This window comes from Microcaecilia unicolor, chromosome 1, assembly GCF_901765095.1.
Source record: "Microcaecilia unicolor chromosome 1, aMicUni1.1, whole genome shotgun sequence".
Classification (NCBI taxonomy): domain Eukaryota; kingdom Metazoa; phylum Chordata; class Amphibia; order Gymnophiona; family Siphonopidae; genus Microcaecilia; species Microcaecilia unicolor.
Genome location: NC_044031.1, coordinates 257,008,461 through 257,080,549, shown reverse-complemented (window position 1 = coordinate 257,080,549; position 72,089 = coordinate 257,008,461).

Genomic DNA, 72,089 nt, shown 5'->3' with positions numbered 1-72,089 from the left:
ATGGAACCACCAATTCTTCAACCCATAAAGCTGCAAAGAAGGCAAAGTTCCTGAGGCATGTCTGTCCTGTTTGCTCTGCTGTTGGAGCCAAAGCTTGGAACCGTGCCTACTGAAAATCAGAAAGAGCATTCGCTATATCATTATGCACCCCAGGAACATGACGAGAAGAGAGCACAATATTCGAATGTAGACAGTGCAGCACTATTAAATGAAGCACTTCTACCATCACAGGACACCAGTCCATCTGCTGATTCAGTGCCGCCACCACTGCTGTGTTGTCAGAATGGAAATCCACCCTTCGATGCACCAAGGCATCACCACATAGTACCAAGGCTACCCAGACCGGCGACAGCTCAAGGAATTCCACATTCGAACATCAACCCCACTCTTGCCACCAAACCAGCCATGCCTAAGCACACCAAACACCCTGAAAATAAATATCAAAGCTTCCATAAAGAAGTTCAAATCCACATTGGAAATTACTGATCTCTGTCACATGTTAACTCCATTGAACTTACTCAAAAAGGTTTTCCACAACAGCAGGTCCTCTCATACACCTTGCGTGAGGCGAACCAAAAAAATGCTTCGTCTGCAAACCCCTACCCAACAATGCCAAATGGCAAGCAAAGACCCGCCCCATCGGGATACCCTGTGCAGCGAAACTAAAACAACCCACCAAAGATTGTATCTCCTGTAATAATAGTTTCTTTTTTCCTATCGCAACTGAAATCTCCTCTACTAATTCGTGCACTTTTCACATGGAAGCTTAGACTCTATATGCCAGGAACCCAGCTTAATACCCAGAAAAATTAGCATGTACATGGCCCAGATGACTTCTCCATTGCTAGCGGAATTGCCATAGCTTCTGCCACACCACTCAAACAGCTACCAAATCCACACATTGAGAACTCCCTTCAGGTCCTGCAAACAAAAATGCATCAAAATAGTGCACTATTCCCAACCTGACACTCACACCACCCAATGCACAAATGTAAAAAAAGACACAAAATACGCGCATAAGATAGAACACCCCATTGGTAAGCAAGTCAAAATCAAAGAGACCCTGAAAACAAAATCCTAACAAGTGAAAAGAATCCATATGGACAGGGAGTAACCTGAATGCATACTTGATATCTGCCTTGGCCATTACAGCACCTGGCCCAAGGTGATGCAACATATCTATAGCCTTGCCAAAAGATGAATACTGAATGGAGCAAAGACTTAGGTCAATAAAAGAATGAACATAATCCAAACAAAGTCAACCTATATAGCATAGGGGAGTCCCATTTGATGCCATTCCGAACAAAGTTGACCTATATATATATATATAGGTTACAGCTGCCTATCTACATATTTTATAGGTACCTGAATTCAAGATTTGGCCACAGCTATGAGTAGGGCAGGTGGGGAGACCGTGACAAGCAAGGTGTCACTGTCGTGATCTGTGGTGCTGGTTCCTAGCCTGAGAGAGCACACAGCAGTATGTTTTAAACCAAATCAAGCTTTAAAAGTGGTCAAAGGTGAAGTTGTTTGGTCACATGCTAGCAGTGACATGGATAATGTCAAAGACCATGGACAGTCCCCCTCTTCTATGGGGGGGAGGGCAGTGCCAGAATAACAGCAGGTCAGCGATGTATTCCTCAGACTTGGACAGAATGGGAGGGGGGACTGAAGGCATCAAGAAGGAGTGTCAACAGTTAAGAATGGGAATATGCTTTTATGGCAACCCCTGATGAAGGAAGTGATGGTAGTGCCTTGGCATTTCTACTGTATATGCCCAAACGGAGCAGAAAATGAGCTTCAAGATTAAGGTGGAAGTAGTTGAAGCTGTGTGACTCAAAAGGCTAGACACCCTGCTCTAAAAATGCTCTAGATCAACGTTTCTAAACAAGCGGTATGCGTACCCCAAGAGACACCGAGACCTCCCTAGGGGTATGTGGTAAGCAGCTCCCGACAAAAAAAAATGCAGCTCCCAGCAAAAAATAAAAAAAATAAACAATTTAAAAAATGCTGATTCACTCCCTCTTGGCCCCTCCTCCCTCTTTTCGCAGGCTTCTTGTTCCCTTCCCTCTTTTCCAACCTCTAATTGCTTTCCCTTTACCAGCACCCGCTCCTCTTTGCACTCAAGCCTTTTGTCCTCACAAAGCTGACTTTCCTCCCAACTTCCTGTATTATTCTGACCTCCATTCACTTTACATGGACCCATTCCCAAAAATGTTACCAATCACTACAAATTAATGACGCTAATGCCTTAACAGCATTATCATGCATTAATCCCGTATGCTGTTACTAGAGGTTTCTCTTTTTTTAATAGTAATTACTCTTACAATACGATACCCGAACTTCCCCGCCCCTTTATTTCTACCACCAATCCCTAACTTCTGTTCAGTGCAGCACCCATTCCTCCAGTCCCTGCCTCTTAGCCCAATATACCACTGCAATGCTCTTCCCTATTCCATCCCAAATCCCACCCCACCCCCCTTTCCTCCACACATTTTACACCTAAATCCATGTCTTCTAGGCTCATAGGGCTGCTCAGCCAATGTTAACAGCCCCCTGCTTAACCTGGAGGCTTTCATATTTTAGAGACCCTATTCATGATTTGAACATGCATAAACTGGCATTTAGATGTGTATATTACATATGTGTCTAAATCCCAATTTTAGAAAACTGGGATATACACTTCCAAATCACGAATACATGCATTTGGGGGAGTGGTATGAGCATGTTTTGGGTGGGAGTAGGGTAGAACTAAAAAATACATGTGCATTCCTCATTTCAGAAGGTAAAAGCATGCTTGAAAACTCTGGAATGAGAGGGCATAGGGTGAAATTAAAAGGAAATAGGCTTAGGAAGAATCTAAGAAAATACTCTTTCACAGAAAGGGTGGTGGATGCGTGGAATGGCCTCCCGGTGGAGGTCGTAGAGATGAGGACTGTGTGGGAATTTTAAAAAGCATGGGGCAGACATGTGGGATCTCTTAGGAAAAGGAGGAGTTAGTGGTTACTGAGGATGGGCAGACTGGATGAGCCATTCGGCCCTTATCTGCCATCATGTTTCTCTTCTATTCTTCTAAGATGGACATCAGGATTCACACTTGTTCCCAAGAATGGCTAAGTTATTTAAGGTGGCTGTGCTGGACAGCGCTATACTGGAGGGATTAAGGGAGGTTGTCTGTTTAATCCCTCAGTATTTTTGTCCCTGCAAAAAGCAATACTGGAAAATAATATTGGGCTCTTCAATAGCTCTGAAATATCAACCTGCACATATATACTACTACTACTACTACTATTTAGCATTTCTATAGTGCTACAAGGCGTACGCAGCGCTGCACAAACATAGAAGAAAGACAGTCCCTGCTCAAAGAGCTTACAATCTAATAGACAAAAAAATAAAGTAAGCAAATCAAATCAATTAATGTGTACAGGAAGGAGGAGAGGAGGGTAGGTGGAGGCAAGTGGTTACAAGTGGTTACGAGTCAAAAGCAATGTTAAAGAGGTGGGCTTTCAGTCTAGATTTAAAGGTGGCCAAGGATGGGGCAAGACGTAGGGGCTCAGGAAGTTTATTCCAGGCGTAGGGTGCAGCGAGACAGAAGGCGCGAAGTCTGGAGTTGGCAGTAGTAGAGAAGGGAACAGATAAGAAGGATTTATCCATGGAGCGGAGTGCACGGGGAGGGGTGTAGGGAAGGACAAGTGTGGAGAGATACTGGGGAGCAGCAGAGTGAGTACATTTATAGGTTATTAGAAGAAGTTTGAACAGGATGCGAAAACGGATAGGGAGCCAGTGAAGCGACTTGAGGAGAGGGGTAGTATGAGTAAAGCGACCCTGGCGGAAGACGAGACGGGCAGCAGAGTTTTGAACCGATTGGAGAGGTGACTAAGTGGGAGGCCAGCAAGAAGCAGATTGCAGTAGTCTAAACGAGAGGTGACAAGGGTGTGGATGAGGGTTTTGGTAGAGTGCTCGGAAAGAAAAGGGCGGATTTTACGGATGTTGTAAAGAAAGAAACGACAGGTCTTGGCGATCTGCTGGATATGAGCTGAGAAGGAGAGAGACCTTGCTGTTATTTTAGGAAAGGCTCTGTGTCTGCAGATTATTTTCTAAAATACTTGCAGAAATTGACATGTCCTAACCTTGACGTCTAAATTCCGGTTTGTATATTCTTTCTAAAATCTGCCTTCACGTGCATTAAGAAACGTTTATGAAACTGAATGTGTGAAACAAAACAAAGAAAACCACCTAAACATCAGGAGAATTTCCAAAAATCCTGAAAAATGATATTTTGGCTGTGCCCATCCTAGTATAAATATTGAAGTCCTCTCCCTCAACCTTGCCCGCCATGTTCTATCAGGTAAGACCTTATCTACTGAATAACATGTTACATGAAGCACAGTGACTTCTACGTTGGTAAGAAGCCCTCATGAATAACTAAATTAAATGCACTGGATAAATCTAATGAAATTAAAAGACATACCCCCAGACATGCACATGCATCATAACTGCTCTCACATACACCCCTACAACATGTACAGTCTTATGTACACCACCTTGAGTGAATTCCTTCAAAAAGGCAGTAAATAAATCAATAAATAAAATCCCCTTGACCAACTACTCATCCATGTATATTAACGCATATCCCCACACACTTTACATGCAACCCTACAGTGCCCATATATGCCCCATTGCCTCCAAACTCCTCCCTCAACATGACTCCTCCCAATCACACGTACACACTCACAAACACATACACATCTTCTACAAATCTGAGTTGGAAACATTTCCTTAGCCTCGCTTCTGCATATTTTCCTTACTTGTTTAAGCATGGAGTGCATTCTTTTCATTTGTCAATATCAATAAATACCTTTCAGCTAAAATTATCTAAATTCTGAATGTTGGTGACTCAATCCTACAGTCAATAGAATGAAAAGGCTCCTTGTTAACACTGTACAAGAAAGAACACCCAATAGGCACAATTTCTTCAGTTCAATAATGTCTTTAATCATTATTACCCTCTGTACTTTGAAAATGGGTAAGTTCTTCTTAAGAAAAACAACAAAATTTAACAACATCAAAAAAGGGTTTTCTCTGCTCTCCATCCTGCTGGTTTTTAAATGCATTGTTTAACTCAATCCTTTTTCTAAAACCATTCATTTTTTTTTTTAAACTGCAAAGTTTGAGCCCTCGCTACACTCTTTCACTGGTCCTCATTGTGTTCCTCTATGTTTTCTGGAGCAGTTCAATGCATTTGTGTCTGGTCTGCATGCTTAATTAAATCATTTTTAAGAGCTATTCCTATTGCTCCAATCCACTCCGTCCATTGGTCTGAGGAAGAGGTTATCCATCTTACGGAAGCCTCTCTTATGCTTAATTAATTTTTCAGTTCCTCCAATAAAAGAGATCTTTTATAACCTGCCCTTTTTCATGCTATAAGTGTGAAGGTAAGATTTATCTGTTATTAAGCTATTTTTTTTTTTTTTGTAAGGTATGTAGCTTTGTGTCAGTGTTGATTTCACTATTTGCAAACTGGCATTGTGATTTTATTGATAGCACTTGAGCGGAGAGCTCTCTGTTAATATATTCAAACTCACAGCTCTCAACAAGCTTTACAGCTCCGCTAATGAGGGGATTAACAAGGGTAGTGCGATGTATTTAACCTGCGGCACTAGCTCTGTTTCAATGAGGCTTCAACAGCCTATTAAATGGAGTGAGGGCTCAATTAACCCAGACAAAGGCCACACTACAGAACATGGCAGGGAGGACCACAGTTAGCATCTGCCTAAGCAGCTTGTTCTGAGCTGGAAATAAAGAGGGTGACATGTCCTAGCCCCCCGGCTATGATATAACTGCAATGGTGATTCTAGTTCATCTGGGCCGAATGAATAGGTGACAGCATTGAAACCCACCACTATCCCGCCATATGACAGTTTGTAAAATCCCAGTGCGCCCAACGGTCACACAGGAGCCGCCTGCATCCTAGTGAAGGGGGGTATTGTTATTTCCCCAAGTTTTCATGAGCCGTAGGGGTAGCAAATCATGCAGAAGGATGAGGGACCTCACCTGTTAGGATACAGCTCTTTTAGGGAATAGATCAAGCTTAAACAGTTCCTTCCTTTCTTTCTTGGCAAGTTTAAACAGCTATTTCCTATTTTTCCTGAGCGGTTTGTGTTACAAAAAGTTGCCAGTGAGCAGAAAGAATGACTAAGCGAAGCCATCAGCATATAACTGATGTGCAAGTTTTAATCTTCACCAATTTGTTTTGCATTCAGGGTGATTAAAAGCAGCGCTTTGACACAGTGTTGAAAGTGAAATTGAATGTGTAATCTAATTCACTTTGGAAATGTTTACCTGCAATTTCAGGACAGCTTTAAAAAGAAATTATGTATTTTTTTTCCTGTATGAAACAATCGTGTAGCTTTTTAAGTTCTTTGTGAAGCGTGCCCAGTTTCTGTATCATTTACAAAACACAATTATTCCTCGAAAGGTGTTAACATCAGTAGTATGTGGGTATGATCCCTTTTTCCACCCCTTTTCTATCTATGATGCCCGTTTACTATAACATAGGCAGACAGCACCCGTGTCGGGGTGCACCGCATTCACACTTCCAAACGACATGATACAAGAAGTAGTACAGATCAGAGCCACCAACACAAGTTTTATTGATTACAGGAAATAACATTGTTCAGTTGTAGGAAAACAAGGCCGCAGCTTAATAAATGATTGACATCGGTCTTTCTGGGGAGCACCCGAGCCCTGTTCCTTAAAGCCATGTGCCTGGCCCCGTCATCAGTCAGTTGGAGCCTTCGATCTGCAATGGGTGTGAAATGACCCGCCATTAACCAGCTAGGTCGCCCGTGTTTCAGTCCACTCCTGCCATACATCATGAGCTGGGCATACTGACTCTGCATAGCCTGCATCATTGTTTCCTTTGCTTGGCATCTACTGCATTCTACCAAATGCGTTTCTCTGATGGTACTCCCCTTTTTCCTCTAGCTGTGACGGCACGTCATTGGCTCAGGTACTCCCCTTTTTCTGCGAGCTGTGACATAATTGGAACAAACATAGATGACAATATTTGAACATGTCAATGCTTCCAGGCCCCACCCCCAAAGATGTGTGGGTCTGGTGGCCCATTGGACCTCAGGCCCCAGCCCACCCTCTGAAATAGCATTTAAACCTGGTGGTCCAGTGAGACCCTCCACACCGCCCCCCCCCCCCCCCCCCAAAGATGTGAGAGTTTGGTGGTCTGGTGGACCTCTATCCCCACCTACCTCCAAAATAACATTTAAACCTAGTGATCCAGTGTGGGATCCTGACCATTCCCACCCCCCATCCCGAAGACCAGTCCTGCTTCCTCCTACTGCGGGACACCTCCTCATAATGGTAGCACCCTGCACTGCCCGATGCATCCTGGGATGCACTGGACAGGGCTTAACTATCTACCATATAAAGGAGTTTCTCCCTTATATGGTAGTCATAGTTATATGGGGGTGAACATAGCCAAGGTGCCCATAATGCACTATGCATTTTTTTTTCAGCCATAGTAATGCTTGCTGAGTTGAACTCCCCCAATTGTTTCGAAAAATTAACTCCTATGATTACAGGACATGTTGAATTTCTGGTCTTCTCCTTTTGCTATCATGATCCTTTTGTGTCTATCCCAGGCATACTTTAATTTTGATACTGTTCTGGCTCCCAGAAACTCTGCTGACAGCATGTTCCAGGTGTCCACCACCCTCTCAATTGAAAAGTATCTTCTCACATTCTTTCAGACCATCCCCCTCCTCAGCTTTAAATTATTACCTCATGACAATAGAAAATACTTCCTTCTGGTACTTAACTAAAATCACTTAGCTATTGTGTGTTTATATCATATCTATCTTTTCCTTTTTTCTAGAGAGTACAGCATCCTCACTTTTGGTCCATGGCTCATAGTGCAGTCAGTCCTTGAACCATTCTGGTGTCTCTCCTTTGATTTGCCTCTTTATTGATGTCTACAGAACTAAAATAGTTCTCAGGGTGGTGTATCAACAGAGAACTATAGTGACAGAGCTGGACTTAAGATGGAATGCCACTAGGAGCCTAAGCTGGCTAGGGCACTGGGGGCCAGATGCACTAAACTTATGAGCCAGCAACACGGTTTTTAAACTAGTTCTAGCCAGTTTAGCGCGCAAATAGTAAACCGGGACATGCACAAAAGGGTTCTCCAAGCCATTTTCGTGTCACGGTAGCAGCTAATGAAAACGGAATGCATAGCTATTATAATGAGCTAATTACTATACAAATGTGTTAGCAAGGCAATGCACAGCCATTTTCCGACCGGATGCACAGAAGCAAACCCTACCTTCAGCACTGAAATCTTAACGTGAGGTCTGGAGCTCTCGTTAATGCCTAAATTCAGCAAAGTGCCCATGAACGAGAAGCAAACTGGCAGCCACCATGACCCTCCTCCGTCTGGTGTTTCTGTTACCCTCTTCCGTCTGATTTCTGGTGTTTCTTAGATCTCCCAAAGTAAGATGTGGAGGGTTGCAGAAATGTGCTGAGGATCCACATGGGAAATGTAGTCTATTAAAATGGTCGCAGCACTATTGCCGGTGGGTTGATTAAGCTGTGAGCTAGAAATATGAACAAAATGACTGCAGCTTGGAACCAATCACCCCCAGAGCTCCCTGCTCCAGCCATCCCAGCTGGTCTCTCTCATCCAATCACAGCGCGTTTAGCTGACACCAGTGTCATTTAAACGCACTACGATTGGCTGGCTGGCAGGCAGGCACTTCGAGGCAGGAGGCAGGCAAGATCAAAGGCTGTAGACGGCTATTATACACGCAGTTTGTCTGCATGTATGAAGCCGTCTGTGGCATGCGTAGAGCAGTCACGCTTAATGTATGGCTGCTCTGCGCATGCTCAACTGACCGACTGGCTGGAAGGAAATTGCATGCAACTGTGCTAACAGCGAGCAGCTCATTTGCATGCGATTTCCTTCATGCATCCCCGTTGTTTTCCAAATCAGTAAGCAGCAATGGGTGGGGGGGAGGGGTCGGTAAGGGAAGGGCTTTAATGTGTAGTTAGTGCATCTGGCTCTGGGTAAGAGCACACATGAACTGCATAAGGAAATTCCCTCTCCCCTACCCCATGCCGGTATCCTGCTTGTCATTACTATGAGATAAGTACTTTACTCAAAATAGCCCACAACCTCTTGTCTTCCCTTTGCTGCACTTCACCTTTCTGGATCTTCACCACACCTTTACATTTTTTTTTAAATATAGGGCCTGATATTTAAATCGCCTGTCTGAGACTAGGTGGACATATTCTGCGGCACTTAACTGGATAGTGCCGCTGAAATCTCCAGTTAGCAACAAATGCGAAACTGGCTATTTTGGGGGCATTCTGGGGGCAGAGTCAGCACTTGGCCGGTTAAGTGCCGATATTGACCTTTTCAAACCAATTAGCTGTAACTATGATAGGCAGTATTTGAGAACTAAACTGAACCTTGAAGCACAGGTAAACAGTAAGGGACTCTTTTACTAAGTTATGTAAGCATTTATGTGCGCCCAACACGCATCAAAATGGAATTACTGCCTGACTACCATGTGACTCTTGTGGTAATTTCATTTTTGGTGTGCATCCAATACGTGTGGCCAAAAAATAGTTTTTATTTTTGGATGCATGTCTCGGACGTGCGCCAAGTGGCATTTGACGCGCGTAGGTCATTACCACCCGGTTACCACGTGAGACTTTACCGCTAGGTCAATGGCTGGCGGTAAGGTCGCAGACCCAAAATGGACGCACTGCAATTTTGATTTTGCCGCACGTCCATTTTTGGCAAAAATAAAAAAAAGGCCTTTTTACAGGCGCACTGAAAAATGGATCGGCGCGCACCCAAAACCTGCGCCTACACTACCGCAAGCCATTTTTCAACACACCTTAGTAAAAGGACCCCTAAATGTGTTTAAAAATTATTCTAGAAATCACCACAGTGTCTCAATGCAAAATACTTGGAAGTTTTCCTGCTCAGTCATAAGAAAATCAATCTTTGCTCGCTTGGATTATTTACGTTTGCCTTTGATATATGTTCATTTTAATTATTTTAGATTTTATGAATTGCAATGTAGGCTGCCTTGTGTACCTCCTTTGTCTATATATATTTGTCCTTTTTACCATATTTGATTGCAAACCACTTAAATGTGGTCACTGGTTTTGCACTATATCAGAGATGATGATAATGGTGGTGAACCAGCTAGGATTTGAAACAGAGCTTGTTGGGCACTTTTGCAAGATTTTGAAAGTTGGGCTTGCTTTTGGGTTCTAAGTATTTGTGCTATATAATAAACAAGTATTACAATTAAAATATCACACATAATTTTCACTTTGGCTTTAAATGAGTGAATTTAAGCTCTTTTGATAAGCTGGTGCTATGTTTCATGCATGTAATCAGTTGGAGCCATCTTTCTTCCTTTCTGAGATCCTCAGTAAGATTCTCGAATAAGGGTAGGCAACCACAATCCTTGAGGGCTACAACCCAGTCAGGCTTTCAAGATTTGTACCATGAATATGCACGACATCTATTTGCAAAAACTGCTTCCATTGTATGGAAATAGATCTTGTGCATATTCATTGAGGACATTTTGAAAACCCTCCCTTTGCCTATTGTAAATGTAATGTCTACTGTTTCCTGAGTTGCATTTTTTGTGATGTAATTGTATAATTTGAATATTGTAATAAATAAATAAAGTTGGAAAAAAAAAGAAATTTTGAATACCCGACTAGGTTGTGGCCCTCGAGGACCGTGGCTACCCATCCCTGTTCTAGAACATAGAACCCTGAATCTTAAATGTTCCACAAGCTTTAAGAGACACTGCTGCATGTAAAGAGTTTCTGCCTACTAACCTTATAAATGTATTTTTCAATACAAATAAAACCAATTTTATAGCTCTCCTTTATTTAAACAATGTAGTACGCAAAGTATATAATTTAGGGAAGATGATTCTACTTGCTCTGCCTTCTGCCTTACAGTATAAGATGATCCCTTGATCAACCAAGTGAAATGTAAAGGATATAGGTTAAAAGAGTAGATTATGCTGATAATTAGGTTGTAACAAGTATAGTGTGGTAATAATATTTATATACAGCAAATAGATTTTACCGACGCCTGCAATTGTATTATATTGTGAGCATATTATAAATTCATAGATATGGGAATTATGAAAGTTGAGGTCACACATCAGGTTCACTGTTAAAGGTAAACTGCAATGCAAGGTTTTCTGGGATGCTAGTCAGGTGAAAGAGGAGCCTATCTTGGTGAAGGGCAGCATCAGAGTTTGGTGAGAATAAAAATGGGGGAAATATTGGCTGGCAGCAAAGAATGCATTTGTGTAAATCTACAATAACTGAAGCTGTCATTATGATGGTATTAGACAATTAGAGGGTGTTTGATTAAATGGAGGGGAAATGGAGAAGTCAGAGAAAAAAAAAGTATTCCCCTTCTGTGAATGAGAAATCAAACTATGAGACTTTCATCCTGTAATCTAAAACAGAGATTATGGAACAGCAGATAATTCCCTAGAATGCAAAATATCTTTGATTTTATTTGTTGCCACTTACTAATGCTAGTCACCTCAATGAAGGAGGGTGAACAGTGGAGTGCCACAGGGATCAGTACTGGGACCACTGCTATTTAACATATTTATAAATGATATGGAAATCAGAACGACGAGTAAGGTGATTAAATTAGCAGAAGACACAAAACTATTCAAGGTTGTTAAAATACATGCGGACTGTGAAAATCTGCAGGAAGAACTTAGGAAATTGGAAGATTGGGCATCCAAATGGCAGATGAAACTTAAAGTTGACAAATGTAAGGTGCACATTGGAAAGAATAATCAGAATTATAGTTACCTGATGCTAGGGGGTCAGCACCCAAGAAAAATATCTAGGGGTCATTGCAGATAATACGATGAAATCTTTTGCTCAGTGTACAGCGGCAGCAGCCAAAAAAACAAACAAGATGCTACGAATTATTAAGAACAGGATGGTGAATAAGACCAAAAATACTATAATGCCTCTATATCGCTCCATGGTGCAACCTCATCTTAAGTATTGCGTTCAGTTCTGGTCGCTGTATGTCAAAAAAGATATAGTGGAATTAGAAAAGGTTCAAAGAAGAGCGACCAAAATGATAAAGGGGATGGAACTCCTCTCATATGAGGAAAGGCTAAAGAGGTAAGGGCTCTTCAGCTTAGAAAGGAGATGGATGAAGGAAGATATGATTGAGTTCTACAAAATCCTGAGTGGTATAGAATGAGTAGAAGTGAATCAATTTTAACTCATTCCAAAAGTACAAAGACTAGGGGACACTCAAGGAAGTTACATGGAAATACTTTTAAAACAAATAAGAGGAAATATTGTTTCACTCAATGAATAGTTAAGCTCTGGAACTCTTTGTATAATTCTACTGAACACCCTTTGTCCTTTTGTAAGGATGAGGAGGAGTGGCCTAATAGTTAGTGCAGTGGGTTGCAAACCAGGGGAACCAGGCTCAATTCCTAGCTGTCAACAGCGGGTTGAGATCCTGGGGAACCGGATTCAATTCGCTCTGCAGCTTCATGTGACCCTGGGCACGTAAGCTAGCCCTCCATTGCGCCAGGTACAATATACTACTTAGGTTGTAAGCCCATCAGGGACAGTGTCAGCACTTGTAAAGAAATGTAAACCATTTAGGTCTAGGCAGCATATAAATGCTTAAAATAAATGAATGTACAAAGTATCCTACCCTAAAGAGAAGTCAAAAGAGAAGATCTCTAGCCACAATTAAGGCCTGGCTCTGACAACCCCTCTGATAACACACCTTTTTCAGTAGTAGCTCAAGGTAGGTTACATTCAGGTACTCTGTCCCTTGAGGGTTCACAATCTAATTTCGTACCTGAGGCAATGGAGGGTTAAGTGACTTGCCCAAGATCACAAGGAGCAGCAGAGGGATTTGAACCAGCCACATCTGGATGTCGACTGGTACTGTAACCACTAGGCCACTTCTCCAATCTAATATTGCATGCTTAGTTCGTGCAAATGCCAATATTACTGCAGAATGTTTAAGCACATCCCTCATTAGGTCATTTTTGCTGCTTTAGATATGCATTAGTACCTAACGCAACTTAGTATAAGGGCCCCTTAATGATTTTGTGAAGAAGACATCTTTGAGAAAAATACATGAACTGAGTTATGTGGATATTGAAAGGCTTAGCGGAAGCATCTTTCAGATAAGTTGGATTTTTATCTTTTTACGGCGGCAGTCAGTATGAAATTTCAGATATAGACAGCAACGATGAGAAATGTGTGACCCCCTTAATGGGGTTTCACTGAATTTGAGCTCTTTTCTTTTATAATATATATTTTTAAATAACATCTCAAATTGATATATGATAGTACTTCAAATTCATAATTGATGGCTCTGATTTATTCCCCATTTTTGATGGGCAAACAGAAAAAGGGGCACCTTTGTGGATTTCATTTTTCTAGCCATTTCCTACCATCACACAGTAGCTCTTTTTTTCCTACCTAATCATCCAGATGTTTAAAATGTCAATAAATCGGGGGGGGGGGGGGGGGGGCGCTGTTGAGCACTATGTGAGACAGCAGCACTGAAACAGTGCTCCTGTCGATCCCTTTTTATATAAAATATCCAGTTCAACCCATGGTTTTTTTCCCCAGATTTCTGCTGTATTTAGTCTTCTATTGCAATAGCTATTGGGAAAACTGGAAAAAGACACAGGATTGAGCCCAACTCTCCACAGAAGGACTCTGCATCCAAGGCCGAGGATGGTGGCTCGGCAGCTATACTCAGGGCCCCTTTTACTAACCCACGTAAGCGTCTATGTGTGCCTAACGCATGCCAAAATCAACTTACCGCCCGACTACCACGTAGCTCTTGTGGTAATTTCATTTTTGGCGTGCGTCTGATACGCACGTATGAAAAATAATTTTTATTTTCCGGCATGCGTAGCAGACGTGCACCAAGTGGCATCTGACGTGCGTAGGTCCTTACCACCCAAATTCTTTACCACTAGGTTTATGGCTGGCGGTAAGGTCAGAGACCCAAAATGGACACGCGGCAATTTTGATTTTGCCGTACGTCTATTTTCGGGAAATAAAAGAGGCCTTTTTTATAGGCGCGCTGAAAAATGGATTGGCATGTGCCTAAAACCCATACCTAAACTACCGCAGGCCACTTTTCAGCGCACCTTTGTAAAAGGACCCCTCAGTGAGATCCGTGCTCTGAAAGAGCTCTTGTATGAAACTACAAAAGACATTGGGGAGATTAAGGAAGATCTTACCTCGATCCAGTGGTGTGCTGGAGCCGGCTCGCACCGGCTCGCAAGAGCCTATTGTTAAATTTATTGGCATCTTGCGAGCCGGTTGTTAGCCAGTGCGAGCCGGCTCACCTCTGCTCCCCCAGTCGTCTGCCCTCTGCAGCTCTGCTCCCCGATAACACTGGTTTCCTTCTTGCGCCACCGCCCTGCCTTTAAAAATTTTATTTTCCCTTGAGGCGCGCCGGCGTTGAAGCAAAGGCAGCAGGCTCAGCTCTGTTCCACCCTTCCCTTCCTTCGCATCATGGCTCTGCCCTCACGCAAACAGGAAATAGTTCAGGTGAGGGTGGAGCCATGATGCGAAGGAAGGGAAGGCTGGAACCGAGCTGAGCCTGCTGCCTTCACTTCAACGCTGGCGCGCCTCGAGGGAAAATAAAATTTTTAAAGGCAGGGCGGCGGCGCAAGAAGGAAACCAGGGCTATAGGGGAGCAGAGCTGCAGAGGGCAGATGGATGATGGACGACCGGGGGAGCGGGGGGGGGGGGCTGGAAGAAGGCAGATGGAGGGAAGGAGGGCAGGGGGGAGACGAGGGTGCTGGACATGGGTGGGTGGATGGAGGGCAGGGGAGAGGAGAGGAGGGTCGCTGGACATGGGTGGATGGAGGGCAGGGGGAGGAGGGTTGCTGGACATGGGTGGGTGGAGGGCAGGGCGGGAGAGGAGGGTCGCTGGACATTGGTGGATGGAGGGGAGAGGAGGGTTGCTGGACATGGATGGAGGAGAGGGAAGGGAGAGAGAAGAAATGCTGGACATGGATGGAGGGGAGGGAAGAGTGAGGAATGAGATGAGAAGAGGGAAAAGGAAGAGAGGAGAATAACTGCACATGGATGGAGAAAATAGGCAGAAGCTGGATCCACTGGACAGTCAAGTCTGCAGAGGACCCAGCTTTTACTTACAGATGTAGGGCAAGAAATGATGAAGAAAGGCGGAAAGTAAAGAAATAAATGGAAAGGAAGCCCTGGAAATGGAGTTAAGAGGACAGATAGCAGCAGAATCGGATACTGGGCCGGCATGATCAGAAAAACAGTCACCAGACAACAAAGGTAGAAAAAAAAATCATTTTATTTTCATTATAGTGTTTGGAATATGTCCACTTTGAGAATCAGGTGCTCAACATTAAAAGTTTATTTTTATTTACTTATTTATGGCATTTTATCCCACATTAAACATGAATTAGATTGCCCCCCCCAGGCTCTCTCCCCGGCTATAGCCAGCTCTGCAATTTTTTTTTGGGGGGGGGCACAGGGGTGGCGCAGAGGTAGACCGGGGAGAAAGCCTGTTAAACATTTACCAGCACACCACTGCCTCGATCAAAAACGAGTTGGCACTTTATAAAAACAGAATAGAAACTTTGGAAACCAAGCAATCTGTGGCAGAAGACAATATTAAAACTCTTCAGAAGCAGTGCAAGTGCATTGCGCAACTTGAATGTGATCTCGAAGATGGCAACAATCAAGTATGAAGAAACAATATTAGACTTCTTGGCTTACCCGAGAATGCTGAAGGCTCCAACATGGAGAAGCTTATTCCTTCTTTGCTGGAAATTCAATCTGCTAAAGATTTTGAAAAAGGGCCCACTGTGTGCCTTCTAATCATGGCCTACAAGCTAAATATCCATGTCCGGTAGTCTTGAAAGTGTTACGCTACTCCCAGGTAGTAGAAATCACGCAATGTGCTCATTTAAGGGCTCCAAACACCTCTCCCATTTCTTCCCATGCCTGCGGCATGTCAAAACTGTCTTCTTGCTGTGGCAGCGATCAGCACACACTGTCTACAGCTGGCCCTGGAACCCTTCCTTTGCAGGCCTGGAACCTTTCCGCTGCATATCCCGCCCCCTGCTCATGCAATTTCTTGTTTGTACAGGGGCCGGGATGTGCAGAGGAAAGGCTCCAAAGCCAACTGCAGACAGCATGTGTTGATCGCTGCTGTAGCAAAGAGAAAAGTTTGAAGCATCATGGGCATAAGAAGAAGCGGGAGAGGCAGGAGAGCTGCTAACTCGCACTCAGAGAGGAGGGAGCAAGGAAACAGGCTGGAAGCACCATGGGGCTGGGTGGGGGTGAGAGAGCTGCTGGATTTGTGGGGGCAGGAGAGTTGTTGGACATGCGGGGAGTAGGAGAGATGCTAGACTGGCAGAGGAAGGAGGCAAAAGAAAATCTGGACCTGCAAGGTGAGGGGGGAGAGGATGAACTGGGGGGACTGGGGAGGGGAGATGCCAAGCTATCCAGAGAGGGGGAGATGCCAGTCTACTCAGGGGGGACCTAGAGAGAGAGAGGGGGGGGGGGGAGATGAGATGCCTCAGTGAAGAGAGATGTGGGACTGTGGTCTGTGGGAGATGGAGGGAAGGGGGGGTGCTGGACTCACAGTAGTAGAGACACAAGCTGCACTGGGTATTGGAGAGTTGGAGGGGGAATGGGACAGAGAGATATACTGTCCTGTGGTAGGATGGAAGGAAGATAATGGAGAGATGCTAGACACAAAGTGAAGGGTGAAGAGAAGAGAGAGAGAGAGAGGACCATGTGCGAAGAATAGGAAAGATACTGGGCCATGTTGGGAAGGGAGGGTAGAGAGAGAGAAAGAAGAAGCTGGACATGGGGAGAGATAGGTATAACAAAGGGAGATAGTGGGCATGGAGGTACATAGGGACAGGGACAGAGAGGGTCAATTCTGGATAGAAAGTGGGTGAGGACACAGAGGAGCAATGTTGAACTTGGAGAGGGATTGGGACACAGAAGGGAAATACTAGACTTAGGGAGTCTATGGTCAGGGAAAAGGGTGATGCTGAACAAGATGGGGTAGAGATACAGAATGAGGATGTTGTCAGGGGAAGTGAGATGCTGAACATGGGGGCTGAATAGGAACAGGGACACATAGGAAAGATGGATAATGGATATGGAATAAAAGAGGGGAGACAGGCTGTACATATGGAAGGGAAGAGGGAACACAGGCTGCACATAAAGGGAAGGAGAGACAGGTTGCAGATATATGGAAAAGAATAAAAAATGGAGACAGGCTGCACATGAAGGGAAGGAAAGAGGGGAGACAAAATAGATTTGAGAAGGAGGCAGAGAAATTCAAGAAAGCTGAATTTGAAAGATCAGTGCCAGACATAGAGCAGGAGGTGAGAAAAGAAATTGCAAATGGAAAGGAAGCCCTGGAAACAGTTAAGAGCACAGACAGAGGAAAGCAGAACCAAAGATTGGGAACAAGATGATTGGAATCATAAAATCATCAGCCTACAAAGGTAGGAAAATGATTTTATTTTCAGTTTAGTGATTGAATTATACAGATGTTGAGAATTTACATCTGTCGGCTTTAGTTTGCATTGTACAGGAAGACATGCATTTCTTTTTGTTTCTCTCATGTTCCACGGATTGCAGAGTCCTGTATCTCTGCTTTCAGCTTGGGTCTGCATGCTTTTTGCAGTTCCGTATTTTGTATCAGGTGAGAGTCATGTTCTGCATCTGCAACTGAGGTAAATGATTTTGCTGGCAGGTGGTGTTGTATGACCCTGTTACAGGCCATCTTGTTCTGGTTTCCAGTAGCAGGTATACTGGTGCTGTAATATATTTCAGTAGCTTAATTAAATGAAATAACAACCTCTGAAGGTTACAGGTATGGGTAGGGATGGAATGGATCTTAGCAGGGACCCTGACATTGTTTGCACCTTGTGCATATGCCACAAGATGATAAAGGTTGAAAATCACTGCCCTAGGTGCAGGAGAAATGATTCAGTCAGTGATGGAAGGGTCTTGCAGCAAAAACGTCAGCCAGTATGGACTCTAAATTGAAGCTAGCTGAGTTGGTGTCAACCATGAAACTGGCTGGCTGGCTGGGTTCACATCAGGCTCTGCAACTTAGATTAAATAATACATTGTTTGCTTATTTTATAACTGGCTGCCCAAACAGCACACACTAAGCACCACTTTTAATGGCAGCTGTGCGCTCAGATGCTGTATATAATATAGGCATACACCTACATTTGTGCAAATTTAGGCATACCCACTTATACCAAGTAACTGGGCATGCCTAATGCTACATGTCTAAGTGGAAGACACACCCATGTCCCACCCATGCTCCACAAAGCAAAAGAGTGAAAGCAAAAAGATCCCACAAACTGCAAACAGCGTCACACGCTTCGTTTTCAGAGTCACGCAGGAAGAGGCTTCTACAGCAGGCCACTTGTGACTAAACTCATTGCTGGTGGACGCAGAGGCTTTTTCCTGTTTGTGCTCTGTTGCCTTCTTCAGGTTGTGCCAAAACCCAGCCTATATGGAGTCCCATGTATGAATTAATCCTATATATGAACTATCAATAAAGAGATCTGGGGGTTTTTGGATTATTTGTTCATTTATCTGGCTATTCCCACTGTTTTTGCCACCTATACTTCCCCTACATGTATGCTCCTTGCAGTTACATGCTAATTCACTTAATCATTGTTTTATAGAATAGCGTATCATGCACCTGCATGTGTAAGTCAAGGCTGTAGCTAGCTACAGGGCAAAAGGGAAGCCGGAGTGCCAAAATTGTGCCTCATCCATTGGCTTCCCTTGCTAATGAAATGAAAGCAGGCGGGGTAGGAGAGAAATTGTACACACTTGAGGATGTGTCACACAGGTCACATTTGCAGTGCACCTGGTGTAAGTGCCAATTATCTCTGTACAGTTTGTAACCAGGTACAGCCAAGGATAGAACAATCTCCTCCAGCCACGGGCTCCCGGTACAATGAAGAAATAGATGTCCACCAGTAACTTCAATCTTAAGGACTTTTATTCCCTGCAGGTTTCTAGTACACAGTTCCAACAGCAGCATAACACACACCAGGATTCAATACAGGCTCCAGTCTGGACTCTTTATCCAGTGCACAATAAACAGTAATTCAATTCCCAAGACAAACAGTTCTTTCAGTTCATTATCACAGTTTCAGTCACCAAGCAGCATTTTCTACCTTCTATCCTCTTTACCTTCAGGAGAGTTCAAAATTTTAGGGACTCCTTCTACCCAAGGGTTTTCCCCTGCATCAGCTTCACAGTGAATTCACCCAAGGAATCTCAGCCTGCTTCAGTACTTTAGGGACCTCCCTGCCCAAGGATTTTCAGCCTGCAAATACTTCTCTCCTTCTGCTTCTCTCTTCTGAACTGAACTGAACTGCTGGGACTCCTTCCCACCTGCCTAATCAATCCATGGCTTCAGCTACCACCACCAATCATTCCCCTTTCATTAGCTTCCCCACACCCATACCAGCTGAGTTGAGCATTAAACTAATGAGACCAATGATGAGCTCCTGCACACAGGGTTTCCTAACTCTCTTTCCACCCAGTGGCAGCCACTCCACACAACCTGCCAGCTTACCCCCATGTCTTCCCTGATTGCAGCTAGGAGTCCAGTCCGGGTTCTTCATCCCCCCCCCCCCCTCTGGCTCCTTGCCTGCAATGCTTTCTGGGACTTGTATTTCAGACTGAAACTGCCTTAACCCAACTATCCTGGAGGTGACTTTATCACAAGTTATAGAATTACCCTTCACATTTGTACCTGATGCCATGGTGGGGCAAATGACTTGTCTAAGATCATAAGGAGTACTGTGGGATTTGAGCCTTTTGAGATGCACTTGGAACCCGATTATTTATCTTTTAGAAAGACGTTTCCTTTATTTCCAAGGTCTATTGCAGTGGTTCCCAAACCTGGTCCTTGGAGGCACCCCAGCCGGTCAGGTTTTCAGGATACCCACAATGAATATTCATGAGAGAAATTTGCATTTACTGCCTCCAAGGCATGCAAATCTCTCTCATGAATATTCATTGTGGATATCCTCAAAACCTGACTGGCTGGGGCACCTCCAGGATCAGGTTTGGGAACCACTACTCGGATTAGTTTTTTGGAAGTCTCATGGGTTTAGCTTTAGTTTAAATTCTCATACACTGCCTGCAACTCTGAAAGCTGTTGAAGTGGTGTACATTCATGTACAGAAGGTATTTTTCTGTCCCTAGAGGGCTCACAATCTGAGAAGTCCATATTCAACATGATTTAACTGGCCAATAATGGCTCATGGCCAATTTAATCACCTGGTTGATGCTACCTGATCGTTTTCAGTACCACTTTACCAGTTAGTGCTGCTGAAAATAACCGGTTAGCTCTGAACTCAAAACCGGCTATTTAGGGGTCATTCCAGGGGTGGAGTCAGCACTTTTACCGATATTCAGAATTTTTGTTTCCCATAACTTTCTGTTGAATGTTTTTAACAGGTATTATAAAAACATTAGTAAACAAGTAAGATATTGGTACAACAGCAACAATATAATAATATTATAGCAAATGCAATGCATAAAGAGAGATTAATGGTATAATTGACAGTAATTGTCAAATGGTGCCCATAGTTTTTAAAAAAAAAAAACAATATTCAGAAGTTAGGGGTCCTTTTACTAAGCCATGGCAAAAAGTGGCCTGCAGTAGTGTGGGAACGTGCTTTTGGCACGCACCGGGCCAGTTTTTACCGCATCTGGAAAAAGGGCTCTCTCTCAATGGGTCGGGAAAAGGGCATGCGCTAAAACTGAAAGCAGCGTGCGCCTATTTATGGCCTGATTCCTTAATGCCGCCCATTGATCTAGTGGTAAGGGCTCACGTGCTACACAGGCATTGACTGGTCAGCGCGTGCCAACTGTTAATTAACACTGGAAATGTCGTGCACAGTAGGAAATTAAAAAAATAATAATTTGTCTCGGCGGTATGGACATGCGCCAAATCTGAAATTACTGCCAGAGGGTACGGTAGCCTGGCAGTAGTCTCATTTTGGCATGTGCTGCATGCACATAGAGCCTACCGCACCTTTATAAAAGGGCCCCTAAACCAGCTACAGAAATAGGACAGCATAAAAGTCAGTCCTATCATTAAGCGGTAATCCATATCACACTGGCTATGTGGTAGCCAGCTCCACACACCCGTAAATTCAGTGTCAATGCCCAGATATGGTCCAGCATTGAATCTCCAGGTTTAGCACTAGTAGCAGTCATCAAAGCTGATCACTGCTGGCTGAATATCAGTCCCCAAGTCTGTACCTGAAGCAACAGAGGATTAAGTGACTTGCTCAAGATCACAAGAAGCTGCAATAGGATTTGAGCCTGGCTCCTCTGGATCTCATCCTGCTGCTCTAATCATTAGGCAACTCCTCCATGATCAGTTAGAATGACAATGATATACTGTATACTTTATCCTTTGCAAACAATGTGTAAACTTGTTATCATCAGCAGTAGAAAAGAATGTTTATTAAAAAAAATAATAATAAGTAAATTCTATAAACCTGATCACCTCACTCATTTTTCTTTATTCCAGTTAAGAACCTTAAAAACAGCTATACTGGGTCAGACCAACGGCCCATCTAATCAAGTACCCTGCTTCCAACGGTGGCCAACCCAGGTCACAAGTACCTGACAGAAACCCAAATAGTAGCAGTATTCCATGCTACCAGTCCCAGCGCAAGCAGTGGTATCCCCCATGTCCATCTCAATAACAGACTATAGACTTTTCCTCCAGGAACTTGTCCAAACCTTTTTGAAAACCAGATATGCTAACCGCTGTTACCACATGTTAAAAAAATACAGGTCCCAGTACAGATCCTCGGGGCACTCCACTATAGCAGAGGAAGAAGTTTTAATTTTTCTTCAAGCTTTAGCATGTTTTTCTAAAACTCCTTAATCATGGGTTTCATACACACAAATTTCAATGCTATAGAGTTCCAGCTCACACACTTTCCATGTACGCCACGGATCTTATCAGTTTATCTGAATAATCCCTCTCCGAATGACTCTTCCCTGGTGCTGTTTTGTCTTTTTCCTGCTATTCCATGATCCTGCCTGCAGTGTAAATACAGGGCAATTCTAGAACAGTTCACCTAGAAAGCACCTACATATGGAATATTGCTGCAACAGGTGACACATTCACTTATAATTTGGAAGCCGTATCTTGCTAAAGATGTAAAAAGACTTGAAGCAGTCCAAAGGAAGGCGACAAAAATGGCATGGGGCTTGAGCCAAAAGACATACGAGAAGAGACTGGAAGAACTGAATATGTATATCCTAGTGGAAAGGAGGGACAGGGGAGATATGATACAGACGTTTAAATAATTAAAAAGGTATTAATATAGAAACAGATATTTTCCAGAGAAGGGAAAATGGTAAAACTAGAGGGCATGAATTGAGAGTGTGGGGTGGTAGACTTAGGCGTAACTTCAGAAAATTCTTTTTCATGGAGAGGGTGGTTGATACCTGGAATGCCCTCCTAAGGGAGGTGGTGGAGAAAAAAAACAGTGGCAGAATTAAAAAAGGCATAGGATGAACATAGATGATCTCTAATTAGAAAATGAATGGTATAAAAACCAAAACTTAAAGGGTTGCATATGTGTTTGCATGTCAAGTGGTGCTTAGATGGCAACTCTGGCTGTAAAAACTAAGGCCAGTGTTGGGCTGGCCTGTACAGTCTATGTCCTGCATTTAGCAAACCAGTTTAGGGTGGACTGGAGACTGAGAGCTTCGATGGAGACTTCAGTTCTTTGGAATGTGAGGACAGTGCCTGGCAGACTTTTATGGACTGTGTCCCACAAATAACATGACAGATTCGGATAGACTGGAGTAGGCTTTGATGGCAACTCTAGTAGTTGGAACATAAGGACAGAGCTGGGTGTCCTTCTACGGTCTATGTTCCAGAAACACCAAAGACCATGATCAAGTATATAATATCACGCTCATTGTTGATTTAATCTTGAATTGAATTTGTTGGGCAAACTGGATGGACCATTCAGGTCTTTATCTGCTGTCACTTACTGTGTTACAATCATCCCTGTTTACTAAGCTGTGCGGGCTGTGTCAGCATTGCCGCGTGGCTTAGTAAACAGAGGGGGTATATGTCTTAACAAAATTGCTGAAACATACATACATGTAAATTATAGTATTCAAGAATTTATGCATATAACAATGCATTCCACCCACACTTTAAACATAACATATATAGTAATATAGTAGATGACAGCAGAAAAAGACCTGCACGGTCCATCCAGTCTGCCCAATAAGATAAACTCATATGTGCTACTTTTTGTGTATACCTTACCTTGATTTGTATCTGTCATTTTCAGGGCACAGACCGTATAAGTCTGCCCAGCACTATCCCCACCTCCCAACCAGCGCCCCCCCCCCCCCCCCACCACCGGCTCTGCCACCAAATCTCGGCTAAGCTTCTGAGGATCCATTCCCTCGGAACAGGATTCCTTTATGTTTAACCCATGCATGTTTGAAGGAATCCTGTTCCGAGGGAATGGATCCTCAGAAGCTTAGCCGAGATTGGGTGGCAGAGCCGGTGGTGGGAGGGGTGGCTGGTTGGGAGGCGGGGATAGTGCTAGGCAGACTTATACTTTGTCCAAATGCCACTCATGTGTATGCCCACCTTCAAATCATGTACTGTTGCATTCAGGCACCCGTTTATAGAATGGTGCTTAGGCAGAGTTTGGGGATTTAGGTTCGTATGTGCACTCATACACACATATGTGTCATTAGTTTAATCATTTATGTGCATATTCAATGCATAAATGATAGCACCCACTTTATAAAATTAAACCCAGATGTCTTCAGAGAGGCATATTCCAACCCAATCACAGTTACATAGAATTATTTTGGTAACTCGACTAGGAACATTGCTGTGGAACAGACCAATTACCAGTGTTAAGATTAATTACTTTAAGAATGATATTCACACCTCTAACATGTTATAATTGCAAAAGAAGTGCTATAGTGGATTAGCAAACTAGCTCATGTTGATACAGTTATGTGGCAGAAAATGCTTACTGGTCCCATTCTGAGACCCTGATTAAGACTTTCTGTACTGTTCTACCTGGTAACAGTGTTCTTTTCTTGAGCCATGATCACAGCGACTCTGAAATACAAAGAGCTGCAGCATTGCTTCCAAGAATACAAGGCCGTATTCAGGGCTGTGATTTAAGAGGCAGGGTAGGACAGAGTGATTGTCTAACAGGCATGATGTTCTTTCTGTTAAATGGAACTATAGGAAAGGCAGGTAATGTGAAATAATGCAACAAAACTGAAGGGAGGTTTGAAACACTTCCTGCCCAATTTCCTTTTCCTCTTTCTGTCATTTCTGCCAGTTATGTGCACAATAATCACGTGAACAGCTGACTTTCAAATGATTTTAGCAGATATCATTAATTTTAACCTAGAAAACACTGGAATCTCAATAATATTACCTCCTTTTTTTTTTAACTTGAGGAAAGATGGTTTCATGGTGGTTTAGAAAGCTAGTCATTGATGTTTGAAATATCTGCTTTTTGTTAATATCTCATATTCGTTTCTCTTAAGTATCTTTGCTGATGGAACTAAAGAACTTGCTGCCAATTTGATGTAAAACATTTGGGGGCCCTTTTACAGATCGGTGGCAAGCCCAACGCGGGCTTACCACTCGCTCTTTCGGGACTACCGCCAGCCCAACACAGCTGCCAACGGTGGTCCTGCCCTGAGCACGTGCCATTTCCAGGAGAAAAAGAAAAACCCCAGAAATGGCTTGTGCGGCTATAACCCAGCGGTAATGGGGCATCGCTACATGCTTCCCGGTTACTGCCAGGTTAGCGCAGGAGCCCTTATCGCCACCTCACTGAATGGCAGTAAAGGCTCCCCATCGCATGGCCATGCGGAAAGAGTTCTCTTACCACGTGACTATGTGTGCCTGGGATCTTTTTACTCACTGTGGTAAAAGGAGCCATGGTGTGTGGGAAAAATGGCCCCCGCCACCAGCGCAGGGCCCTTTTTGCCACAGCTTGGTAAAAGGACCCCTTGATTTCTGAGAAAAAAAGTAAATCAGGCTAATAAAAATTCCTCTCTCTTCCTAATAATTATCTGAAGAGATAATTATTTTTGCCATTAGTAAACACAGAAACAGTTATCACATGGAGTCAATGGATCCAGACAAAGTCTTCCACCACCCAGGAAAATGGCTGCTGTTAGCATAACCCTGAAAGAGCTGCAGATCCTGAAGATGTTAATGATAGAGAATCGGAACTACAAAAACAAAATAGGAGAAAAATATATGCAGGAGTAACAATAAACACCCAGCTCGAAATTATAACTTCCATATATATATATATATATATATATATATATATATATATATATATATATATATATATATACACACACACACAATATTTGAGAATAATATTTGGAAAAAATTGTGGGCTCTTTTTACTAAGGAGCGACAAACAGTGGCCTCCGATAGTGTGGCGGTGAGTTTTTGGCACATGCCGGGCCAGTTTTTACCGCATATGGGGAAAAGGGCTTTTTTTCAATGGGTCGGGAAAAGGGCCTGCCGTAAAATTGAAACCAGCTTGCACCTATTTATGGCCCGAGACCTTAATGCCACCTATTGATTTAGTGGTAAGGGCTAACGTGCTACATGTGTGGTGACTGGTCAGTACATGCCAAGTGCCAATTAATGCTGGAAACGCCACACGCAGCAGGAAATAAAAAAAATAATAATTTGCCTCAACGTTATGGGTGTGCATCAAATCTGAAATTACTGCCATAGGGACATGCTAGCCTGGCGGTAGTCTTGTTTTGGTACGTGCTGCACACGCATACAGCCTATCGCGCCTTTTTAAAAGGGCCCCTGAATAAATTGTGACATGTGCATAGAAAAAAATCAGTGCCCCAAAGCAATTTTAAAATCACATCCAGACACCTTGGGTTTATTTTCATCTTGTGCGCATCCTTGAATTCTTTCATTGGACTGTAATCCTGGTTATATAAGAATATAAGTAATTTGTTTGATATATATTTAGATTTAAACCAGATGGAATACATCTAGGTGCCCCCCTTCAGCCATAAATGCTATGGTAATGGTGTAGAGTTGTGGGCAGTGGGTTTTGGGGGGGGGGGGATTTGGGGGGCTCAGCACCCAAGGGAAGGGAGCTATGGACTTGGGAGGTATTTTACTTTTTTTTTCTTAATTGTTACAAGTGCCCCCTAGGGTGCCTGGTTGGTGTCCTGGCATGTGAGGGGAACCAGTGCACTACGAATCCTGGCCCCTCCCATGACCAAATGCCTTGGATTTGTTCATTTTTGAGCTGGGCGCCTTCGGTTTCCATTATCGCTGAAAAACGAAACCGCTCAGCTCAAATCCGCACAACTCCGATGCATTTGCCTGGCACAAACCGTATTATCGAAAACAAAAATGGCCGCCCATTTTTTTTTCGAAAATACGGTCTGTCCCGCCCCTTCACGTACCCGTTCTCGGATATAGATGCCCATGGAGATGGGCGTTCGCATTCGATTATGCCCCTCCAGATGTCTTTAAATAAAAAGCTGACCGATTTTCAAGATTGCAAATTATCACCATCAACTGCTGAGCAAGTTGTAAATAGTTTGAAATACAAATGCCAGAAGCCTAAGAAATAAGATGGGAGAGTTAGAATATATTGCAGTAAATGAAAAGATAGATATAATAGGCATCTCTGAGACCTGGTGGAAGGAAGATAACCAGTGGGTCACAGTCATTCCAGGGTACAAATTATATCATAGTGATAGGATGGATCAAATTGGTGGAGGGGTAGATTTTATATATTAAGAAGAGCCTTGGATCGAATAAACAGTTCTGCTGGACACGAAGCACATCTTGGAATCCCTATAGATAAAAATTCCATATGTAAAGGATACTGATAGGAGTGTACTACCATCAACCAGGATGAACAGACAGACGTAGTAATGTTATCAGAAATTAGGGAGACCAACAAACTGGGGAATACAATAATGAATTCTCTACTGATTTCATTTACCCCAATATAGACTGGGTAAATGTAACATCAGGGTATGCCAGGGAGGTATTATTCCTTGATAAAATTAAGGACTGCCTTATGGAGCAGCTGGCTCAGGAACCAACAAAAAGGGGGAACAGTTCTAGACCTAGACCATAGTGGAGCACATGATCTGGTGCAGGAGGTAATGGTGTTGGGGCTGCTTGACAACAGTGATTATAACATAATCAGATTTGATAGAAGCTCTGGACTAAGTACACAAAGGAAATCCAATATGTTAGCATTTAACTTTCAAAAAGGAGACTATGATAAAATGAGAAGAATGGTCAAAAAAGTAAACTTAGAGGAGCAGCTGCAAAAGTCAAAAATTTATATCAGGCATGGTTGCTGCTCAAAAATATCATCCTGGAAACACAGACCAGATAAATTCCATACATTAAAAAAAGAGGAAGGAAGATGAAACAACAGCCGGCATGGTTAAAAAGTGAGGTAAAGGAAGCTATTAGAGCTACAAGAAAATCCTTCAGAAAATGGAAGAAGGATCTGACTGAAAATAATAGGAAACAGCATAAGGAATAGCAAAATGCAAAGTGCTGATAAGGAAGGCAAAGAGAGACTGAAAAGAAAATTGCATTTTGGAGGCTGCTCGCTGTTAGCTCATTTGCACACGATTTCCTTCCTTCCAGTCGGCCAGCTGAGCATGCACAGAGCAGCCAAACGTTATGCTGGCTGCCCTGCGCATGCCAAAGATAGCTTAAAAAGGACGTCCCTGATGAGCACTTGGACGGGTTTTTTTTTCCAGATTGTGATGGGCATCCTTCTCAGACGTCTTTTTCTTACGTGCCCGAAATGAACACCGCCAGACAAAATCGGAGATCGGACGTCCAAATCAAAACTATTTGGACATCCCTTTCGATTATGCCCCTCCAGGTCTCTCTCAGCCAATCACAGCGCGTTTAGCTGTCACTGGTGTCAGGAAAATGACTCAGAGAACTCTTTTGTGCATGTCCCAGTTTACTAAATGCGCGTTAAACTGGCTAGAACCAGTTTAAAAACCACGTTGCGGGCTCATTAAGTTTAGTGCATCTGGCTGTTAGTCTGGCCTCAGAGGTGGAAGGCTAATGCGAGATTTTTAATTTTCAGGGTTTTTTTTCTTTTAGTTTGATATCGACTTTGCAAATTATTTTTAAACTATCCAATTGTTTTTTTATCTTTGTAAACCACCATGATGTCCTCTGAGTTTGAAGGGAGGTCTATCAATTTTTTTGTAAATAAATAAAGACCATTGAAAGAAAAGTTATAATGTATGAGAATAAATTCCAACAGTTTACTGACTAAGAGGGCAGGAATGTTACAATATGTGGGAAAGACCAAGTAGATTTTCCAAAGTGTAATGAGCAACCTCTATTTCTCTCTTTGTGATCCTAATGCCCACGCAGCTATGGGGCAGTACTTCTCTCAACCAGAAAATTAATGTATCTTAAAGGTAACATCCAAAACAGGTAAGAAAGATGGACATAGGCATTGAAACAGTTACCTTGTCGTTTCTAAGGGGCAGAACCAAGATACTGAATTCTTGAATCACTATAGAAGCCTTTAAAGCCTTCTGTCTTGATGAGGTGTTACCCTAACACCTTGTTCAGAAATATTCTAACACCTCCAGCAATGAAGATTCTGCTAATGTCTCTAATTGGTACCAATTCAATTTCTTCTGGATACCTGAAACTCTCACTGTGGGAATTCCCAGCAGCAGTCTTCTCTAGATAAAAAAAAAAAAAAAGCTTGCTGCTTAAATATTACACTCATACCTGAAGAAGAGACATGAGAGGTCTCAAAAGTTCATGTATTACAATTTCTGTTTCTTTTCCTTTTTATATTCTTTGAAAGGTATCACAACCTACACAGCTCTAGTTTTCATCAGGAGCAATATGACTATTTAAACTCTGCACTTAGAAGGCAAACAATAGGCACAGATATGACAAAAATAAATCACTTCAAAATGAAAGTGGAATAAAAGGCTTCCATTTACTGGAAAACAGAGTCAATGTCTAGAAAGCCTCTGTATTTTCCCATGAGTGAGATCTGTTGCTGCATGATAATCAGTTTTTTTCACTCACCCTCACTAAGCTCTGGCCTCCAAAGAATTACCCTTTCTAGAGCTGAGAGCCAGTATTGCCCTCCATGTTTCGTCTGTTTGAAGACCCCTCTGAGCACACATCATCAGCCTTGCCACATTGTGCCAAATCATTTACAGTGCATTTTGTGGTGAGAGCAATCATCCGTCTAGGGACACTGAAATGAGACATGAACTCACTTCAGGAAGGACTCAACCTGAATTCCCCAAAGAGCAAGGATAGTCCTCTGCCCAGCAAGCTTTCTTTTTATATCTAATTTACCTCTAAATCCTCTGAAGTGAAAAAAATGCACATTTTGTTGTCCTGAGACTTGCTGAAGCTGAATGCTTCTCACAACTAGCAATGTCTATGAAAAACAAGTATTTCTTCAGGATGAGTGACTTCTCACACTTTTTCTCTCTGTATCAGGCCTGAAAACTATGGCCGCCTGGAGGGGCATAATCGAACGCAAACGCCCATCTCCATGGGCGACTATCTCCGAGGATGGGTACGTGAAGGGGCGGGACAGACCGTATTTTCGAAAAAGATGGGCGTCCATCTTTGTTTCGATAATACGGTTGGTGCCGGGCAAATGCATCAGATTTGGGCGGATTTGAACTGGGCGGTATCGGTTTTCAGCGATAATGGAAACCGAAGCAGCCCAGCTCAAAAACGAACAACTCCAAGGCATTTGGTCATGGGAGGGGCCAGGATTCGTAGTGCACTGGTCCCCCTCACATGCCAGGACACCAACCGGACACCCTAGGGGGCACTTGTAAAAATTAAAAAAAAAAATTAAAATACCTCCCAAGTCCATAGCTCCCTTCCCTTGGGTGCTGAGCCCCTCAAATCCCCCCCCCAAAACCCACTCCCCACAACTCTACACCATTACCATAGCACTTATGGGTGAAGGGGGGCACCTAGATGTGGGTACAGTGGGTTTTGAGGGCGATTTGGAGGGCTCCCATTTACCACCACAAGTGTAACAGGTAGTGGGGGGATGGGCCTGGGTCCACCTGCCTGAAGTCCACTGCACCCACTAACAACTGCTCCAGGGACCTGCATACTGCTGTGATAGAGCTGGGTATGACATTTGAGGCTGGCATACAGGCTGGCAAAAAAAAGTTTTTAAAGTTCTTTTTTTTTTTTTTTGGTGGGAGGGGGTTAGTGACCACTGGGGGAGTCAGGGGAGGTCATCCCCGATTCCCTCCGGTGGTCATCTGGGCAGTTGGGGCACTTTTTGGGGACTTGTTCGTGAAAAAAAAAAAAGAGTCCAAAAAAAGTGGCCCAAATTCTCGCTTCTGCCGTCCTTCTTTTTTCCATTATCAGCCGAGCGCGCCCATCTCAACCCCGGCCGATAAACACGCCCCAGTCCCGCCTTCACCATGCCTCCGACACGCCTCCGTCAACTTTGTTCGTTCCCGCGACAGACTGCAATTGGAGGCTCCCAAAATTGGCTTTCGATTATACCGATTTGGGCGCCCACGGGAGAAAGGCGCCCATCTCCCGATTTGGGTAGAAATATGGGCGTCTTTCTCTTTCGAAAATAAGCCTGCTGGTCTCCCAACTGAGCTATCAGATTGCTTGGGTCTTACTTTCATGTGTGCTTTCTTAAAATGTTTTCTACATTGTTTAGTTCTGCACTAAGGGGTCCTTTTACAAAGGCGCACTGAAAAATGGCTTGAGGTAGTGTAGGCCTTGAGGTAGTGTAGGCGTGGGTTTTGGGCGCGCGCTAATCCATTTTTCAGTGCGCCTTTAAAAAGGTGGTTTTTGAATTTTTGCCGAAAACGGACGGGCGGCAAAAATCGAAACTACTGCACGTCCATTTTGAGTCTGAGGCCTTATCACCAGCCATTGACCTAGCGGTAAAGACTCACGCGGTAACCGGGTGGTAATGACCTACGAGCGTCAAGTGCCACTTGGCACACATCTGATATGCACGTCCGAAAATAAAAATTATTTTTCAGATGCACCTATCAGATGCGTGCCAAAAATGAAATTACTGCAAGAACCACACGGTAGTCATGCGGTAACTACATTTTGGCGCGCATTGGGCGCGCATAGACACTTATGCAGTTTAGTAAAAGGGCCCCTTAGAGAGTAAGTCAATAAAGAGGGTGCCAACATTTAGACACCGAGAACACAAGTAAATGACCAGAATACCGGCTTTTCTATCAAATGACACCTAACCATGATATTTTCTAATTTTGAAAGTGGTCACACACATGGGTAAACTCTGGCCAGAATATGGACGGGATGCACAGATACGCACATACATTTTAGAATACTGTAATTTATGCATGTTTTTAGTAATTTGTGCTCGAGCATTTACACTAGGTCTATGGCTGGTGTAAGGAGTCATGCCTAAAATATGCACATATATTTGTCCTGCTAATTCCTTTATATAACAGGCTCCATATAGGCACCCCTTTATAGAATCAGGGGTGTCCATTTTTAGGCACTTATGGCTGGATTCAGAACATGGTGCTCAAAATTCAGTGCCAAAAATAAATCGATGCTAAGTACGATTATGTAAAGGGCGCAGATTCTTTAAAGAATCAAACCAGTGGCGTAGCTATGTGGGGCCACGGGGGCCTGGGCCCCAGTAGATTTGGCCCTGGACACCCTGCCAACGACCCTCTCGACTCCCCTCCTGCCGCCAACCCTCCCCTGCCGTCGCCGTGGGCTACCTTTGCTGGCGGGAGAACCCAACCCCCGCCAGCCGAGATCCTCTTCTTCCGGCGCAAGGCTTCATTCTGTTTCTTGCGCCGGAAGAAGAGGACCTCGGCTGGTGGGGGTTGGGTTCCCCCGCCAGCAAAGGTAGGTGGCGGTGGGGGAGGGTTGGCAGCGGGAGTGGGGTCGAGAAGGTCATCGGCAGGGAGGGGTCGGCGGCACCGGGGGGGAGCTAAAATGTGCCCCTCACCTCGGGATCTGGACCCCCGTCCCGCCAAAGTTTGGCTACGCCCCTGAACCAAACTTAGCATCAGTTCCCACACCAAACTTTAGGCACCAGACTTGCATCTGGTGAAACCTGGTATAAATGCTGGCACCCAAGTTAGGCGCACTGAGGACGTATTCTGTAATCCCTCATGCACCTTTTCAGAACGCCACTCACATGTTCATGGACATGCCTCCTTTTCAGCTATGCACCAATAAAGTTAGGTGCCAAACCTTATAGAATAGTGCACAGCCAGATGCTATTGATGTTGACTCATTACGTTTGGATTATTATAATATAGTTTATGCAGGTCTTTCAAAACTTAACGTAAAACGATTACAGATGATTCAAAACACTGCCGCCCGCATCATTTGTAGAGCTTTAAAATATGACAGAATTACTCCACTGTTATATCAATTGCACTGGCTTCCAATAGAAGCTAGGATAAAATTCAAAATTCTTATATTGACACATAAAGCATTTTACTTTTCTAGTCCATCGTATTTGTCTAATCTTATTATTCCTTATACACCAGCGCGAACACTTCAGTCGTTGACAGATAATCGATTGGTAATTCCATCCCCATCTAAAGATAGATGGGAATCAACGCGAACATCTGCATTCTTTTTCTTAGCCCCTGCTCTTTGGAACTGCCTTCCCAAGGAACTTAAGCTTGAAGATTCCTATACTCATTTCCACAAAATTTAAAAAACGCATTTTTTCGTGATATATTTGAAGATAATGTTTAATACAATTTTTAATTATTTAAGAATGGAAAGGTATAGGAGAAGAAAAGAAAAAAGAAGGGGGGACGGAGAGAATAGGAGATAAGGGGTTAAAAAAAAGGGAGAGAATACATTTTTCTTTTCTTTTTTTAATTAATTCATTTATTCAATTTTAATTATACAAGCGTATCAATCTTGTAACAGGAAAGACTGATCAAGAAAGAAAAAATACTTCATAAAACAAGACATTTTACATAATAATTTCTTGTCTCAGTCAAAAGTCCACAAACTGGGAGTTCAAAGTGTACAATAAGTGAAGCTTAACAGGGAAAAACTCTAACAAATGGTGGGTCGGACCCATTTAAGACGCTTTAATTCTATTTCAAACGCTTTCACTAGTTGGAACTGCTGTTCCATCAATCTTTCTTGCTGTAATAAACAACTCCAATTGGGATGGGTCAAAAAAGATAAATTTTTCTTGTTGGTAGGTTACTAAACACTTGCATGGAAATTTTAGGAAAAAAGTAGCTCCCATGTTAATCACTTCTTGTTTCTTCTGCAAAAATTTCCGTCGGCGTAGCTGTGTTTCTCTTGACACATCTGGGAAAATATTAATCTTTAATCCCTTAAATACTTTATCACGATGTTTATAAAATAGTCTCAAAATCCAGATCTTATCGGGTAATAAAGTTACTGTCGCCACCAAAGTGGCAGGCAGTGCTTGGTCAGTATCGGAGGTCTCTAATAATGCAGACACATCTAAGGGTTGATTCTCTTGTTGTTGTTGTTGTTGTTGCTGCCTTATGGTCCCAGAGGGAATATAGAATATTTGGGTGAATGGAGGTATATTATCTTCTTCAATTTGAAGAATTTCCTTAAGGTAATTTTTTTAAATCTCTCTGGGGCCACATTAGGCAAATACGGAAAATTCACAAACCGCAGGTTATTATTTCTGGTAAAATTTTCCATGTTTTCAGCTTTTTTCCTTAAACTAATTAAATCCTTCAACATTACATTTTGAGTCTCTTGTATCTGCTGTATTTCCTTGGCTTGATTTTCCACCTGTGTGTTTAAACATTTAACTTTATCCTCAACATTTTTGACATCTTGTTTAAGTTTATGTATCTGTGGAAGCAGAGCTTTGCTGAGATCTGCTATCAAATTCCATAAACAATCAAGTGTAACTTCGGGAGGTTTATGCTGAAATCGAGCAATTGAAAAGCTTCCTACCTCCTGCTGCAGGGAACATCCAGCCCGATTGGGGTCAATTTCTCCTTCCGTTAGTATCCCAGTCAGCACGGTCCTCTCTCCTTCGTGTTCTTCTCTTGCCTCGGTCTACCTTCATCCATTTCCCTTTCTGGGTTAGGATTCACTGACACTGCCTGTGGAGGCGCAAACCCGCGTTGTGTTGGAGGGGGAGGAGGTGTTCGAGCGTCGGGGCTCAAAGATATTTCAAGCTCAAGGGATTCCCGCACGCCTTCACCACCAGCGGATGATCCCAGCGAGCTGCTCACCGGCGTACTCGCGTCTTGTTGAGTGCGCTGCAAGAAAACATCAAGTGGGCCGCTTCGGGTGGGGGTTATCGGGCGCTGGTGGGCCACGGCAGCTGCCTTCCCTCTCCTCTTCAGCATCTCTATGTAAGTTTGCCAGGATAAACCCGCAAAAAAGGAAAATTTGCAGGAGCTCTAAAAATGCGTCCGACCTACACGGCGGCCATTTTGAACCCCCCGCAAAATTGTCGAGAATACATTTTTATTTTATTTTATTTTAGATTTTTAGTAAATGTTTTTATGATGATGATTATAGCTTTAGTAACTCATATTGTTTAATTGACTGTCTGGTTTGCTGTGCTTTCCTATTATAAATGGATTTCAGAGTGTGTTTTACAGTATTTTAATGGTATATTTTAATGTTATATTATATTGTAAACCGTTCTGATTTACCTTTCTAATAAGTGACGGTCTAGTAAATGAATAAACGATAAACGATTACTCAATTTGAATGTGTATTTTGGGTGTGCACACAATTTTGGGTATGCAATTCTTGGCGCCATATATAGAATCTGGGGCTACAGTGCACCTGGTTGAAGCCTGCTTTTCTTTATAGAATACTGATGTAACCAGGTATATGGACATGCATATGTTTTTAAGCATGAACACTTATGCAGCCACAGAGCTGGTGTACATAAGAGTAGCCATACTGGGTCAGACCAATGGTCCATCTAGTCCAGTTCCTACTTCCAGCAGTGGCCAATCCAGGTCACAAGTACCTGGCAGAAACCCAAATAGTCGCAACATTCCATGCTACCAATCCAAGGGCAAACAGTGGCTTCTCAATATCTGTCCCAATAGCAGGCTATGGACTTTTCCTCCAGGGATTCATCCACAGCTTTTTAAAACCCAGATACACTAACCGCTGCTACTACATCCTCGGGCAATGAGTTCCAGAGCTTAACTATTCTTTGAGTGAAAAAATATTTCCTCCTATTTGTTTTAAAAGTATTTCTATGTCATTTCATTGAGTGTCCCCTGGTCTTTGTACTTTTTGAAAGAGTGAAAAATCGATTCACTTTTACCTGTTCTACTTTGTTCAGAACCTCAATCATATCCCCCCTCAGCCATCTGTTTTCCAAGCTGAAGAGGCCTAAGCTCTTTAGCCTTTCCTCATATGGGAGGAGTTCCATCCTCTTTATAAATACTCGCACCTAGATTGGGATGATACACAAGTAAATTATAGTATTCTATTATTTATGGACCCGATATTCAGACCGCAGGAGGTAGCCAGGCTGCCTCCCACCGTCAGCGCTGAGCCTGAATATTCAATGCCAGGCCATTTAAAGTGACCAGCATTAAATATCTGCTTTATTTTGGGCTGATAAGAATGTAGCCAGCCAAGCTGATGTTCACTGCTGGCCGGCTAAGTTCATAGCAGCCAAAGACAGACCTTCTATTGATGCACTCAAATTTGGCCACCAAACTTAGCCGGGGATGTGATGAAAATCAGCAGACAGCCAATTATACTACACGATATAACCAGCTATCTGCTAAGTACTAACCAGGGATATTCAGTGGGAGACAGCCAGCTATCTCCCGCTGAGTATCAGCGGATAGCTGGCTAAGTACCATTTAATCTGCCAGGTGCCATTGCTGCCCGGTTAAATGGTTTTGAATATCAGCTGGTAAGTTGGTAAGTTTGCGTTCCTTCCATGCTCTGCCCATACTCCACTCCTGTGAATGCCCATCTGCACAGTACTCGCCATCCAAGATAGACGCATACTTACAGAATAGTACGTAGATGGGTTATTGTCATTTTCTGTTGCACGTGTTCACATAAGTAAATAGAATACCAGACTTTTTTGCACATAGTTGCCATGTAAATCTACCCAGCTCTTTAAAGAACACCCCCTTTGAGGGAAATTCTGTAACTGGGAGCCTCATAGGAGCCTGGTCTATAAAGTCACACAGGTGCCTGCATTCCTTTACAGAATACTAGCATAACTACCTAAATACATGCTTCAAAGTTAAAGTGCAAGAACATACACCAGCCATACAGTTGGAGGCCCTTTTACTAATCCACAGTAAAAAGTGAACTGCGCTAGTTTTGCAAGTGTGAAATTCACGCTTGCTGGGAATTTTTTACCGTGGCGGAAAAAAGGCCTTCTTTTTAATGGGGCAGTAAATAGCCATATACTAATATTAAATTAGTGCACAACTATTTATTGTCTGAGCCCTTACCGCCACCTATTTAGAAGGTGGTAAGGGCTCATACGCTACTCATGTGATAATTGGGCAGTCTGCAGCAATGTGGTCCACGCTACCGATTACCGCCGGGAATGCCCCACACAGTAGAAAATGGAAAATTATTTTCTACTGTATGAAACTACTTGCCAACTTCAGAACTACTGTTGGGTGCCCACGCTAACCCGGCAGTAGGGTCAATTTGGCACACACTACCCACACGGTAGCCCTACCACAGCTTAGTAAAAGGCTTGTTACACCAGCAGAAGCGCATTTTTTACAAGTGACATCATCACTTCAAGAGACATATTGTTCTACATGTTTTTATGATTCTGTGAAGTTGATTGATTTGAACCATTACAACCCCTGAGGAAGGCTTTTAAGCCGAAACATGGCCCGTGTTGGGTCTTTTCTTTGGGACAGTTTACCATTAGCAAATAAACTTTTGGAGGCTCTTACTCCGTTGCTTGCCTTGGTCATTTGGTACATTCCCACTTCCACCTACACTTTTGTTTTTTGGCATTTAAGAGCTAACACACTCATAGTAACATCCATCCAGTCTGCCCTTGATTTGTATCTGCCATTTTCAGGGCACAGACCGTAGAAGTCTGCCCAGCACTAGCTCCGCCTCCTAACCACCGGTGCTACCACCCAATCTTTGCTAAGCTTCTGAGGATCCATTTCTTCTGAACAGGATTCCTTTATGTTTATCCCACGCATTTTTTAATTCCGTTACCGTTTTCATCTCCACCACCTCCCTCGGGAGGGCATTCCAAGTATTCACCACTCTCTCCGTGAAAAAATACTTCCTGACATTTTTCTTGAGTCTGCCCCCCTTCAACCTCATTTCATGTTCTCTAGTTCTACCGCCTTCCCGTCTCTGAAAAAGGTTCGTTTACAGATTAATACCTTTCAAATATTTGGACGTCTGTATCAGAGGCCCTTTTACTAAGCCATGGTAGGGCTATCGTGTGGGTAGCGTGCGCCAAATCAACTCTACTGCTGGAGTAGTGCTATAAGTTACTGACCCAAAGAAAAGACCCAACACGGGTCATGTTTCGGCTGAAAAGTCTTCCTCAGGGGTTGTAATGTTTCAAATAGAAAAAAATGGAGCCACTTTACTGCCATGTTAAAAATGGCATCAACATGCGGAAAAGACCTGCACTGGGGATAGCCAGCGCCAGTCACTTTTTAGTGCTGCTTGTGCTTGGTAAAAGGGCCCCTAAGTCCTGTTGAATATTAACTGGATGTGTTTAGTTTCCCATGTCCTTTGTGGAGTTTTACCTTTCTTAAAAAAACTTTTAATTTCAGGCCAATTTCATTAATAACGCACACCACTGCTCAATAGTGTATATTATAGTTCCATTATTCCTCAACTGGTGCATGATGAGCACTTCAGAAGGTGCTTATTAAATATTAATGTATGCTATTTATGACACAGGAAAAAAATTGGAATGTTTTGTCATTTTGAGTTAAAGACAATATGAAATGAAATAATCGTAGTGGCTAGATATTCACTTAAGTTTTGCATTAATGAAAGTCCTCGCATAAGATGGCATGCCTGGATGTACATCAAGGAAGAGTTTAATTGTGACACAAAAACTGATCTTTCAATCTACAGGTGTGAAATAATTCAATATCTGAAAAAAACGAACATAAATTTATCAAATTACTAGAATAGAAAGATTTTGTTAATCACTAAAACGATAAGCATCTGTTTGTACAATAATCTGTCACACTAATTTCTTGTCTTGGATAAAGGCTCCAGGCCAATGAATATTATGGATATATTTAGGGCCAGATTAACCATTGGACCAGGTAAGGCTCTGACCTAGGGTGCTGGCGATTAAGGGCGCGAAAATACCTGTACAGGTTAAGCCTTTTCTTCCCCCACCCCGGTCCAGTCTCTCCCCTTCTCTCCCCCCCCCCCCCCCCCCCCGCCCGCCCCACACACACACACACACACACACACACACACACACACACACACACACACACACACACACAGGTTCAGTACTTCTCCCTCATCTCTCTCACTCCCCTGTGGTCCTGAAAAGTTTACATTGGAGATACCTGCAGCAGTATGACAGCCTGCCTTCAGCCAGCCTCTTGGTCTTCCCATTGTCATGTCCTGTCTCCTCTGATGCAATTTCCTGTGGACAGGATATGATAGAGGAAAGATCCAGGGGCTGTTCGAAGACAGTCTGTCATGCTGCTGTTGCTGGTGACCAACATAAACTTTACAGAACCTTGGGGGAGTGGGAGAGATGAGGGAGTGGTTCCAAACCCGTGGGAGGTCAGAGGAGAGAGAGTTACTGGACCGGGGGTGGGGTGGGAAAGATGCTGAACTCGCAAGAAGGGGGTGACAGAATTGAAGTGATACAATTGGGAGGGGGGAGTACCACCAAACCAGATTGGCTCAGGGCATCATTATCCCTTGAGCCAGCGCTGGATATATTATATAGGGGACAGTCTTCCCAGACATTATTTAACTGTTGACATTTCCCCAAATTAAAAATTCAGAGGAAGGTATGTGTGCACAGTCAGTTTAAGATTTGCTGTGCATACAGAGCATCTGTGGATAGGTGTACTTGTTTGCTCTATGGGTACTTCTTTCATGGAAAATAACTTGTGTAGAGCTCTAAATGCTGACCAAAACCTGAACTTCCCTCCTTCGCCCCCCCCCCCCTCCCCTGGTATGCCTTCTTTTTTAAATGCTGCTCAAATGCATGCTCTCTTCCACAGTGCCCATATCTGGCAGCACTGTTGTAAAAAATGACCTTTCTATTTTTTGTATTAATGGCCATGCACTAATGTTGCCATAGTGTGTGGCATTAAAAAAAAATAGTACATGTGCACTTACGGCCATCCACTTTGTAGGTGATGTGGGCTCACGTACTATTCCTGTGCTAACCAGTTAGTGCATGGTAATGTAACTGCACTACAGGGGCCTTTTACAAAACGGTGGTACACCCAACATGGGCTTACCGCAAGCTAATCTGGAACTACCACCAGCCCAACATGGGCACCAGCAATCGTTCCAGCCCCAGTGAATGCCATTTCCCACGGTAAAGAAAATCAACCTGCATTTTTTACCTGGTGGTAATTAGGCAGTGCCGCATGCTACCTGGTTACTGCCAGGTTAGCGTGTAAGCCCTTACCGCCACCTCAGTGGGTAGTGGTAAGTGCTCCCCCCGTATGGCCATGCGGTAAGAGCTATCTTACCACAAGGCCATGTCTATTTTGGGGGGGGCCTTTTTACCCACTCCGGTTAAAGGGTTTCAGCGCATGCAAAAGCAGCCCCCGCTGTTAGCGCAGGGCCCTTTTTCCCAGGTAAAAGGACCTCTAAATGATTAGCATAGGAACGCCCATTCTCCACCCCCCCCCCCCCAGACACACACCCTCAAAAAAATTTACAAATATTTTTATCACACACACATTTGGCATTTACTGCAGGATGCTTCAACGCATCTATGGTACGCCATTTTAAGCTGCATTAGGCGCACGTTAGCACATAACACAGCTTAGTAAAAGGGTCCCATAATGAATTAAAATATTGCCGATAAAATCATGTTTAAAGATTTTTTCTTCACCTTTTGCTGTTACCTTTGTGCAAGGAGGTTGCCCCTTTGTTATGGTGATTGTTTCAAAAATTGCCTTCAGTATATATATGGATATAGTCGCTGTTCCCACTAGCTGAACAGGAGTCATCCAACCACATTGCTGCCATTAGGCAGTGCTGCTTCAATTTGTATTTTCAATCACTAGGGACAAGCAAGTTCCCTGGAGTCCTACAGAGCTTACCTGTCTCTCTCTAGTGAAAGTGTGATAGTGAAACAGCACCCCCCACTGGCAGGACTAAAGGTGGAGGACTCCCTCTCAGCTTAGAGGGAACAGTGGAAATAGAGGGGTCCTTTTACTAAGGTATGCTGAAAAATGGCTAGCAGTAGTGCCATGCGTGGGTTTTGGGCGCACGCCGATCAGTTTCTTAGCACACCTGTAAAAAAAGGCCTTTTTAACATTTTTGCCGAAAATGAATGTGTGGCAAAATCAAAATTGCTGTGCGTCAATTTTGGGTCTGCGACCTTACCACCAGCCATTGACCTAACGGTAAAGACTCACACGGTAACCGGGCAGTAATGACCTACATGTGTCAAATGCCACTCGGCGCGCATCCGATACATGCATCTGACGTGCGCCAAAATTGAAATTATCGCAAGAGCCATGCAGTAGCTAGGCAGTAACTCCATTTTGGTGCATGTTGGGCACATGTAGAGCCTCGCGCGGCTTAGTGAAAGGATCCCAGAGTGTCCTTTAGGGATCAGTCCTAATTTTTAAAGAAAGGTAACAAATGTTAGAACTTTGTATAAGTAGAGTACCCCATCTAAAATATACTCTGCTAATTAGTAAAAAGTGATACTTCCACAGATTTATATCTGGCTATCCCATAAGCAGTATAGCTCAGCCCTTCATCCTACACAGATAAGGTGTGACTCCACTATGCATTAGTCATTGTAAATTGGTAGTTTCCTTACATCTGAACTGAAATGATGGTTACAGGGGGGCATTTGTGCTATGCTACAAAAGAAAACAAATCTTCACACCTTGGAGCACATTTTAAAAGATTTTCCCCCACAGATTCAACTCCTTTACGGATGTAGACCTTAGCTGGGGTTTCCCTGCTATTGTTAATGTTTAGACAGTGACCCAAAATCTCTTAATAGAAGCAGGGTATTATTTATTGTAGAATGTTAATATTCTGCTCTGCTAGTTGTAGGAATTAGCAAAGATCTGAAATAAACTGGTCGAAAGAAGCTTTTGACTGTGACAAAGGACGATGTTCTTGTGTTCTGGGGGACTGAGTTACAAAATGGATTCCATATGAAGAAGGGACTTGGGTGGTCTCAAGAGTTTTTATAGATTATTGTCTTAAGGTTTGTCTGATGAAAGAAACCACTATCTGCAAACACACAGAACAGAGGTGAGACGAGGAGTGAATAGGTAGCATCAGAAAAAAAAGAAAATATAACAATGGAAAAATACATGGATCAATATTGAAAAGGAGACATCTGGATAACTGCCACGACTGTCAGCAGTGCTATCCTGATTGTCACGTTTTCAAAAGCAGGAACTCGGATCGTGAGCCCTTGGGCCACTGTCGAGGAGTGGCAGTGGCAGGCAAAACCACCCCACACCAGGAACAAGACAGAAGTCACAGGAACAGCTAGACTTCACCTGCACTTAGCCACCCTTCCCCAGGAGTTGAGCTCCTGGGTGCAGGTGGCCAGCAGGACTTGACGGACAGGGCCGGAACAGGATACCAGCAGGATACACACAGGGACCAGAACACACAGGGAGGCTAGGCAGAATACTAGACTAGGACTCTCAGACAGACAAGGGCCTGAACTGAAAGCTGCAAGCAGCCACTGAAACAGGGAACAAACACTGATAGATAAGGGACAGGACTAAAAGCTGCCAGGTAGCCACTGAACAAGATACACAGGAAACCAAGAACTAGACAAAGACATACAAACAAGAAACAAGACTGGGAAACAAACAAGACAGTAAACAAGCAATACAGAACACAAAGCTACACAAAGACTAAACTAGAATCAGGCAAGAATTACAGACTATAACTGGACTAGGCAGAGGTGCACCAGCACCCCAACATACCAGGGCCTTAGGCGATGCAGAGGCAAAGCAGAGAGTTTCCAAATGGCTAATAAGCCCAGCAGCAGCTGAGATTCAGCTGCAGCAATCACCAGGCAATCACCAGGCAGCTACGGGTGCTGTGCAGGCTCAAACAAGCCAAGCAAGACAGGCAAGCCGGAAGATCCGGACTGGACTGGCTTGAAGTCTGGAACGGGAAACAGCACACAGACAATCCAATGCAGCCAGCACACAGAGACAGAGACAGAACTAACTCAGAAAGAACAGACAGAAGCCAGCTCAGAAGCTGACCACCGGAAATAGGGTGAGTCTGAGAGGAGTCACAACCACAGATGTGACACTGATGGTGCCACTGGATATCTTTACAGTCCGCTTCAGTGCTATCCTGATGGTGCAGGGCAGTGCATGGCTGTAGTGTGAGCTGTTGTGCCGTTATCCAGTTACTAGCGATATTCACACCACTAACCGGATAACTATCTGTAAAATGTTAGGACAGAAAAATCACTCTCTTAACTTTATCCAGTGTTCAGGATTTGAATTCAAACCTCAATGTTATCAGGATACACAGTTGGAGTAGAGGAGTAGCCTAATGGTTAGTGCAGCAGGCTAAGAACCTGGGGAATTGGGTTCAGTTCCCATTGTGTCTCCTTGTGGCCCTGGGCATGTCAATTAACCCTCCATTGCCCTAGGTACAAAAACTTAGATTGTGAGTCCACTATGGACAGAGAAAATAACTTGTATCACAGAAAGGTAGTATATCAAATCTATGACTATTGCTCTAAGATATTCAATGCTCAACACAATCCCAATACCAGTGCTGCAATGACGGATTTACAACAAATGTTTTTAAAAAACGCCAATCACGGTTGCTGAGTATCAGGCTGATAGCTTCCAGCCAGTATAACCATGCTGTTCAAATGTAATATTGCTAATTTAGAAATCATGAAAGTAACAAGGTTGACAGCACAAGAAATGTAAATCATTTTTTTTCTAGAACAGAACGAAAGGAGTGGAAGACTAGCCTAGTGCTTCAGCCCCATGGTTCATATCCTACTATTCCCCATTGACACTCCTTGTGATCTTGAGAAAAGTATGGTTCAGATTGCTTGGACAGTGGAATAACTTGAATACCTGCTTGAGACTGAACGTGAACTTGGATTTGGAAAAGGTGAGCACTGAAATCTAAAAATCCAGTACAAACTTCTCTCCTGACTGCATTTTGATTCAGAAATGAAAGGTTGATGCATTTTGTATACCCGTTCAGCCTTTGCTTTTTTGCTGAGACCAACAGATAGGATGACAAGCAGTGCCTTTGTGAAGGTAGCTATAGTGATGTGGACATGGTTCATTAGGATTCAAGCTGAGCATACCAAACTTTTTTCTTCCAGATAGTAATGACTTTCAATCACCACAAACCTGATTCACTTTTTAAAATATAAGGGCCCTTTTACTAAGGTACACTGAACCCTAATGCAGGCTTATAGTGTGCCAAAAAGGCTTATAGCAGGATGCGCTAAGCCATCTTGTGGTAACGTCCCTGTTTTTGAATGGTAATGCTTTTTGAGAGGACATATCATTGGTGGAGGATGGGCGTGGAAGCACTAACCAGCTAGCGTGTTATATTACCATGCGCTAACTGGTTAATGCAGAGTTAACACAGGAGCCCTAAACACATCCTAAACAGGAGGCAGTAAGTGCTCCCGCATGATTTGCAGTTACCATGCACCAATGACAACATGAGTGCATGACCTGCAAATTAAAAAAATAGATAAAGCCCTATTTTACAGCTACAGTCAAAATGGGCTTAGCGCATGGTAAGGTTCTGCGTTAAGCCCAGATTTTGTCACAGCTTAGAAAAAGGGCCTCAGAGTGAATATTATTACATTATCATTGTTTCTGTAGCACATATTAGATGAAGGTAGAATTGAGACCCATGGAGGAAACTTTATAATGGGGCACTTAGGCTATTTTATGAAGGCAATATCCCTGGGATTCTATATATCGTGCCAAGATTTCCATGTGGAAATTGATACATATTCCATAACAAGATACATAATTTAATTAGTTAACAAGCTAATTGTCTATTAGATTGTAAGCTCTTTGAGCAGGGACTGTCTTTCTTCTATGTTTGTGCAGTGCTGCATATGCCTTGTAGCGCTATAGAAATGCTAAATAGTAGTAGTAGTAGTAGTAGTAGTAGTAGTAGTAGTAGTAGTAATCAGTGCTGATAATTGGCTGTTAACAAGCAATTATCATCACTAATTGGCATTAATTAGAATTTACGCACACTCTTGCACACTCTTGCCTGGTTGAACCCCTCTGAGCGAGCCAGCATCCAAAATTCAGTGGCACTTAACTAATTAGTACCGCTCAGTATGTCCACTAAGCAGCCATTCCCTAATCAGATAGGTTAAGGGCTGGCCAGGGACGGAGTTAGTGTGAAGTGACAACTTATCCAGTTAGTGGTGATTTTCAGTCCACTAACCAGCTAAGTAACTACATAACGTTAAGAAAGCAAAACAACTGTCCTAACTTGGGGTCCTTTTACTAAGCTGCGGTAGGGCTACCGAGCAGGTAGCACATGCCAAATTGGCCCTACCACCGGAGTAATGCAGGAGCCCGAAAATAGCTCTGAAGTCGGCATACACAGTTTCTCTCAGTAGAAAGTAATTTTCTATTTTCTATCTCGGGGGACGGGGGGGATGGGACATTCTTGGTGGTAATCAGTAGTATGGCCACATTGTCGCATGAGTAGTGCGTGAGCCCCTACTGCCTACTAAATAGGTGGCAGTAAGGCATCAGACATTAATTAGTCGCGTGCTAACTTTAATATTAGTGCACGGCCATTTACTACCCCATTTTTTACAAGGCCTTTTCCCCACCACGGTACAAAATGGCAGTTTCACTCACTAAAACCAGCCCAGACCACTTTTTACCGCAGCTTAGTAAAAGGGATCCTTTATCCGGCGAATTAACTGGGCACTGGTCTAAATATCAGCCAGTGCCTGATAACTTCCAGGTCAGCAGACATACCCAAATATTCAATGCCAGGAGCCCTGTGTGCCCCAGCATTGACTATCCAGGGTTAACTCATCCTGCAGCCAGAAGCAACTCACTAACTACTTGCCGCCGCAGGCTGAATATCGACCCCTGTGTTTTTTGGACCTGGGAAATATAATACAGAGTTATACATCATGGGAGCAGTTTTATAACTTGGTGCCTCGATGTACACCCATGGACCACCCATGCTCTGCACCCGTGTATGCCCCTTTGTAGTTATGTGCTATAGCACTTACATGTTAGCTTATAGAATAGCATGTAGTCTACTTGGCACAAAAGCGTCAATTAAGGCACAGTTTGCTCACATAAGATGCACAAAGCTTCACATGTTTGGTTATAGAATTACCCTGCATGCTCATAAATAAAATTGTTAATACTCAAACTATAAAGTCAGGATTTATATTCATTAGTGCATATTTGGTTGGTTAATACTCCATTAAAAAATGTAGTATGTGTTAAATCAATTTATCACACATTAACCTATGAATTAACACACGTGGAGGGGCATTTTTGATATGACGTCCAAGTCCAGTTGTAGCTGTTTTGCTGACAATGTCTACAGTTCTCATCCTAAACATAGCCATTTTCAAACTGGAAAAATGTCTATTGTTTTGCTTCAAAAATCACTATTTTGCAAACATTTTTGTACTCAGTATGTATTTCTTTAGGTACCATTTTCAAATAAAAAAAATCCTAGAGAAAACCACACAAAAAAAAAGCCGTAGGGATGGCTGTGTGGCACTATTCCTTGTAAACTGGCCACACAGACATCCCACCAGAACAGAGGGACAGCTTAGTGGTCAGTGCAGTGAGTTTTACATAAAGGGACCCAGGTACAAATTCCACGTTAACATCCTAATTTTGTATTGTGAACCCTCCAGGAACACCTAAAAACCTACTGTACAACACTACAAAAACCTTCAGGTCTGCAGGTGTCTCCTATGTATAGGTACAGTTGGTATTTTGTGGGTTTTGAAAGGCTCACAATTTCCACCACAAGTGTACTAGTTAGAGTGGGACATGGACCTGGGTCCCTTTCTCTACAGTCCACTGCACTGACCACTAGCCTACCCCTGGGACCAGCTTGCTGTTCTGATAGGAATGGCCATAATATCTGAAGCTGTCACAGAGCCTGGTATGTACTGTCACTGTCACATCTTTGGGGGGTGGGAGGGGGTCAGTGACCATTTGGAGATTAGGTGGGGTCATGCTTTAAACCCTCCAATGGTCAACTGGTCAGTTAGAATTTCATGATTGAAATTGGGACCTTTTTATCTGGACCTATTTTTGCCCTAGATGTTTTTATCTTGTTCCATTATCCCTATAAAATGTTCAGATTTTGGGCCCACCCAAAACACATTCCCAATATGTCCCCTTGCAATTTAGGCAAACTGTGGAGAAAACAGTCTCAAATCTGAGTTTTTGAAAATTGCAACTTGGATGTTTTCCCGTGAAAAAAGTCTGACTTATTGGGGGGAAAAAACTCGGAACTTTAATTGAAAATGTTTGTCTTGTGTACATCCCTGCTATGAAGCAAACTCCCCAGTGATTTTAACAAATATCAGAAATAAAAACAACCCCCTGGGGCACTCCACTTCCCAAGAGAAAGATGAACAACTACCATTGTTCACTTTGTATCTTGCTAGTTAAAAAGGACTCAAATAATTTCAACACCATCCTGCCCAGATCAATATTTAATAGATGATTAAAGAATCTTAAGATCAACTGGTATCTGATGTAGCAAATACATTTAACAATGCTAGTAAAGAATAGTTTTTCTTTCACCTTGATATATCATTTCTGCTTCAAGAAAACATTTCTTTCCTTTAGTTGTATATGTGGGTGTAGGTGTATGTGTGTATGACAGAGGTAGGGGGTTTGCCTTTTGCAATGAGTCACCAACCAAACCCAAAAACCCACACAACTTCTGTTTGCTTAACCATTTGGTTTGCAACCCACAAGCAGTCTTTTAGGTTAGAATGAACATGAATCGTTAACTAGGTAAGGGATAACACTGACTTTCATAAAGACCATTTTCTCTATTTTTCTTCTTGCTTTTTCCAAATCTTAATCTCCTTACAGGCAACCATCATTCTTGCAGTCTCCTCTGGTTCACCCAATAACACAACTCTTCAACATATTGTACTAGTGTCATTCTTCATTGATCATCTTGAGTCACTAGAAGTACAGGTATTAATGAGAAGAAGCCCTCTGTTCATGAATAGATGAGGTTTCTTGCCAGACCTATCAAGTGTATTTTATTTGCCTTCAAAGAGTCTGACATTTTTACTATTACCATTCCAACTTTGTCTCTCTAGAAAGAAAAAAGCAACACTGGGCCTTCAAGACTAGGACAACAGGAGTACTTTATTAGCCAGAGACCTGACACGGGCCGTGTTTTGGCGCCAACAAGGCGCCTGCCTCAGGGGTCTAATGATAAAAACATATAAATGCATAAATAAATAGAACACACAATATAAATAATGACAGCATCGCGTTAATTGCAGACATAAATAATATATAAGGTTAAATTAGAATATATCGATAATGTATTATGTTGACAACAAGACCTTCATGTTACAAAAGATTTGATAAACAGACATAAGGGGCATAATCGAACGAAAACGTCTATCTCCATGGGCGTTTATCTCCGAGAACGGGTCCGTGCAGGGGCGGACCGAACCGTATTTTCACAAAAAATAGATGTCCATGTTTTATTCGACAATTTGTGAGCTGGGCGTTTTTGTTTTTCAGCGATAATGGAAAATGAAAGTGCCCAGCTCAAAAAACGAATAAATCCAAGGCATTTGTTCGTGGGAGGGGCCAGGATTCGTAGTGCACTGGTCCCCCTCACATGCCAGGACACCAACCGGGCACCCTAGGGGGCACTTTTACAAAAACAAAAAAAAAGGTAAAAGAGCTCCCAGGTGCATAGCACCCTTCCCTTGTGTGCTGAGCCCCCCAAATCCCCCTCAAAACCCACTGCCCACAAGTCTACACCATTACTATAGCCCTAAGGGGTGAAGGGGGGCACCTACATGTGGGTACAGTGGGTTTGGGGGGGTTGGACGACTAGCATTAAGCAGCACAATTGTAACAGGTAGGAGGGGGATGGGCCTGGGTCCACCTGCCTGAAGTCCACTGCACCCCCTAACAACTGCTCCAGGGACCTGCATACTGCTGCCAGGGAGGTGGGTATGACATTTGATGGTGAAAATAAAAAGTTGTGAAACATCATTTTTTGTGGTGGGAGGGGGTTAGTGACCACTGGGGGAGTCAGGGGAGGTCATCCCCGATTCCTTCTGGGGGTAATCTGGTCATTTAGGGCACTTTTTGGGGCCTTATTCGTGAAAAAACAGGGTCCAGGAAAAGTGCCCTAAATTCTAGCTACAAACGCATACTTTTTTTCTATTATCGGCGAAAGGCACCCATCTCTGTTCGGGTGATAACCATGCCCCAGTCCCGCCTTCACCACGCCCCTGTCAACTTTGTACGCTTCCGCGATGGAGTGCAATTGAAAACGTCCAAGTTCGGCTTTCGATTATACCGCATTATTCATTTTTGTGAGATAAACGTCCATCTCCCGATTTAGGTCGGAACCTGGGCATTTTTCTCGTTCGATTATAAGCAGGATATTGATTTGATAACTTGTTTAAATTTACAGTGTACTAGCAACCATATAATAATGATAAAACCAGCCACGAGTATCCACCTGGTTCTTTTGAACACTTTTAAATTTTTGCTTATTAACTTTGTAGGCATTTACACTTCAATATCTGTACGATTATTACGTCCACAATTTGGTAAGACTGTTTATTGATTTTTTTATATATACATATCTCTAACTATATCCATGACGTTGCAGCTATTCTATAGATTGAGATTAGATAAGTCTTTATAAGTTATATCACCCCATTTACTATGACTACTATATAATATACACCTCCAAAGAGTATATTAACATGACCAGTTTCTATAGCCTTGTATGTATATATATGTGGATATATATGTTCATCTTTATTGATAAACATATTTTCTAAAAAAAAAAATTTTAAATGATCAACTTCAGAACCATTTACATATAATATGCATACAGTAAGCCTCTCATTGCATGTTTGCCTATATTTGAAAACTGGTTGGAGCTGTTTTTATCATTATTATATGGTTGCTAGTACACTGTAAATTTAAACAAGTTATCAAATCAATATGTCTGTTTATAAAATCTTTTCTAACATGAAGTTCTTGTTGTCAACATAATACATTATTGATATATTCTAATTTAACTTTATATATTATTTATGTCTGCAATTAACACGATGCTGTCATTTTTTATATTGTGTGTTCTATTTATTTATGTATTTATATGTTTTTATCATTAGACCCCTGAGGCAGGCACCTTGTTGGCGCCGAAACACAGCCCGTGTCGGGTCTCTGGCTAATAAAGTACTCCTGTTGTCCTAGTCTTGAAGGCCCAGTGTTGCTTTTTTCTTTTGGTTTCTCTGACTGTATACTGTATTACCCACTCTGTCTGTATTATCTCTCTAGAAAGAACCAGGTACTAGTGAGGTAAAAAGACACAAAACTGGACTATGATCTCAATTAGAGAATGACACGGGGACCCGCTGTAACCATGGGAATGAGGACAGAACCCACGTGGATGGGGTGGGAACAGAGCCTGAGAGGACAGGACGGGGATGGGGACAGATCCAACGGAGATGGGGCGGGGATGGGGACAGAGCCCATGGGGATGGGAACAAACTTTGTCCCTGTGTCATTTTCTGCTTTGAAGTCTGTTAATAACTTTATTTATTTATTTATTTATTTATTAGTAGCATTTGTATCCCACATTTTCCCACCTATTTGCAGGCTCAGGCTCAATGTGGCTTACATTTGCCGTAATGGCGGTTGCCATTTCCGGGTAATAGAATTACAAATTGTATAGCGTTAAGGTGCATGCATACATGGTAACATACATGGAACATAACATATATGGTGAAGATCATGGTATATATATATATATATCATGTGCATACATATATGGTAGAGAAGAGTCCATTATGGCATTGCATGAAGGTCTTCTTGGGGTAGTAAAAGTCAGCTATTGTTAGGGTTGAAAGGGTAGAGGGTGGGGTGGGGGTTTATTATAGTTGCTTGTTATTATTGTCTTCTATTTGTGGCTTTTAAACAACAGTTGTACAGCATATTGTTCCTTTAAAAAGATCTAAATATAAAATCATAAGTGTGTGAAGCTTCTGCTGATGAGGACAGAGCCCATGGGGATGGGGCAGGGATGGGGACAGAACCTGCGGGGATGGAGGCAAGGCTAGTGAGGATGGGATGGGGAGAGAGACAGAACCTGCAGGGATGGGGTGGGGACGCAGAACCCACAGGGATAGGGCGGGGACCGGGACAAACGTTTGTCTCCGTGTCATTCTCTAATCTCAATATTTACAGTAGAAGTCATAAAATTGGCTGGTCTCTGGGGAATCACTATGGGAGACCAGGAGCTGGAGCCAAGCAGCAAGCAGAAGCAGACACTTCAATGGTGGCAGTGATAGTGATAGTGGTAGTGTAGCTATTCTTATGTTCTTATGCAGAAGTTCAAAACTCTGGACTTATTCCTCCGTTACCCAAGCCAGAGTCATGGATTTTAGCCACATGATACAAAGCAGAAGAGGAAAATTTGGCCCAAGGCTCTGTATCATCACTGTCCTCCAAGCCCCAAGCTGGCATGGTGAAGGGAGGGGATGATGGAAAGAGTGAATAAAGAGATTGTAGTGGCATCATCAGGGAGGAGAAATTGACTTAGGAAATTTGGAGGTTGGAGAAAGTGAAGGTGTAATGGGGATGGTGGGGTTACTGGAGGAATAGAAAATGAGGGAATTGTAGAGTGGCAACATAAAAAATAGGAAGAAAGAAATGACTAAGAGTATAGGGTAGAAAGCAAGTAAGTTAGAGAATATGGACAGTGAGGGGATTGGAGGTTGGGATAGAGAGAAAGGGTTGGGGTAGGTGTGGCATGCAGAACGCAGAGGAATTTAGTTATGGCAGGTTCCATACATTTTTTGAAGGACTGGGTGCATATTTGGGGTGGGAATTGAGGTCTAAGATATTGATTTTATTAATTGTAAGTGAAGCATTGTAGGATGGGGATGTAACCTACCCTTTTATAGCAGCTAAATATCACATCTGCTATGCCTTTGTCCTTCTCCAATGCTGGCCTCTTTTTGGACAGATTTGGCAGTTTAGGGTGCAATTCAGTAAATGGTGCCCAACGTTAGGTGCCGGGATGATCCGTGCTAAGCTGGCATTCTATAAAGCGCACTCTATGCAGAGTGCTTTTTATAGAATACTAGCTTAGTGCAGATCTCAAGTCTAAAACTGGGTGCCAGCATTTACGCCTGCTGAAACCTGGAGTAATGCTGGCATACAACTAACTAACCAGGGTCTGAATGGTGGGGGACAGAATGAAAGAACAGCTGTTACTTTAAATTGGATTAAATCCACACTCTAACTTCATGAAAAATAATAACAATAATTAGTGTGTGTGTGTGTGTGTGTGTGTGGAGTGATCTCAGAGTATAAACTCACCCATGCGAGGCTCCGCCAAAGCAAGTCAAGTCTCTAAGGGTGAAATGAGCTTCTCAATCATTGAACTACTCCACAACTTTTAACTTTTTAGTGAGCAAACACCCTGTGCTCTGTGTTCAAACTGAAACTTTTCATTATATCACCATTATAAACGCTGTTCTCTCATTCACCCCCTCCGTTAAAGGATTCACTCTAGAGCCCAACTCTAATGCTATGGAGGTATTCTCTTGTAATATTATCCTTTTCTCTATAGGTGAAAAAGGAGAAAACCGCTTGTTCTATCATATCAATAAATAGGCACTTAGCTTATGGTGGTGTGCTGCTGCTGTGTCCACTTTGATCCAAAGTCTTCTCTTGTAACATCCAAAGGGAACGCCCACCAATATGACTTTTTTTTTATTTTTATTTTTATTCATATTATTAAACTTATTACAAGAAAACTTCTTGTTTAAGAAAGTATCCATTAATCCATAGCATATTCAAAGATAATAATAAAGAAAGAGAAAAGGTGAAAAACAAAATTCTTCACATTTTCATAAGAAAACAATACTCAAGTCCATAAATTCAGATCCAAGATTTCAGGAATCTATGGGAGAAAAATATTACAAGGAAAAAAGAAAAAAATTACAAGATAATACAAATTCTGCTAAGTGGAGTTAATTCTTATAATTAGCGCTTATCCACTTTCGCTGAGGCTATAAGCGTCGAGACGTGAGCGGGTTCTGTAAATACATATTTTTTATCCCTAAACTTTATTATGCACTTGCAGGGGTATCTTAAAAAAAAGGTGCCCCCCAAGTGCAGAATTTCAGGTCTAAGGAGCAGGAATTGTTTCCTCCGTCATCTTGTCTCCTTAGAGACGTCCGGAAATAATAATACTTTGAAACCTAAGAAGGGTTTATCCTTATTGCGGAAAAAAGACGAAAGATCCAACTCTTATCTGGTAATAGTGCGACTGTTGCCACTAATGTGGCTGCAGTCGCTAAGTCCGTGTCCGTGGTCTCCAAAAGAAGAGAAACATCTATCGGAACTTCAGGTTGATCCAGATCTTTCCCAGGAATATAATAAGCCATAGTCATTGGTGGTATGTTTTGTTCAGGAATTAATAATATTTCACGCATATAGCGCTTCAACATCTCCAAGGGGGCAACATTTCGAAGTCTAGGAAAGTTGACAAATTTAAGGTTATGATTTTTAGTGTAATTGTCAAAAATTTCCATTTTAACCCTTAGGTTCGTCAAATCTTTAATCATAGTAGGTTGTACTGTTTCAAACTTCACAATTCTTTGGTCCATTTTAACAACTTTATCATTCAAATCCTTAATCTGCTCTTCTTTCTTTTGTAAGTCATTTTCTAAGGTTTTTAATTTAGGCAATACCTCATTAGTTTGTTTTAAGAAAATCTGTCCTAGTTTAGAGACCAAATCCCACAAAGCATCTAATGTGACTTCTTTTGGTTTGACCACGAATTCTATGGGAATTTCAAACCTTACAGTCTGCTCACAAATCGCACTCTGCTCCTCAGCTCCTCTCTCCTCAATCTGCAGCGTTTCCATGGGCAAACTGCCCTCCAGTCCGACCTTTGATGTAATAAAAGCTTCCATTCGACGATCTTCTGGGCCCCTGCCCTCTTCCGGGGTGGACCCCGTCGAATCCTCGAGGTAGGAGCTGGCGCCTAACGGTTGCGGAGGGGGCGTGCGCTCGGCGGGGCTCAAGGTGACGTCGAGGCCAGGGAACGCCGAAATCTCCAACTCGCCGGCGTCTTCCACTGGTGGCGTTCCGCCTTCATGAAGAACTCCCTGCGGCCTCAGATAGCGATCGATGGGACCAGGTAAGAAGGGAGTTAGCGGGGAAGCTCGAACCGCTAATCTCCCTTTCCATTTAGGCATTTTTTTTTACAAAGGAGATCGAGACTCGCAGCTACTTAGCGAGTTGCGGCCATCTTGGATCCGATTGCCCCACCAATATGACTTTTAAGCTCTCTAGCTTGGAGTGGTTGAGTGTGGATGAAAAAGAGATTCATCCATAGCGTGCTGGAATGTTTAAAAGGGATGGAGACCAATATGACTTTTAAGCTCTCCAGCTAATAGCTTGCGCTGGAGAAAAATCTCAATCCCTTTTAAACATTCCAGCTATAATAAAAGCTTGGTAATCCACTCTAGACCTCTGCAAGTTCGACTCTGCAGGGTTTCAAATAAACTTCGTCAGGAACTCCAAAGATATTTTACTGCTGTTAAGATGGAAATAGCATGCCTCTCTCGTTTATTCATTCACCTGCCAGCAAACACGTAATTCATTTTGCATATCATGTCCATAAATGATGTTTCTCGAATTGCTGAGGTATTTTAGCAGTTTTATTTATTTATTTATTTTATTTATCTATTGCATTTGTATCCCACATTTTCCAACCATATGGCAGGTTCAATGTGGCTTATATATTGCTAAAAAGGCGGTTACAAAATTTAGATTTGAAGAAGTCTAGTACATAATACGCTCAAAATACAGCGGCAAGACTCATCTTCGGAAAAACACGTTTTGAAAGCGCAACACCCCTTCGTGGAAAACAGTGGCGTACCAAAGGGGGCGGTGGGGGCGGTCCGCCCCGGGTGCATGCCGCTGGAGGGTGCCGCGGCGCGCGCCTGCTCTGAATTCGCTAAACTTCGTCGCTCGTTCGCTGTAGCTCCCTCTGCCCCGGAACAGGTTACTTCCTGTTCCGGGGCAGAGGGAGCTGCAGTGAAGCGAAGTTTAGCGAACTCGGAGCAGGCGCGCGCCACGGCACCCCCCCCCAGCAGTGTGCACCCAGGGGGGTGTCATTTTGCCGGAGGGGGGAGGTGTCATTTAGTGGGGGGGGGGGGCGCATCGGCGCTCCGCCCCGGGTGCCATCCAGGCCAGGAACGCCACTGGTGGAAAACTACATTGGCTCCCAATTAAAGAATGCATCGCCTTCAAAATCTGCACTATGGTTCACAAGATCATCCATGGTGAAGCACTGGGATATATGACGAACCTAATCGACCTACCAACCAGAAACACATCCGCATCAGCACGACAATACCTAAACCTTAACTACCCAAGCTGCAAAGGACTAAAATACAAATCAACCTACTCATCCAGTTTTTCCTACATCAGTACAAAGCTATGGAACGCACTACCAAAAACCGTAAAAACCACCTATGACCACCTCCAATTCAGAAAAAATCTAAAAACTACTACTACTACTACTTAACATTTCTAGAGCGCTACTAGGGTTACGCAGCACTGTACAAAATAAACCAAGAAGGACGGTCCCTGCTCAAAGGAGCTTACAATCTAAAGAACGAAATGTCAAGTTGGGGCAGTCTAGCTTTCCTGGGTAGAGGTGTAGAGGTTAGTTGCCGAAAGCGACATTGAAGAGGTGGGCTTTAAGCAGAGATTTGAAGATGGGCAGGGAGGGGGCCTGGCGTATGGGCTTGGGGAGTTTGTTCCACGCGTGGGGTGAGGCCAGGCAGAAAGGGCGGAGCCTGGAGTTGGCGGTGGTGGAGAAGGGTACTGAAAGGCTTACCCCCCAACCCAACTTAAATGCCTGAAATCAGCGACACTACACCACCACAGTTCGTATTGATCACCAAACAATCTGACCTGTTCTTGCTATCCTCTATAAGGCCCCACCACATGTTCCTTCATGTGGTCCCTACCCTTCCTACCCCAACTTAACCATTTTGTGTATTTGCTTTACTCCGGGGTCTATTAACACCTCTCCGGTATCATGTAAGCCACATTGAGCCTGCAAATAGATGGGAAAATGTGGGGTACAAATGTAACAAATAAATAAATAAATAATACAGAAGTACAATAAACGCTTAGGTTGATATACTAGCATATTGTGAGAGAGGTTAACATTATTGTTTTCCATTTCTGAACTTTTCGTGATGTATGGTGGTGTGGGATTAGGCAGATCCAGGGGGGAAAGACTTCTTGAAAAGATGTGTTTTCAGTTTTTTTTCTGAATTGTAGGTAATTTTCTGTGAGTTTCAGGTCTTTGGGTAGTGAGTTCCAAAGTTGTGTGCCTATAAAGGAGAGGCTGGTGGCATGTGAAGATCTGTATTTTATACCTTTTCATTTTAAACAAAGCAAATAAACCTCTCAATAGTATGCTACTGAAATCTATGCTCTTGAAATTTATAAGGAGGAAAAGACTTCAGATGCTCAACCGTCACTGTTAACAATTAGATTAACTGTACGTGGTTGATGCCTACAATATCCATCATGGAAGGAGTTTTCTTCTTGAAGTGGATATTGGACGAGCTTTTCATCAGCCAAAAACCTCCTCGTATATATAGAAATGTTAGCTGCATTTATCTGAGTGGTTATCTGGCTGGGGACGCTCTACAGCAAGCCTCTGTTTCGCTATGAGCTTCCTCAGCAGCGAAGTCCACCGCCTTGCTAGGTGCTCTAGTAGTGTTCAGCTTGAGTCCTGATCAGGCCCTACACACCAGTTCTGTCTTGTCATTGATTTTATGAGTGGTTGCAGGAGGGCTGGCTATTGTGGGGTGGGTCCCTCAATGATCACCCCACCCCTGAAGGGTGGCCTGGTATTTGAGTACTGGCACCTTTTTCGCTAGAAAAAACACACTGGGAAGGAATAATGGTAGGAATCTACCGTACCCTATCTATCATTGCCTATTCATTTATTTGAGCATTAAAAGATAAATACATAATCATCTTTGAACTTATTTTTTCATAATTTATTCACCAAGATTGTTTTTGAGAACTGTGACTCGTTAGGTCATTGGACTGTTTCAACTGTTAATGGACACTTTGAATGTTAATTTGTCTTAAATTCAGTGGTGTAGGAAGGGGGGGGCGGTGGAGCGGTCTGCCCCAGGTGCACGCCGCTGGGGGGTGTCAGCTCCACTGGTTCACTGCTCTCTCTCTGCCCCAGAACAGGTTACTTCCTGTTCCGGGGCAGAGAGAGCAGGGAACCAGCGGAGCCGACGCAGCTCCCAGCGACATGCACTCGGGGCGGAGCGGCCCTCCCGCCCGTCCCCTTTGGTAAGAATGCGCTTGGGGGGGAGGGGTTGCGCACTCCGGGGGGATGCATGCGTGCGCCGAGGGGGGGTGCGCTGTGCTGCACACAGGTGGGGGTGCGCAGTGGCGAACCGCCCCGGGTGTCAGCCGCCCTCGCTACGGCACTGCTTAAATCAATGAGGAAGTGCAATGATAGAGAAAGGTGGCTATTTATGTGAGTTTGTTCACTTTGGTCATGTCGTTTTCTAAATACCTTCACTTATCATTTTTAAATTATATTTTGTGCTATCCTTGGAAATAGGAATAAAGATATGGTTTGTTTTTGGGGGTTTTTGAAAAGGAAAAGAGAGATACAGTAGCATTTAAATCTCACTATTTGATTTTTTTTTTAAATGAACATGCATAGTACCAACGGGCATCTGTGTTTTCACCTCTGGTTTAATTCATATATACTGCTGTTAGCTGGAGCACTGCTATTTTCTCCTGCTCCTCATGACTGCCTGGCTCATTGGAAAGTGAAATATATTAGTTAGCATCCCAAGTGAAATATAATGACATGCAACACAAACAATTACTAAGTATGTTTGATTTAAATTGTTTTATTACTATTACTGCCACATTTCCCACAGGGAGGGATAATGGTTACGAATGTGGTTGTAACACAAGTAGGTCATGCTTTAAATTATGTGACCACACTTTTATAAAAAGCTGTTCGACATGATTTTTTTTTTTGAATAATTTTCTCTCTACTCTTCCCCTACTGTCGCTTCCACGGTATCAAGACCTGCAGTTCTTAAACTTTCCTACCTCAATGTTCTTATCTTTAACTCCTGTGACAGAACTTCAGCTACACTGCTGTCATATCCAGTAAGGTCAGGCAGATGTACAGGAGGCACCAGACAGTAGTAAAAAAAACTCAGACAAAATACAGCAAGGAACAGCAGGGCCTTGCAGTGTCCAAGAAGAAATAACTTTAATCTTTCAGGACAAATAATAGGCCTTCAGTTCATAACTCGCGCACTTATTCAAAGGACGACAGCTTTTGCAAAACAATTACAAACCAAATGAAAAAAACAGGTATACCTGTAACATGCTAGAGGCTAGGCTAGGGCCAAGCAATTGAGGCCCCAGAGTGGTGAAGCATGGTTCATCCTAAGCAAAGAATAAGCCTATATTTCAGTGCAGCATGGTCCCCAACAGCAAAGTTCAGAAAAAAAAATCAAGCAAAAAATAAACCCAGGAGCAAATGTCCAGACAGGAGTGAGTGAGGCCTGTCAGCATTTTGAAGTATAACCAAAGGAAAATAAGGGAAAGGGAAATGATATACCACCTTTCTGAGGTTTTTGCAACTACATTTAAAGCGGTTTACATACATTCAGGTACTTATTTTGTACCAGGGGCAATGGAGGGTTAAGTGACTTGCCCAGAGTCACAGGGAGCTGCAGTGGGAATCAAACTCAGTTCCCCAGGATCAAAGCCCACTGCACTAACTAACCACTAGGCTACTCCTCCACTCCAGTCCTGCTCCCAGGCAAAACCAAACGCAAACTCCAAATAGTCACTTTTAGTAAATCCACAGTTTCAGTAAGCTTTAGTATCAAACAAACAGTCAGAGCAGCACAGGGCTTCCCCCTTCCCCCCATGGAGTTTAGCAAACAAGCCCCATGGGAACAGTTGCACTCCACCCACCTACAGATCTGTTTCTCTTAGGCACAAACAGAAGTCAAGAAATCTGCCCCAGCTGGGTGCATGAATGTCCAACAGTTCCACACACAATTTAACAGGCAATGGCAGGAAGGAGAATACCTTCTTAAGAGGTGTCCCTTTCTTCTCCAGTGTTGTCTCCTGAACCAGTGGCTGGCTGAGCCCCGGGATCCCACTCCATCTCCTCCTTTCCCCAGGGCTCTGCAATTATGTAGGATTCTAGCCCACTGCTGGGTGGAACCCAGACGAAGTCAGAAGCTCTGGGGCAGAGTATGTACTGATTGAGCTCCAAGGGAAACTTGTGGCTGGGCCTTCTCTCCCCAGTGGATTCTGGGAGTCCAGCCCACACCTTTGGTTAGACTAGCCCAGGGTCTGAATTTCCTCCCTCCCCTCCTCTCCCCCAGGGTAAGCTAACTTCTTGTGTGGCTCACTGGAATAAGAAGGCCCTGTTTCGGGAGATTGTTTCCTATTATAATTAAGGGGAGTACTGGGGAAGGCTGATGATTTTGCAGGGTCCTTCCTGCCTTCTCTGTCACACTGCATATTATTATTTAACCAGTCCCTTCAGAATCTTTGAGGCACTTCATTTAGCCCCTAAGGGCATAAACAGTGGCTTACTAGGAGGATTTAACTCATAATTTTTTCAACAGTAGCTCAAGGCAAGCTGCATTCAAGAACATTAGGCATTTTCCTGTCCCCAGAGGGCTTATAATCTGAGTGTGAACTTAAGGTAATTGAGGGTTTAGTGGCTTCCCAAGGTCACAAGGGGCATCAGTGAAATTTGACTCAAGCTTCCCTGGTGCTCAGGTCAGTGCCTTAACTGTTATGTTACTCCATCACTCCGAAATTGAAAATCATTCCAAATATGCATCTGATCCTGTCATGTGGCCACTGCTCCCCTGTTTAGATTATAATACATAAGTGAGGGGCAGGAGCAATATGAGGATTGCACACATCTACTTTGTTCCCATGCTGTCAGCAGTCTATTGCCACTCTCACTGCAACAACTCAAGAGAAGAATTTGAAAGGTAGGGAATACCTGCATACGTCTAGTAGCGCTATAGAAATGATAAGTAGTAGTAGTAATACAGAGGGGACAGGAAGAGTGGGAAGAATCTAGGGAGCAGAAAAAAACATTTTTTTTGGGGGGGAGAGGAACCAGAAGGGGAAAAAGAACAAGAGAGACCAGGGAAGGAGGCAAGAAAAGAAAAATCTGAGAGCGGGAGTGATGAGGACAGAAATCTGGAGAGAGGGAAAGAAATGTAACCCACATAGGGGATGATAGGGAACCTGGAGGAAGGATAGGTATTTTGGTACATGAAGAAGAAAAGAAACCTGATGGAAGAATGGGAAAGAAATTAACCTGAAGGAAGAAAATAGGAAAATAAGGAGAACCTGAAAGTATGAATGCATGGTGAGAGATGAGGAGTAACACTAACAAAAGAAAGGAGATGGAATGACAGGAAGAGGCTGAAAAGATGCTAGGAAGAAGTGGAAAGAGGATAGTGGAAACAAGATGAGAAGAGTAAAAATGGATTAAGATATAGAAGGGGCACTGAAACAGTAATAAAGAGAGAAGAGGGGGCAGAGCAACTGTAGGGCTAGAAAGGAAGTAGAAGAGTACGTCTCTTATTACACGTTAGCTCCTGCATAACATCAACAGCAACATGGAAAACTTGAGCAAATCTTCAATGCCAAAGAATTCAGAAGGTAGATCAAAATTATGTGGACCGTTGAAGGATGAATATCAAGAATTCTTTTTCCATGTGCAATTTCTTAAAGACCTTGTATGAACACATTTACTGTAGAGTACAGAGGTCTTATTAATACTTTAAAACTAATAAATAGAAATAAATCAAAACATAGAAAAGAAAATAAGATGATACCATTTTTATTGGACTAACAATACACTTTTTTGATTAGCTTTCGAAGGTAACCCTTCTTCTTTACTTTAAAACTATAAACCTTTCTATAAACCCTAAAGCTAAATCTTATAAGATCAGGAAAACTAACCTTAAACAATATTACATTTAAGTGCTCAAAATATAAAAGACAAAAAACCAATGATGAAGTGTTTTCACATATTAAAAAAAATAATTGGCGTTACTATACTGTACATCAATATTTATGAAGGTTTGAATTGTTATATGCAAGTTGACTAGCTGAAAAGACTTCATTGGAATAATGTTTCTACAAGAAGTTTAAGAGATCAATCCGAGACAAAGGGTGAGATGCTCCAGGAAAGCTTTATTGGGACCCTACACGGTCCGTGTTTCGGCTTTTAAAAAAGCCTTCATCAGGGGTCGATCAGTGGATGCACAAAGTGTATACTGATTGACAATGGAGCACATGAAATCGAATCTGTTGGTACGAGGCAGTACACTTTATTTTACTCAGAGACGACATTTCATGTGCTCCATTGTCAATCAGTATACACTTTGTGCATCCACTGATCGACCCCTGATGAAGGCTTTTTTAAAAGCCAAAACACGGACCGTGTAGGGTCCCAATAAAGCTTTCCTGGAGCATCTCACCCTTTGTCTCGGATTGATCTCTTGAAGTTGTGTTTTCCACTTCCTTTTTTTGTTGAATTTTTGTGGAAACTGCGAACCCCTTTTGTTTCTACAAGAAGTTTTCCACATTGCCTTCTGTAAGAATTCCTGTGGTATGTATGCAAACTCCAGTGTAGCCTGTCCTACAACCAAAAATTTCAGCTTCAAACGCATAAGAATATTGTCTGTTATGCCCTAATTAACTGTTAAGACAGAAAACAATCATCCACAACAAGTTCAAAGCAAAAAAAAAAAACCCCAATGGAGACGACAAAGGATAACAAGGTGCTTCAAAGACCTTTATAAAAATCTCCACTCAACTCTACACGGGCTGTGAATCTTCACTCAACTCTACATGGGCCGTGTTTTGGCCGAAGAGCCTGCATTAGACGTCTGAGAGAGTACTATTCTAGTAGAATACGCAATGAAGCGCAAACATATCTGAGGGCAAAAATCAAATTGCTGTTTGATGCCGCAGTCTGATGACATTAAAGATAAAAACAGTTCCACTACATCACAATTTGTAATCCTGCCACTGGCTTCTGAGCTCTGGTAAAATGGCAAATTGTGACGTGTTGGAACTGTTTTTATTTTTAATGTCATCAGACTGCGGTATCAAACAACAATTTGATTTTTGCCCTCAGATGTGTTTGCGCTTTATTGTGCATTTAAAATGAAAGGATCTTCTTGCTTTGGCTCCTGAAAAATCCCTCTGCGGTGAAACGGATGGCTCTGGAGAGCCTTTTTGAATAACATGAGTGTATTGTACCAATATATGAAAATTTAAAATATATGAAATTTTAACTTAATACTTATCAAGAGTAGCATGAAAGTTAGGTCCAATGGTGACTTGTGGTTAGAATTAATTGGTTAATTTGCAATAAAATTAGGGGTTTTTATGACCAGTGATGGTGGTGGAATTGTAAGGTTTTTAATGTGCCTATACTATGTTGGGCCGTTAAAGCCACTGAGCTCTAAAAAATGAATCTTGAGTGAGTATGCTTATGAATATGTATTAGAGAAAAATTTCAAAATTGTGAGTTTATTGGAAAGTTGTGCTTTATGTAATATTTGCTATACTGCCTTTTGTCACCCAACGCCAAGGTGGTTCACAGACATTTCAAAATATCAGACGAGACAAATGGAACACCATCAATCAGATAGAAAGGTAGAAAAATCAAAGAGAGAGAACAGTCCAAAGGGATCAAGAACATGCATGCTGTATGGGACCATCACAATCCAGCCTGGCCCTGGCCACAGACACTACCCCTGAAAACGGAGGATAAAAGAAAGCATTTGTGACCATCTCTGAGAAAAAGTGACTAAAGTCAGCAGAAACAAAAAAAAAGGGGTCCTTTTACTAAGGTGCGCTGAAAAATGGCTTGCGGTAGTGGAGGCGTGGGTTTTGGGTGCGCCGATCCATTTTTCAGCACGCCTGTAAAAAAAGGCCTTTTTAAAAATTTTTGCCGAAAATGGACGTGCAGCAAAATCAAAATTGCCGCACATCCATTTTGGGTCTGTGACCTTACTTCCAGCCATTGACCTAGCGATAAAGTCTCACATGGTAACCAGGCGGTAATGACCTATGTGCATCAAATGCCACTTGGCGCATGTCAGATGCGCGTGTCTGAAAATGAAAGATTTTCAGCCGCGTGTATCGGACGCACACCAAAAATGAAATTACCGCAAGAACCACGCGGTAACTCCATTATGGCATGCGTTGGGCACGCGTAGACGCTTACGCAGCTTAGTAAAAGGGCCCCTGAGTTTTTAATGAATTCTGTTAGAGCAATTTGTAATACAAGAATCGAAACCCCATCCTTTATGTGAAAAAAATGTAAAAAGTTACAGAAGTTTAAGCATTTAACTTTTTAGACTGCTTACGGACCTATGACATAAAAAATCGACAATACTCAACATTTTCGATCTGCTACTTTAGTCACCTTTTCCCAGAGGTGGTCACGTTTAACTTTACCCAGAACAACTTGCAGAAGGGTTCTGCTCTCAGTGGGAGAGGGAGCACATTCCATAGGGAAGACACTGTGAAGACAAAAGTTCTGTGTCTTGTAAATTCCAGTCTAGCTTGGTTTGCTGTAGGGATTCAATTTGAGATTTTGACCTTAATACATAAAGCGCTCCATACTGGCAATCCACTTTAACTAGCCTTTATGATTACTCTATACACCCTATCCAGAGACTTTCAATCTGATCAAGACTGTTACTTGCTTATTCCTCCATCTCCCATGCTTGCTGAAAGTTTACTGAGCAGAGCCCCAACTCTCTGGAATTACATTTTCCAGCAGCCAGTGAGAGGGGTATCAGACATGGGTAGAGGAGTTGGAAGGGAACAAGGTTCTTGGTTTTATGATTACCTGGGGACCAGTACCACACAGCTAAATCAAATTTTGTGGCCCTTACCATTGCTGGGAAATTGCAGTGTGTTTATTATTTTATTTTGCTGCTATCTACACAAGTGGGCATATGAGCCAGCCGAGTTAAATTTCTGTTTTCACGACATACACTGGGAGCGCATGCATTAAAAGGTACGCTACTTCTCTTTCTCAGCAATGCATATATTGCTCTTGCAGATCCTTTCATTTGGGCCATGAATTCCCTTATTTATTGTACATTTTAGGTAAATCTATATAAATAATTCCCACCTCCAACGTTCTAAAGCTCACTCTGTGGCAGTGAAGTCCTGAAGCCCTGTAGTGTTCGTAGGCTCTCAGCACCACTCATAGACCCGCCCTCAGTCCCGCCCCCTCACATAATTCGATCCTTCAATGTTCTGAAGCTCACTCAGGACCACTCATACAGCCGCCCTCAGCCCCGTCCCCCGCACAATACGTCTCTCGATACGTGGCCCTACTTCACGCCACACAGCCACTCACAGCACCCCTCTCACTCCCGCTCCAGCCAACCCGCATCTTCTCATAACTCTATCTTCTGATTTGAACAACTGCCTGCAACAGAGACCTCCATCTTCTGATCATACAGCCGCCCTCAGCCCCGCCTACCGCACACTACGTCACTCCTGCTCCAGCCAACCCGCATCTTCTCATGTGATCAGTCTCAGTGTCCCGCCTTCTAATTACACTGTCACTGCCCCCCCCCCCCCGGAGACCTCCTGTTACTGTTGTGCTTTGCAGTTGTTATGTTCTGAGTTAAGGTATGAATTTCTAATATAATGAGTGAAATACAGTGGGTGGGAGGGAGGGAGAGGGGCCCGACCTGGGAGGGAGGGAGGGAGGGAGGCGGGGGGCGACCCTAGAGGGAGGGAGGGGGCAACTCTGGAGGGAGGGGCCACCCAGGAGGGGGGGGAGACCCTGGAACTGGGAGGGAGGGAGGAGGGGGGCGACCCTGGAACTGGGAGGGGCGACCCTGAAGGGAGGGAGGGTGACCCTTGAGAGAGGAGGGGGGGCAACCCTTGAGGAAGGGAGGGGGCAACCCTTGAGGGAGGGAGGAGGGGGGACGACCCTGGAACTGGGAGGGAGGGAGGGGGCCCCCTGGCACACACACTCATGCTCACACGCACACTTTCTCTCTCACAGACACACTCGCACCAAATCTCACTCTCTCTCTGTCACACAGTCACTTTCACACACACTCTCTCAAACATACACACTCCGAGGAAAACCTTGCTAGCGCCCGTTTCATTTGTGTCAGAAACTAGCCTTTTTCCCTAGTATATAGATAAAGAAATACAGTGGTGGAAATAAGTATTTGATCCCTTGCTGATTTTGTAAGTTTGCCCACTGACAAAGACATGAGCAGTCCATAATTGAAGGGTAGGTTTTTGGTAACAGTGAGAGATAGCACATCACAAATTAAATCCGGAAAATCACATTGTGGAAAGTATATGAATTTATTTGCATTCTGCAGAGGGAAATAAGTATTTGATCCCCCACCAACCAGTAAGAGATCTGGCCCCTACAGACCAGGTAGATGCTCCAAATCAACTCGTTACCTGCATGACAGACAGCTGTCGGCAATGGTCACCTGTATGAAAGACACCTGTCCACAGACTCAGTGAATCAGTCAGACTCTAACCTCTACAAAATGGCCAAGAGCAAGGAGCTGTCTAAGGATGTCAGGGACAAGATCATACACCTGCACAAGGCTGGAATGGGCTACAAAACCATCAGTAAGACGCTGGGCGAGAAGGAGACAACTGTTGGTGCCATAGTAAGAAAATGGAAGAAGTACAAAATGACTGTCAATCAACAAAGATCTGGGGCTCCACGCAAAATCTCACCTCGTGGGGTATCCTTGATCATGAGGAAGGTTAGAAATCAGCCTACAACTACAAGGGGGGAACTTGTCAATGATCTCAAGGCAGCTGGGACCACTGTCACCACGAAAACCATTGGTAACACATTACGACATAACGGATTGCAATCCTGCAGTGCCCGCAAGGTCCCCCTGCTCCGGAAGGCACATGTGACGGCCCGTCTGAAGTTTGCCAGTGAACACCTGGATGATGCCGAGAGTGATTGGGAGAAGGTGCTGTGATCAGATGAGACAAAAATTGAGCTCTTTGGCATGAACTCAACTCGCCGTGTTTGGAGGAAGAGAAATGCTGCCTATGACCCAAAGAACACCGTCCCCACTGTCAAGCATGGAGGTGGAAATGTTATGTTTTGGGGGTGTTTCTCTGCTAAGGGCACAGGACTACTTCACCGCATCAATGGGAGAATGGATGGGGCCATGTACCGTACAATTCTGAGTGACAACCTCCTTCCCTCCGCCAGGGCCTTAAAAATGGGTCGTGGCTGGGTCTTCCAGCACGACAATGACCCAAAACATACAGCCAAGGCAACAAAGGAGTGGCTCAGGAAGAAGCACATTAGGGTCATGGAGTGGCCTAGCCAGTCACCAGACCTTAATCCCATTGAAAACTTATGGAGGGAGCTGAAGCTGCAAGTTGCCAAGCGACAGCCCAGAACTCTTAATGATTTAGAGATGATCTGCAAAGAGGAGTGGTCCAAAATTCCTCCTGACATGTGTGCAAACCTCATCATCAACTACAGAAGACGTCTGACCGCTGTGCTTGCCAACAAGGGTTTTGCCACCAAGTATTAGGTCTTGTTTGCCAGAGGGATTAAATACTTATTTCCCTCTGCAGAATGCAAATAAATTCATATACTTTCCACAATGTGATTTTCCGGATTTAATTTGTGATGTGCTATCTCTCACTGTTACCAATAACCTACCCTTCAATTATGGGCTGCTCATGTCTTTGTCAGTGGGCAAACTTACAAAATCAGCAAGGGATCAAATACTTATTTCCACCACTGTATACATACTGATGCCAATACAGCATTAAAAATAATAATTAATGCCTTCTTGCCATGAGTACAAAGTAGGAAAAAAAACCTCTGGATAATTGAGTCCAGAGTCTTGCAGTCTAGAATAAAAGCAGGAAGTCTGCAATGCAACCCAGATTGAACATGGATAGGAAGCATTTAGAACTAATGTCTTATAGGCAATTACATTAGCAGAATAAATTACTGCTTGTAGAAAACAGAATAGTAAAATCACAATGTCCAAACGACATCAGAACTCAGGGCTACATTGAGGGGCATAATCGAACGGGGACGACATCTCTAAGGGTGCCCATTTCTAAGGATGGCGCTGCGAAGGGGCGGGGAAACCCGTATTATCGAAACAAGATGGGAGTCCATCTTTCATTTCGATAATACGGTCAGGGACGCCCAAATTTCAACATTTAGGTCGACTTTAGAGATGGTCGACCTAAATGTTGAGATCGTCGACCTTAGAGATGGGCGACCTCGGTTTTCGACGATAATGGAAATCCAGGACGCCCATCTCAAAAATGACCAAATCCAAGGCATTTGGTCATGGGAGGAGCCAGCATTCATAGTGCACTGGTCCCCCTCACATGCCAGGACACCAACTGGGCACCCTAGGGGGCACTGCAGTGGACTTCAGAAATTGCCCCCCAAAACCCACTCCACACAACTGTACACCACTACCATAGCCCTTATGGGTGAAGAGGGTACCTACATGTGGGTACAGTGGGTTTTGGGGGGGTTTGGAGGGCTCAACATTTACCACCACAAGTGTAAGAGGTGGGGGGGGGATGGGCCTAGGTCCACCTGCCTGAAGTGCACTGCACCCACTAAAAACTGCTCCAGGGACCTGCATACTGTTGTGATGGAGCTGGGTATGACATTTGAGGCTGGCATAGAGGCTGGAAAAAAATATTTTTTTTAATTTTTTTTAGGGTGGGAGGGGGTTGGTGACCACTGGGGGAGTAAGGGGAGGTCATCCTTGATTCCCTCTGGTGGTCATCTGGTCAGTTTGGGCACCTTTTCAAGGTTTGGTCATGGAAAAAAATGGACCAAGTAAAGTCGGCCAAATGCTCAACATTATCAGCCGAGGACGCCCATCTCTTAATCACGCCCCAGTCCCGCCTTCGGTACAGTGCCGACACGCCCCCGTGAACTTTGGTCGTCCCCCATGATGGAAAGAAGTTGAGGACGGCCAAAATCGGCTTTTGATTATGCCGATTTGGGCGACTGAGAGAAGGACGCCCATCTCCCGATTTGTGTCGGAAGATAGTCGCCCTTCTCTTTCGAAAATTTACCTGATTGTGATTTATCACAATATGAATAAGCTGCAATTTGTATCTAAATTTTGACCACAATGCTGATCATGCTTTTATTCTCTAATAAAAGTATTTAAATAGAAAAAAGACCTGAAAAGTTAATTCAAAAAGAAGAGTTTCCTATTGACTTCCACCATAATTTTTACCATGATTTCTGGTAAGCCCCCACCTTTTATATTCTGTTTGTTTCTCATAACAGGTGTCATTCTGAAACTGCACATTTTCTTGCTCTCAAAAATGGAACAGATTTAATATGAGGAACTACAGTTTAGATTTATTTTAAGCTTGTTTATGAGACAATACAATTAAGTCCTCCCCACCTTCTTCACACCCCCAGTAAGTGAGTATGCACATCAGACACGTTCCAGTGTCTTTCTCAACCTCACCCTTCAATACAGTTAGTCCAACTCTGCTGCCAGCAGGTGCTGGACTTCATTAAAACTCACATGTCAAAAGAAATTTCTAACCTATGACTGACCTCCACTGGTCAATCTTGGAGCTATTCATGACCCTATGTATAGATAAGTACATAAGTATTGCCACACCGGGACAGACCAAAGGTCCATCAAGTCCAGCATCCTGTTTCCAACAGTGGCCAATCCAGGTCACAAATACCTGGCAAGATCCTGAAAAGTTCAATACATTTTATGCTGCTTATCCCAGAAATAAGCAGTGGATTTTCCCCAAGTCAATTTAATAATGGTCTATGAACTTTTCCTTTAGGAAGCCGTCCAGACCTTTTTTAAACCCTGCTAAGCTAGCCACCTTTACCACATTCTCTGGCAACGAATTCCAGGGTTTAATTATATTTTGAGTAAAGAAACATTTTCTCTGATTCATATTAAATTTACTACTTTGTAGCTTCATCACATGCCCCCCTAGTCCTAGTATTTTTGGAAAGAGTAAACAAATAATTCGAGTCTACCCGTTCCACTCCACTCATTATTTTAGAGACCTCTATTATATCTCCCCTCAGCTGTCTTTTCTCCAAACTGAAGAGCCCTAGACGCTTCAGCCTTTCCTCATAGGGAAGTCATCCCATCCCCTTTATCATTTTTGTCACCCTTCTCTAAGAAGCGTAGCTAGGTGGGGCGCAGGGGGAGCGGTCGCTCCCCTAAACAGCTGATTTGAAAAAATGGCGCCTATGCGCCTCGTGGCAATATTTTTTTCTGCTTCCTCCCTCCCTGAAGCCTTCTCTGCATGGGCGTAGTTTTTTTTTTGGGGGGGGGGGCCCAAACGAGTGCTACTTTTATCTGCAACATCGGGATAAATTCTTGTCCATGGAAAAGCAGTGTGCACCAGTTCATCCGCAGAACCTTGCACTCATGCTGCGCTTTGCAAGGCCGAAAAGCTCCTCCTCTCTCTCTGCCGCCGGCCTTAGTCCCACCCTCTCTAGCATGAAGAGTGTGCGTCAGAGAGAGGACCAGCATGCAGCGGCAGTGCATAACCTACGACGCGGCTCCAGCCGCCCCGTCCCGCCTCCCCAACGGCAAGAATGACCTCCATCTACCTACTGCCAACTTTCCTCTCTCCAGCTCCCCGCAGTCCGACGGTGCTTGCTAACCTACCTCAATCGCTGCTGGAGAGGCACCACATACTGGGCATAAGATTTCAGTCACAATGACACCTAGATCTTTTTCTTGGGTGGTGACACCTAAAGTGGAACCTAGCATCAAGTAACTATGATTTAGATTATTCTTCACAATGTGCATCTCTTTGCATTTATCCACATTAAATTTCATCTGCCATTTGGATGCAGTTTTTCAGTCTGCATGCATTTTAATGACTTTGAATAGTTCTGTGTCATCTGCAAATTTAATCACCTCACTTGTTGTTCCGAATTCCAGATCATTTATAAATATGTTAAATAGCACTGGCCCTAGTACAGGTCCCTGAAGCACTCCACTATTCACCTTCCTCCACTGAGAGAAATGGCCATATAAACCTGCCCTCTGTTTTCTATCCATTAACCAGTTCCCAATTCACAACAGAACATTGCCTCCTAACCCATGGCTTTTTTCATTTTCACAGGAGATGGTTGATATAGTGCAGGGTTGTCTAACCTTTTGGTCACATATTATATTTTGTGACATTTGGAGGGCCAAACCATGCACCATCATATTTTGCCGCATGTTTCATCAAATAGTGGCAAAATACAAAAGTGCACTGTCCATTCCCCAGCCTTCACCCAGTCTCTCTCACTCTCTCTCACTCACATGCACCCCCCCCCCCCCCCCCCACCAGCCTTCATCCAGTCTTTCTCCTCACATGGCTTCTGCTGCAGAAGAACTAGTGAGATTCTTGTTTCTCTGCCACGACACAGATCTCTGCAAGCTTGAGCTACATAATGCTGACAGATTGGGTTGGTCTTGTGGTTTCAAGTCTCACGAGACTTGAAACCACAATAACAGTCTGAACTTTTGGCATCACGTGACTCAAGCTTAGACAGAGCCAAGTCATGATGGGGAAGCAGGAATCCTGCAGTAAGCACCACAAGAATTGCCCAGCTTCCAAGGGCCAGAAAAAAGCACTTGATGGGCCATAGAGACATGCCTGATATAATGCATCTGGATTTTCCAATTTCAAAAAGAATATTACATGAGACAAGTGAGGCATTAATGTGCACCAAGCAGGAAATGGGTCTTGGAGTGATCATATCTGATCACCTCAAAGTTGCAACATAAGAAGACAATCATGATAGCCATTTTGTTTAGGTTTGAGTTGATAGTGACTAAATTATCAGGGACAGGGATTTTGGGGGTAGGTAATGCTCTTGAAAAATTCTGGGCAGCACTCTTTGATGCTTTTAGTGTTTTCTTTCACATCATTTGTGAAAGGTAGAGAACTGTAGTTTGAATATACATCCTCAGTGTTAATGGAATATTCTGATCCTATTGTGGTTGAAGATTTTAATTCATGGGTCGATGAGAAGGGAGTTGGTTTGTGTCAGGATATTTTTTATTTTATGCACACTCTTAGTTTAGTTAATTTGGTGCAGGAGCTGACTCATGTTAAAGCTATCTGCTAGATTTGGTATTGGTTCCTGAATTTTGGGGTGGAGGTTTACAAGTAGGGGTAATTGTGGCTTAGCCAGTTCTTTGGATGGATCATTTTTTGTTGAGGGATGGAGGGTATGAGTCTAGGTCAAAAATTGACAATAGGGTTTGGAGAAGGGTCCATGTGGAAAATGGATCAGTTTTCAAATGCAGGAGAGGAAGGAGGAGTGTTCAGTGGATGAATTGATTGAGTTGAATATGCCTGCCCCACCTACTAATCTTGGCATGATTTCATACCTTTCTTAGGATTTAAGGGTAGTTACTGAAGTTATGATCTTGGGGGATCATATGTGGATAAATGCAAAGAGATGCACATTGTGAAGAATAATCTAAATCATATTTACTTGATGCTAGGTTCCACTTTAGGTGTCGCCACCCAAGAAAAAGATCTAGGTGTCTTTGTGGACTGAAATCTTACGCCCAGTATGCGGTGCCTCTCCAGCAGCTCCAATGCGGGGAATCATCAAGGAAACTTTACTAAATCCCAGCAACAAAATCTTCAAACAAGGCACACTGAACATCCCTAAACCAAATATGCATAATCTTCTATCCTTTTAATTGTCCAATAACTTCATCTGTGTAAAGAGGACCATCAGTGGTGACTTGTTTCGCATGGGCTTAACTTGCAAGTACCTTATAGAAATAACGTACAAAAGTCACACCATTTTTCACATTAAAAGAAGTTCCAGAACAAGTAATAGGAGCTAGGCTAAGCAACAGTGCAACCCTGTTCTGGTTGTGTGGCACAATGAAAGTGTTCATGCCTGAGGCGTAGCCAGACCTCAATTTTTTTTTTTTTTTTTGGGGGGGGCTGAGTCTAAAGTGGGAAGGCACATTTTGCCCTGCATCCCCACCACTCGTCATCCCCGCTGCAACCCCACATACCTGGGCTGACAGGGGTCCCCCAGCCCCAACAGAAGCCTTCCTCTAGTGATACTCGGTGTCATGCTACCTTCCCTGCTTTTCTACTCTGGTGCACATACTCTGTTTTAGTGAAACTGAGCATGCACGAAGCTCGTACATGCTCAATTTTATTAAAATTGAGCATACGTGCAAGGGAGGGGGAAGCAGGGCAGGCAGCAAGGCGGCTAAAATCGCAATAGGAAAGCTTCTGCTGGTAGGGCTTGGGGAGCCCCACCAGACAAACCAGCAAAT